This window comes from Crocodylus siamensis, chromosome 1, assembly GCF_052110815.1.
Source record: "Crocodylus siamensis isolate JL-2025a chromosome 1, ASM5211081v1, whole genome shotgun sequence".
NCBI classification, from domain to species: domain Eukaryota; kingdom Metazoa; phylum Chordata; order Crocodylia; family Crocodylidae; genus Crocodylus; species Crocodylus siamensis.
The window spans coordinates 136,305,026-136,374,152 of NC_143395.1; the positions used below are offsets into that span (position 1 = coordinate 136,305,026).

A 69,127-nucleotide genomic window follows, 5' to 3' on the forward strand; every position below is an offset into this window, starting at 1 on the left:
ACTGCAGCTGTCACCCACGGTCCAGCACTGCTCGGCCTGAGTTGCCCCACCTGACAAACAGCATGCAGAGCTGCGTGGTGCCCTGCCGAGCCACGCTACATCCATGTGATGCAGCAGCATGGGTACCAGACAGCCAGGGCCAGTCCCTGCTGCTCCTCGCCACGTGTGGGGGCCATGCCATGAGGCCCTGAGTGGCTCTAGCAGCTGCTGTTACAGCCAGTGAGTGCAGGGTTTTGTTTAGTTTTTTGGTGCAGAAATGCTAGTGCTGGGTGAGGCAATGATCAGGCAGGGGGCTGATTGGGGGCAAGAGTGGGGGGGGGGCGAGTGGGGGCGGGGTCAGGCCAGGGATGATGGAGCGAGCAGAGGGGTGATGAAAGGTGGGGCCAGGCAGGGGGCGATTCGGGGAGTGATTGGGGCTGGGGCCAGGTCGGGGAGTAAGTGGGGTGGGCTTGGACAGGCAGAGACCCACCCCTCCTGAGGTCGCTGCCCCCCAACCCCTACTTACCTGGCTTGGAGCCAGGTCTAGCTATCTGCAACTTGCACTGCTGCTTGCCCTGCACGGGCAGGCAGCATGCTTCAGCACTGGGGCAAGGGCTAGCCATAGAGACACTCTGGCTGGCTACCAGAGCATCTCTGTGGAGGACTGAGCCTCTGATTGCCTCAGAGCACACACTGGGACCGTGCCCCAGGGGTCTAATTTTGTCCCTGCACTGCAAATTTGCAGTGCGGGAAATGTTTTTTGTTCCTGCACTTGCGTCTTGCAGCATTTCAAAGGGGTTTGAGATGCTGCAAGAGGCATGTTCATGCTCACCTGAACATGCCCTGTGTTATCAACTCCTTGCTGGGCTGTCGGGGTGAGGAATCCTGCCCTAATCTGAGCATCCTGCTGGGGCCTGGCCATGCCCCCCTTCAGCTCAGCTCTGTAGAAAGGAAGAGAGGGCTGTTTTAATGCCCCCAGCTTCTAGCCTGAGGCACTGCAAGCATGTGCTAACATTTCTGGGATGTCTGTGAGGTTACAAACTGGTTTAGCCTAGCCAGGTTAGACTAACTTGCAAAAATTGAATCAATTCAGGCTCATGCTTTTTGAATGTCTGTCCCTAGCCCTTGTGCTTCTGTTCAAAACCCTCACAATTTAACCCCATCCCATCTGTCCATTATTGTCTACATGTTCAGTCGCCTCCATTGACTCTTCCAGCCCGTACCTGGACCCTTTTTCCACAGTCACTTTCATTCTTTCATTTATGTGGAACACCTCAGCTCAAAAAATCTCTGAAGTCATCACCCTTCAGCTCATTTCCAGACTTACTTCCACTGTGACATGTGCAGGACATTAGAAACCTAGAATAAGTAGGCAGGAAGGGAAGCTAAGATCTTTGTGACTGATCTGTTTAATTTGTCTCTATTTAACACAAACAAATTAATTAAAGTTTTAGGAATATTTTTCATGCTTATAGTTTGGACTGGAAATCTGAATCCAGTAGGAACATTAGTTCCCATAAAGAGCCCTTTCAAGTCCTGCCAGAAGGCAAGCTTGCTTTATCTTTGTTCCAACTGCCCTTGGATTGTGTCTCGATAGGACTTTCAATAGGTTATTAACAAAAGATAAATACTGTATGTGAGCCATTCATCTGCCATATGGTGACAGTGACTGAGAGTTGCCCTACCAGTCACTGACCCCATTTCTATTTCAGTCTCACAACATGTCCTTTAGGAAATAAATCATATCATTCTGAGTAGCATGATAAATGATTTTTGTGTGTCACCAGATAATCCATTTTCAAAGTGGAGTGGACTCTGCCTGTGGGCTTCAGGACAAATAGTCACATTGCACTTTTCTGGTGATACATCCTGACATTTTTGTTTTGCTATCTTGATATTCACTCAGCTCCAGGTTTCAGAGAAGCATCTTATACCAGTTGGGAATAACAGCCTGGAGTTAGGGTCTGCCCTGGTGGAGGAGGCAGCAAAGTGAGTGGAGGGGATGCCTCATCCTTTCTACTTACCAGCCCCAGTGGTTAGTGGCTGCACCAGCATGTAGGAGACATAGATTAAAATCCCTCCTCTGCCTGAATGCACTTGAATCCATGCCCCCCAGAGTGACTGCTTTAACTACCGTGCGACTGGGCAGGCTAGGAAGTGGGGTCCTCTCACTCCCTCCTGTTGAGGGTGCTTAACTTTGTGTGAAACTAATTAAATATTCCTTAGGTTGGAGAGACAAGAAAGGGAGGCATGACACTCCAGTTTAGGGGCTATGGTACTTATGTATGAAGGGGTCCCAGTCCTTTCTCCAGGAAATATTTTTTTAATGGTGCAGGGGCCAGAACTCAGGTCTCCCTCTTCCAGCTGAGTGTCCGCATCCCAAAGCTAACAAGTCATGAGCACTCTTGTTTTCTGGCAGGGCTAGACACAGGCACAAGTGAACCAGATGGCTGCCCAAGGCCCAGACAGAAAGGGGGCCTAAAAATGGTCATTACTATTATTATCTCTGGCAAAGGGTGACCCAATACAAAAAGTTCGCCCAGAATGCCAGGAGTCTAGGTACAGTGCTGCTTTCTGGCTCCAGGAATAGTTAATTATGCCATGCTAGTGGGCATAGATTGGAAGAGCTCTGTCCTTAGGTTAGAACATCATCTTGCAAGATAGGAAGGTGTTGATTCAAATCCCCTCGGGCACAGAGGAGTGTCCTAACTGGCAAGGTCTGGGTAAAAGGGAACCTCTTTTTCCCCTCAACCTTAAAAAAAAAAATGTTCCAGTTCAAACTATTCAGTATGTTTGAGTCAAATTCATACGTAGCCTGGGACAACCAAGCCCTCACTTTGTTTACCAAAATAAAGCTGTCTAGTTTTAGTCCCAACTAGTGAACGTACTGATTCATTGCCCAGGTTGTTATTTTTGTCATTTCAGTGTTTGTTCATTTTCAAATAACTCAGTGCAACATATTTAGGTCAAAAATATTGTTTATTCTTAAAGAACATAGTACAACATATTTAACATTTAATATTTAATGTGCAGTGGAAAAAAAAGGCAAGCATCAATATAATAACGACAATTGAACTGAATTCACTGCATCCAAAATGGGGTGGTATCAGTTTGTTATCTGAAGAGCAAAGTAATCCCAGGAAATGCAAACTCCAAAAAGGGTCAAGTGAAAATTAATCTGCCTATAATTTTCTTTGGGTGGTATTCAGTGATTTTTGGAAGGTTTAAAGTAGATAGGCCCAGCCATTCTTGAGTTATAAGTGATCATACCTACAGACATATACTTCATTTTATTTATATAAATATATGTTGGCATGTTGTGTGAAACACCTTCTGGTCCATATACCCTGAAAATACCTACTGAGGAGGTTCCTGTGAAGGAGGGAGGCAGGGAAATGCCTCATTTGTGAATCCCAGCATGTTTAGGCATCAGCCGACACAAACCTATCAGCAGTGTCTGGAAAGAGCCATTTAGAAATCTATGGTGTGTCTAAATGGTCCACTTTAGGGTTGTAAGTTGTACAGGGGTTCTCAAACTGTGGGTTGCAGCACCCCAGGAGGGTCACAAGCAACTTAAAAGGGGGCCGCAAACTTCCCAAAGGGTACGCACAGGGGCTTGGGGAAGCAGTGCGCAGCAGCAGCACAGAGTAGTGGATGGTGGGGACAGTGGCGGCTGCCACGTGCGAGGTCCCCATCTCCCGCCACCTCGATTCAGCACTCGGGGTCACGTTATCACAAATTTTAAGAATCCCTGGTGTAATAAATACCCAAGCTAAGGCTGAACAAACCAGCCTGTGCTCTTAAGGCAGTATAGCTGCTTTAGTGTGATGTTTTGCCTATGCTATTTGCGCAGTGCGAGGTGTATTAGTCTGGGCAGAGTCCCAAGCAAGTCAGCTTCTAGCACCTGAGTAGCTACTCAGTACTACAGTGGACCACGGAAACATATCTGCAGTGAACTTCATTCACATGCACATGACCACACTCCCAGACTTATACTGTAGCAGAGTTATTCAATATCTCTTTTCTGGCTGATGCAGAATGAGGTAGTCATACCATCCTAAGTGACTTATCTAGCCTTTCCTTGCAGAAAGATGGTAGCACCAACAAAATGTCTGAAATGAGAAATGCTTGAATTACAGAAGACTGAACATTTTTCAGCCTTCTGAGAGGAACTTAGTGCAGAGGGGCACCACTTTAAAGTACTTAAGAATGGGGCTATATACCGGTCAGGACAAATGCACTGTGTTTATACAGCACCTCACACATTTGGGGAAGAAGGGGTGAGCTTGGCACTACTGTAATATAAATACTAAACAATAATCTGTCCTGCCAGGCAAAACAAGTGTCAGAAGTTCTGCAGCCTTCTGCTACCACAAAGTATTAGTAAATAATAAGGTGGCACCTGTAGGCTGTCTCATGACATGAGGACATACCCATTGCAAAGCAACATTAAGTTAGCGCTCTATCCATCATGGCATCACAAGGGTTAAAAGGTAGTTCACAAGTGGCTAAATATAAATACATTAATGTATTTGGGACAGGTGAGTTTGTAGGGATTTGAAAAGATCCCCATAAATAATCAAGGCAGTCTTGTGAAATTTTGGATACTTGAGAGAGAGAAGGCAAAAAAAGAATTTAAAGATGTGTATATATATGTTTCTTTCCAGGATAACAGAATGGTTTTAGAGACAGGCTTTTTCCCCTTTGGGCAAGTACTTTTCATCACAGCTGTCCTTCAGGCCATGCTCCTCATCTAAGCAACAGACCTGCCACACAGGAGGTGACAGTCCCCTTGGTGATAGGCCAGTGGCAGTGAGATGACCCAGGAGGGACTGCCTGCCAAGCGGGGGGGCCATGTGAATGCCATCAACTCTATTTATTGTACCTGGTCTCTCACCTATCTCTCTTATTCAGTTGTGTGTCAAAAATAGCAGCAGCTATCCAGGCTGCTTTTTAAAACAAAGATAAGCAAAAGGAAATTTGAAAACAAGGCTAGAAACATTGGGGGACCTAGACCTGTAATTCTCAAGGGTGAGAGCACTGTTCTCCTACAGCCCTGCTTTGGGGGCATCCTACTCCTGGGATATCCAGCACCCAAGTTGAAGCCCTAGATCCTCTGCGATTTGAAACAAAGGTTTGAAACCAGTTGCCCCAAGACATCCCTCCTATGTGAGTGTTTTAACCACTGGCCTATACGGTATCCTGGGACAGGTCTCTCAAGGGTATCTGCTGAATCTGTTTTGTTTTGGATTAATCAGTATCATATTTTCTGGCATACAGTACATCCCAGAATATACCAGTAATACACACTTTGTTTTTGAAAGGCAGAATTAAGAAAAAAAATCTTTCCTTGTAGTAAGTAACTAAGGCCCTGCCACATAGGTATTATGGAGTTAACTGGTTAATCATGTAATACATTTAGATGGGCCACATGTGCAAAATAAAACCAGCCACATGTGCAAAGGAATTATTGTGCAATTAACTGTTTAATCAGAGAATATATTTAGACCAGCCACACATACAAAATAAATATCCCACCATGAAATGTCCATCCAGCTATAAGAAGAGCCAGTCAGCTACAAAGTTAGTGCTTGAAAATGCATACCAATTTTATAGCTGGTTTCTACCCAGCTTTAATTTGACCATGTGGCAGGGCCCTGACTAGCATCTAGGGAGCAGAGCCTGCTCATTGTTCTGCTCCTTGAGTGAAAGGCATATTTTACTTTTACTTTTGACCCCAATAAGTATACCCTATTGTTACCATATTTCTTGCATATAATGTGCCCTGACATTTCCAACAACTGGTTTTGGGGTAAAAGTATGTGTTATATGCAAGGAAATAGGGTATTTATTCAACAGGGCCGGAGCAGAAGAATGACTCTGAAACCTATTGGTTAGGGTCTAGTCCTCACCCAGCTCAAGTCTTTTGCCTTTGGATATAAAATTTAAAAATGTATAAACATGGTTCATGAGGCTAGACCCTGCACCTGTGCAGGTCTGAATTTACTGAGAGAGACATATGTAAGCATAAGCCAGTAGTGAAAGATATTGCTTTCCTGGTATGTATTTATAACACGCTGTCTTATAAAGTGATAAAGTATGTCCCATTGTGGCTTTCCCAGAAGGATAGTGACCTGCAATTGCTTACGGCTTGAGGATTCTGCTCAACAGAAAGAGTTCAAAAAGCAATTAAACAGATCAATCAGAGTTTCTTAAAGAGAACAAACAGAAATGTCACCACGGGCTCAGGACATCTCTAAGCCTGCTGGAAACTGGGAGGATATGGGAGAGAATGGATCACTCCACCGATATCCTTGTTTCTTTTACTCTCTCGGAAGCATCTGCTTCTTGCCAGGAGACGGATTACTTGCGTTAGAAGAACTTTTGTTTTGCCCCAGCATGGCAATTCTTATGTGCTTATGTAAGTTATCTCTACTTCATATATGAAGCCCCTTAGTTCAAACCTTACTGATGGCATTTCAAAACAGATCTTTGATCTGCTTGCAGGGGACACATTTCTTGTTTTCAAGCAACAGAATTTTTTATGATATTTTTGTGAGTGTGCAGTTGAAGACAATGTGATTAAGTTACTCTGTGTAGCAATATTTTATTTCCATTATTGGAAATAACTACTGACACTTAAGAGTGGTGCTCAACTTCCGTTTAATTTCTACTGTCTTTTATAATTGCTAAAACTCTCAGAGGAGCAACTTACAAGTAGCACTTTTGTCTGATATATTTACCAAGCATGGTTGTTCCAAGAAACACCCTTCTTTATGTTAAATGAGAAATTAGAGCAAAGAAGTATTTTTTTCCAATTTTTTTAGTTACAGTTAATTATTTCCCTTGTGTAGTCATTTAGCTAATATGTTGGTCTTTTTATCTGAATGGGTCTTACACAGGAAGACAATGAACAAATTGCCAGAAGTTGGCAGGGATACTCAGGGATGCATGCAGAATTAACTACTTTTTCATTTGGTTGCATTTTGAATTGATGCTAAGCCAAGGGTTGGCACCCTATGGCCACAGGCCAAACTCATCCCACAGAGCCACTGGATCCCGTACACAGAGCTGGGACTTTGGCAGCATTTGTGGGTGGGGAGGGCTTCATCCTGCAGTGCAGTACAGCAGGTGGGAGGGAGAAGTTGTGGCAGTAATGGTGGCAGCCAGGTCTGGTACCAGCCTGCCTCCAACCTGAGCTGACCCATTTTAGCTTGTTGCTGGAAAACGGTGTTAACTGCTGCGTTACACTGTTAAACCTAAAAAGGTGCTTTTCCCGAAACTACTCAGCGACTGCTTTAGGAGCTGAGGCATTTTCTTTAAGAGCCTCGAGATGACCACATAGCTTATGAGAAATCAGGTGACACTGAATTCTGTTGACAGCAGGCAGCTTCAGCTATCATCCAGCAGTCTGTGCTTTATAAACAGGGGTGGGGGGGAGGGCAGAGGTTGAGGCCTGTGTCGGGCAGTAGAAGAACTTACTGATTCTGGCAACTATGTAGCTCAGTGAATGTTTTTAATCAGTGTAATTATGAAAACTATATCTACTATGAGCTCCTTTAACAGATAGGGCTGCCAGAACGAACCAGTGTTCACTAATAACTTGCATATGACACATCAGAGAAGGCGATATCAAATTATTGTCAAAGCTCAGTGAAGTAGTTTGCCATATATCTTGTAAAGATGCATAGCTTTGTGCCTACACTTGTTTTTAAAAAAAGCAGAAAGAACTGGATTTGGCCTTAAGCTCTTTGGATCAAACACACAATTCTCCTTGACTTTGTAGATCGAAAATCCATTATCTCATTAAATAGAAAGCCGTCCCATTTCTGAGAAAAGTCGTCATATTCTCATGGTGGTAGGGAGCACCCTCTCACACTCACTCACACGTCAAACAGAAAAACTTTGGGTTACTTCCTAGTCCTCTGTTCTTAGCAGCTTTTCCTTGTGAGGTCATTTTCTCCTTTTGAGAATGAGCTTTACTATAGAGAAGGAATTGAGTGGTAGTCTGGTACTAAGGAGTTCCAGATTCAATTCCCTGTGTAATCTTGGACAAGTCTCTAAGGTCCACCTCTTCAAAGGTATGTAGGCTAGGGTGGCCATCATAGAGGAAAGTCTGGTTGTCCTCTGTCCTCTATTGATACGAAACTGGACACCTTTATGTGATATAATGGTGTTGGGTTTCGTATCAATAGAGGACAGAGTAGCAGAAAACCGGTATGTCCTCTATGATGGCCACCCTAATGTAGGCTCATCAATGAAATGAGGATAGGAGCGTTTCTTATGTCCCCAATGTTGGGAGGACAAATGCCCTAAAAGGTTGTGAGATGCCCTCTTGCCATGGTGATGGGGGTCTTAATGTCTGTAGTACAGGCTAGAATCCTGCCCCTCTGCTAGGGCTGAGTTGGAGGAGCACTGGCTAACTTGGTTTTGCTTGTTAGGTCTCCTTTTCCGTGGACCTGCAGCCTGCAGGCAACTTCTCAAACTGGGTTGATGGAGGCTTTTTGTTTCTTTAGCTGTTTTAACAATTTTCTTCTATTCAATGCAAAGAAGTTTTTCAAAACCACCAATGATTTTTCCCTGAGTTATTTCAGTATTTTATAATGGGCCTAATTTCCCTGAGACACTCCTATCCCTAGCCTGGGTAAAGAAACATCAAAACATGGAAGATAAGATGGCAGGCCATGTGTTGTTCTTCTGCTCCTGCATAGCTTTTTAACATCACTTCAGAAAGATATGATACAAGCTAGTAATAAAGATGAATGAAGCTCCACTCATAGGCAGACAATCTTGTATTCATGGGTTTAGGCTTCAGGTGTGCACATCAATATATATTGGAGAGAGGTGAGCCTGAGCTGAAGTCCAGGCTCTAACTTCTGATCCAAGTGTTATATCTCCAGAACAGATGGTCTTGAAAGCCTAGGTCTGGAAAAGGTTGAAATTGGAGTTTTCATTCCAGATTCTATCCTAAGCTTTCCTGAACTTATAGGACTTCCCCTTGAGATGTTGTTAACAAATTTGAATAGGGGTGGATGGGTAAAAAAAAAAACCTTGAATGGATCCTTGCGTCATTCCAACCAAGGTGAGAAGTTTATTGATTAAATGACAAAGCAAGATTAATAGCCGAGGAAATGTATAATCTTATCAGATAGGTTTTGTCGGTTTTGTCTGCCACAAATCAAAGTTGGCCAGGCTCACAGGGTCCACAGCAGGGGGTCTTCCAAACAGTCCCACAGGCAAACAGTCCAGCAGGTGTCTCATAGAAATTCCCAAATCTCCCCCTAGGTTATACCTACTATTTATAGATGGCTGGCAAATGTAAACCTCATATTCTAATAAACTCTGTTTGGTTTTATTTAAATGTCTTTGTTTCACTGAAACTTTCAGAACTGAATTAAACGAAATCTCTTGTGGACCAGAAAAGTGTCAGTTAGTTAAAATTTATATCCTTGAGAAAACAAAAAGGACCAAAAGGGAAAATTCTATTTTCTTTCCCTTCCATTTACACTAGTTTGTTACCGCTATACTTTACTTTATAGTCTGATGAGGCTGCTTTGTTCTTGTAATTTATCTAAACATTTTAACAAAAATACATTTATTATAGCAAAGTAACATTCCATGTATTGGCTACATTAATCACAATTTATGGTCCTTTCTTATAATGTTCCTAGCTTTCACTTTTAACCAAGTGTCTGCTGCTCACTTTGAAATGTAAATGTAGCTCCCTACTGTCTTATGTCACAACAGCCCCTTTAAGCAGTTTAGGACCCACCCCTGTACAACTCTGTCAGTAGTAGCTCCAGAATCAGCTAAAGGGCTCTCACATGTGATAACTATGCTAGGTGTTTGCTAACAATGTCAAAGAGGCATAAAATCTTGTAATGAAAAATAAGTACCTTGTAAGGGGCTGACTCCTTTGGTTCATCATATACTGTAGCATACCCATGGTCTTTGCCTACCTCGTAAATAGTTCAAGAACCATCCAGACCTATACAGGCCTGAGGTTGTTATTGATAGTAAGAAGCAGCTGCTGTCTTAGAGGTGACCATTCTTAATATTTTAACTTCGTATTTTTTATGGTTTGATTTCCTTTTCAGAACTATCTACAAGACCAAATTACAAAAATAAAGCACCAGCTACTTGGTGCACAGGACTTGGACATTAAGAGATAAGAAACTGTTCAAACAGCTGTAGCATTTGTTGTAAAAAATGATTTAGAAAACAACCCCAGCACACATGATTATTGCAAAGCAGACACAGGTTGTACATTTGCTCCAGGGAACAAGCCAGAACTAACATATAAAAGACCTGTAAGGCCTTTGATTTCTGGGTAGGCACTTGTCTGGAATGATTTCAGAATAACACATCCTGTGCTTGTGCAGGATCTGGCTGAAATACAAAACTGAGGGAAGGTATGAGCACTTAATATTGATTGTAGATAATTTGCATAAACTGCCACAGTCTGAAGCCACTTCTTTTCACTACAGAGGAGTGGTCTATGTGGAAACAGGTTCTAGCTACTCAAGATGTATGCTGGGACCATGGATCTCAAAAGACCATGCACTCCTGCTGAAAATGAAGGCAGCCAATTACTGCAGTGCATTACTCTGTAAAACATGGTTGGCTTTGTGGGTTACAGCTTGACTAGGCTCGTATTAGGGGAAGAAAGGAAAGTAGAAGGAAAGCTGTTGTTTCTCATCAGGATTTGTAAACAAGGCCAGGCTTTGAGTCAAATATTGTTCTGAGCAAGACAGAATCAGGGCCACCACCACTCTAGAAGTATTTAAGAGTAGATGCCCATCTGTAACTCCACTAGTCTGGAAGACTCTCTACAGTGTTGGTCTGGCTGTTCAAGTGTAACGAAGTTTTATCCAGCATATACCTTAACATGCATTTGCTAATTGGTAGTTAAGCAACAATGAAGGCTTTTAATGGCTGGGTTTTCCTTCTGCTAGTATATGGGAACTAAAAATAATTGTATTTATAAAAGGCCTTGGTCTTGTAAGACTGTCAGTTTCAGCTTCCTTAAAATGAGCGAAGTGTCTCATTCCAATACATCCCTGAGTACACAGTAGCAAATCTCAAACTTATCTTTAAAAAATAAAACAAATTTCGTTCCATAAAGATTTTTTCCATCAGTGTGATAGGGGCAAAGATGAGAGGGGCTGGGAAGCATAAGCATTTCCTTGGCACCAAAGTTCTTATATACATTTATACTGAAGGTGAATGTGGCGCTCTGGGCACCATCCTGAGAGACTCCTGAAGTCCAGTCTGGATATCTTCAAATGTTCATTGCCAGGCTGATAAACTAGTATAGAGAAAAGACCAGATGTTAAGATCGATAAGCTCAGTTACTGACATCAGGCGAGAAAAAAAGAGACGCCTATACAGCTCTATCTTGTTTTGAATCAGTGCCTTCTGATGCCTGTTCCGAACTGGGAGTGCCTGGGTCTAGCTGCAGCCGAGACGTATTTTCATTAGACATGATGATGAGATTCCAGCACCTATTCATGGCTAGCAGACACAAGACAAGAGGACACATTCTTCCTGCACCTACACAAATCAAAAGGCGAAGTAACTCAACTTACTTAATTGAAATCATTCTGAGGGGGCATAAAAGACAACAAAATTAGGCCAGGTATTATAAGAAAGGAAGCCTTGGGATGGCAAAAAATTGAAAGAATGTAACAATTCCCAATACTAGGGATAGAACCTGGAAACCAGGCACTTCTTTTACATAAGGCTTGTTCAGTTTAAGCACCTTAATGGAAAGAGTTGTGAATCTCCAAGTGTCAGAGTATCAGGTCACAAATCAAAGGTCACCATCCTCAGTGAGGTCCTGAACAGCATGGAAATTCATTTGGAAAAGCTGGGCTCACACTGGAAACAAGGTTGCAAGCCCTGAAATACTAAGGTCTGCTGAGCTAGGTGGTGACAATGTTTCCTGGTGTTCACTGCATCTCTCTTGCACTCACCTGTTGCCTCTCATTTTATGCTTGGATTGAAAAAAAATCAATGAAAAGATCCTGATTAGCATATGAAGCCACTGTCATGGCATGCCGGCTACCTATCAGGTGCAGACCACAGTAAAAGGTTGTCCTGGATACTCAGTGATTTGGAGAGAAACAGGAGGCAATCCACTCCAAGCAGCTACACTGAACCCAGGAAAGAGGAAAGGTAGCAACGAATGTGAAATGGAGCAAAACTGAGCAGTCAGCACAGAGGAGAAAGGATTAATGCAACAAGGGTAAAATCTTGGCCCAGTTAGAGTTGGTAACAAACTCCCATTTAGTCCATAAACATTCTGCTATTTTAGTTTCCAGTGAAGTAAATACCATACCTCGCTTATGTTCAGATTAACGACTTCCTTGTTTTTCATGCTTAGTTCCTGGAATACCCCTGAAATAAAGTTCAGAACATAATATACCTCATCCATATTTATAGGCATAAGTTTCCCATATCACACTTTATCAGCAGCTGTTCCCCAGAGAGGGAGGATTTGGCATTCTGTGCAGGCTTATTGTGTATGAGTAGTGAACCCTTACTAAGCAAAACTTCTGTTGACTTCCTGAGATTTCTTGCCTGAGTGAAGACTTTGGCATTTGACCAACAGTTGGTGGCTTGGGTATGGTAAGCACCCACGTTTGGTAACTTGTCTGCACTTTATCCTGGCTATCTGTATTTCTCAATTTGGAAAAATTATGGTGGCAATGCAGTAAAAATAATTCTTTCTCTCTTTTTCTCTCTCCTCTGCTTTCCCCCCACTGCCCTCTCAGTATTCGACTCTTCTCTTCCTTTGCAGGCTGGAACCAGGAAGCAAATGAAGCAAACAAATTTGAAAAAACAATAATTAAGAAAGTTAACTAAATTGTCTTTGCTCTTAATAAAGGGGTTGGATTTGGTTTGAGATTTGAGCCCAGTTGAAGATCACTTCTGAGTTTATCCAAACTGGTTTACACACCCTTCTTAACACAGGTTTTATTGATAAGCAAAATGATCACCCCCACCAGAACTGAGAAACAGAATTCATAATTCTATTATAGCTTATATATCTTCAATCAAAAGCAAAAAACAATGTTTAAAAAACATTTGATATGACTACCAGCATGTGTCTTACAGCTGGGTCACCAGAAGCATTTAAGCTGGCATCCTTCAAGATCACAGTGGAAACCTCTTCCACTTGATGGATTATCTCTACTAACTGAGAGCAGCCATAGACTGTTATCCACCAGTGGACCAAATTTTGGAGGGGACATGACAGACATTTTGCCACTGTGCTTCCCATGCTTTCCAGTGTGCTTTGAGGCATAGGATCCATTTACAATGAGAGATTTTTTTTCCCATTAGCAGCAGGATGTGTTTTTATTTCATGGGAAGGGAACTGTTCTAAAAGCAAATAATAAATACAGCCCTTGTTTGATAGGAAAGCAATTAAAACTACATAGTTGATTTCAAATATTACACTGCAGACTCCACTGAAATTATGTTTAATGGGAACAAACAATTGCAGCAGAAGTGGATACTCACGGCTTGCATTCTCTAAGCGAATTAAGCAGTTTAGGAAATCGTCAAAATCAATCTGGAACTGTTCATCAGAATATCTCAGGACAATCAGCTGCAGCAGGTAATTATTGAGTTGAAAGCCTGTATATGTATACATACACACATGCACAGTAAGCAACTTAGTAGTCCTGAAAGGAAATCTATGAATCTTTAATAAATGTTGTAGATCAGAGGCCGAGAACCTTTATAAACTATGAAATAGAACAACCCAGCTCCAGTTTGAGGAGGACTGGGTGACTTTGGTAGCACATCAGCAGTGGGGGCTTTCCCTACACCTGCACTGGGGCCAGTCACCCAGGAGCTGTGCCCCTGCTGCCACCACTTCTCCCAGCCCCCACTTCCCAGCTGCGGTGTGAACACAGCTTCCAGCTGGTGGGGAGCTGCACTAGAACTGGGCAGCTACAAACTGTGTCCATGCTACTGCCACTTTTCCCCGCACCCCCTTCAGCCCCACCTCCCAGCTGCTACACAAGCACAACTGGAAGCTGCCCAGTGCAGCTCCCTACCACCTGAAAGCTGTGCCCATGCCATAGCCAGCAGCAAGAGGGTGGAGAGAAGCAGCAGCGGCGGTAGGGGCCCAACTGCTCACTGCCCAGTTCTGGCACAGGTGCTTGCTACCTAGCCCTGGTGTGGGCATGGGTATGGGTACAGGCAAAACACTCCAGCTCTGTTGGCTGGATTCTATAGCTTTATGTGCCAGCTGTATTTTTGTCAACCTCTGGCCTAGATATTAGTTGAAAAATCTGCCTCCAGCAGAAACTGAGATAATAGCAAAATAATTTTCATCTGAAATAAATATTGGACTGTGAAATGAGAAACTGTTGACTTGTTGATGTTTTCACTCCACACATTGTTCATTCATAGAAAGAATATTCTGCCTTCATGAAGTTTCGAGGAACTTTTGCAAAACTGGATTCTTTTAACAAATGCAAAGTAAAACACAAATCCATGTATATAGTTTATATTCCTCTCATCCAGCTTTCTAGTAGAGGTGATCTCTGCAACAGCATGTTTTAAGCTCCGCCCTATGCTCCACCATCCTCCCCATGGTTGCTTGCTGTGCCTGTGTGCATTTCAGTGGTGCTCTGTGTTGGCTCAAAGGTTTACTTACAGCAGGTGTCTTAAAGCAGGCAGTCTTTGGACCAAAACAAGGAAATGTCTACTTGTAAACAATCATTTGCAAGTTGGTCAGAAGACAAGCACAACTGTTTTTCCTCTTAGCAAAGTTTGTTTTTGGAAATAGATGAATGGGTCATTGTACAACTCACACAAATTCTCACCCAATGAGCAATTCATATAGATAACCCACTTTCCCTCAAGTGCACAACCAAACTGTCAGATAAATGATGCACATGGCCATGGGAACAGAAGCAGGGAGGGCCTGCCCACTAGGGCACAGGATCAGGCCCTCTCTTGTGCTGTCCTCTTGGCCCAGTGAATCTTGACTTCCTTGGTACATTCAGCACATTCAGCTGGAGGGTAGAGAGAGCACCTCTGCCCAGAATAGCCCTTAGTCTGGGCACTCTCCTAGAAGCATATGTATTTGAATCCTTTCAAGAAGAGAAGGAAATTAAACTCAGGTCTCCCACTTTTGGGGTGAATCCTTTAACCACCTTCTATATACATGGGGAAGAGAATGGCAGCATCATCACCATGTGTTTTAAAAGACAGTGGCAGCTGCAGCCCTATTCTACTGGGCACTGTCAGAGTTTGGCAGCAGCTGACTGGGAGTTACCAGGGTCACAGCTTAGACCAAGGTGCTTAAGTTCCACTTAAGTCCTTTTTTTGGATCTAGTCTTTACTATCAGACAGCTGATGTTCATTCTCAGAGCTCCCTTGGTAGCTGAGGATCTGCCCTACAAGTTGGCTAGTTGGTTAGTTTCTGATTTTTCCCCAGATAAGACTGAACATTCCTGTTACCTGAAGCTTTCAGGGCGTTACGAAGCTCATAGGAGGACATGGTGCCAGATTTATCCAAGTCAAAAAGAAGAAAGATGCTCTGCGTGAGAAAAATGTAGCAATTTCAGCAATGAGTTCATAAAGGAATCTTCTAGCACAGCTGAAACATATGCAGAAATAGTATATGGTTTTCTAGACACCTGCTTTTTACAAAGGTAGCATAAGTTGACTGAACCCTTTTGGATTTAAAGCCTATTGCAAAGTTACCAGCCAGCACAAAATAATGGATCTGGTGAACCAGGTAGTTCTTCCTAGGTATATGTTAGACTTTGGTCTGGATTCAGTCCAAGTATGGAACTGAAGACAGATCTGAGGTCCAGCTCTCATTGTTGTATGATGCAGATTGTGGTGAAAAATCAATCCATATTTTCAACCTGAAGTATTCAGAAATAATTGGTTGGCCTCTGTAAAATCATCAAAAATATCTTGGGATTTTTCAAATTTTTATTTGGTTTCTGAACCTGTAAGGTTCATTCCCTTTCTGTATTTCTCCACATCAATGAAGGTAGAAACAGAAAAAAGATACAAAACTTTTAGATACAAAATGGAGATTCTCATGTAGTCACTTGTCACCAAAGCTTTTAGAAAATCACCAAATATCTTGATAATTGTGAAGATTGGAAAAATTGATTTAGGGTGTGTGACCCAAATGTTAAATATTTATGAAGTTGAATTTACAATCCATATTTTCTTTATAGGACAATAAACATTGATCTTTGCATTATGGATGAGTTGGAGCTACTGTTACAATCACTCTAACTGCATTCATCAGTAATATCTGGAAATCTCTCCACTGGGAGCATTTATATCTTAATAAATCATTTTTTAAAACAGCTATATTTAAAGGAGAGATTAAGTCAATGACCCAGAAGAAAACTATTGTGACTTCTTATAAGACTTCCAGGAAGCAGAGAATTACATATTTCACATGCTTGGCTGGAGCATGAATTTGGAGTAGACAATTAAACCCCAAGGGGAAGCAATTATGATGCCTTATTTGCATATGCAATTTCACCTGCCCATCTTACTGATGTATATTCACATGCTTAAATTTATTACTATAAGTAGTGGAACTCTAACCAACTGAGCTAATTGGCTGCCTAACTGAAGTTAAGCACATGCAAGTGTTTGTAGGCCTGGGACTTAATTGGTTAACACTGTTTCAAGCCTTAAGAGTCTTGATCTCTGAATAGATAAGCAGTGAAAATGTACCGACTCCTCAAATAATTATTTCCCACAAATGGTGAGTTAGCACTTTCTTCTTCTGCAAACCAATAGTAATGGAATCCTCTTAAGTTGTATTTTGATTAGAGTCCTAGGAAAGTACATTTCTGAAATTCCTTACCTGAAACATAGTTCTTTCTGTTTATAAACATCTCTGATATTTTCAGCAAGACATTATGGTTCGGGGTCTGGAAAACTATAACCATCTCATTTTGTCCAGACATAAAAATGCTTTTAAGAACTCATATTTTAAATGCTGGTAATAATGTTGTGCTTTTAAATACATCGTTCTTAATTTTTTTTACTGCAATAATCATATCAATTATAATAAATAACAAATACTAACATAAACAATAAATATATAATAATGTAAATTAGAAAAGAAAGATGCTATAGAATGAATATAATCACATACTATCCACTTCTTCAGTTTATCCCAGAAAATCTTGAATTCATTAAATCCCAGCTTCCCATTACCACTGGACTGTTTTGGCACACGTTAAGGAAAATATCTGGTTAAGTGAAATTCCTTGTTTTGTACAAATTATTCAGTGTTGTACCCTTACATAGATAATAATACCTACACTAGGGAGCTTGGCATGCTGCTGAGCCCAACACTGTGATATTTGTCGTAGAGTAGCTGAAAAAATGACAATGACTGCAGTTAGAAATCTAGTGGAAACATTAAATGGTGATAACTAAGCTAGCTAAATAATGCAGACTTCATGGAAATAACGGGGAAACAAACTGTTTCAAAGCACGATCATCTTTGGAGGTAAGTGATTCAGGGAATTCAGTTATCTGATAAAAAATACTACTATATGCTACAGGAATTGCTTGACCAGTTCACTATGACTTTCTAACTTAAGGCCAGATTCAATCCATGCTGACCCTGTAAAAAAAGAATAGGTTTATTCGTAGAGTAAAGCTAATGGATTCTGGCGGTTAGTGTTTGGGACTTCTGTTGTCGAAAGCTGCGGTAGTTTTCATAGACAGGGATCTAGACTTGTCTGAACTTTCACCTTTGTCACATGGGTTAAAATCTGTTCAGCTTTTGCTCGTTTCTGAGGGTCTTGACCTTGCAAAGGGCTGATTTCCATGGGAGTTTGAGAATATTCAACATCCCAGGAAATACACAGCATGGGGCCCGGTTTGGAAATTTAGTATAAGCAGGGACTGCTGGACTTGTTGACTATTTGTTCCACCTCCTTCCCCACCATCTAACCTTTCCATGTTTATTTTTTGTGACACAGCTCTCCTGTAATGCCCATCTATGCAGAAAACATTCATATAGGCTCAAATAATGGACTCTACATTAGCTGTTACCACACAGAAAAGAGACCTGGGAGTCACTGTGGACAGTTTGCTAAAAACATCACTTTAGTATTCAGCAAATGTCAGTCAATATGGCAAGTATAATGTTAGGGATTATTAAGAAGGGAATTGTAAACAAAATGGAAAGTATCATTATGCCCCTCTATAAACCTATGGTACATCCAGACCTTGAATACTGTGCCCAGTTCTGGTCCCCACGCCTCAAAAGGAATATAGAAGTACTAGAGAATGTCCAGAGAAGGGCAACAAGGATGATTAGTGGTATGGAGGGGGTTTCACATAAAAAGAGACCAAAGAGGCTAAGCCTATTCAGTTCAGAAAAGAGACACTTGAGGAGGCAAATGATAAGTATTTACAAAATACTAAGTGGTGAAGAGAAAGGAAATAGGAATTTATTATTTATTATCTCTAACAATACAAGAACCAGGAGTCACAAAATGAAACTGGTAGGTAGTAAGTTTCAAGCTAACAAAAGGAAGTTCTTTTTCAACTGCATGTAATTAAAGTATGGGACTCATTGTCACAAGATGTTGTAGAAACTGACACTTTAGCCAGACTCAAAAAGGGACTGGACAAATTCTTGGAGGAAAGGAACATCAGTAGCTATTGAGCATGAGAGCCAGTGATACAGCCTTTGAATCAAACTTCCTAGATCTTAAATTCTGGAGGCTGCAAGTAAGAGAGGAACATTGGAAAAAAACCCTGGTCATACCCACTTCACGCTCCCTTTTAGCATCCAGTCTGCCACTATGTGACACAGGCCAAATTACTGCCTAAGGAGCGTGGGCAAATGCCCACAAGGAAACATTATAAGCCTCCCTTAGAAAGGGAGGCCACTAGGTAGACAACAACTGATTTCTGGGGACAACAAAAGACATAACGGGGATGGGAGTGAGGTCAGAATTTTACAACTAGCATGATAAGGGGGGGGCACCAAGCAGAGAACACTAGAAAGCACCCGCTAGCCGTCCAACAACTTCAAGGAGCCAGTGGACGCTGTCCAGTGATATCAGAGATCAAATAGCCCCTGTGTGACACAGGAGACTAGGCTAGATGTACCTATGGTTTGACCCAGTAAATGGCAATTCTTATGTTCTTAAATGTTCAAAATCAGGTAGTCATGCCTAATTTCATACTTGGTAGGGTCGGAAAGGACCTGAGCAGATCATCAAGTCCAACCCCCTGCTATGGGCAGGAATGAAAGCTGGGATCATATGACCCCAGCTAGGTGATTATCTAGCCTCCTTTCAAATCCCCCAGGGTAGGAGCGAACCCCCCAGGGTAGGAGCGAGCACCACTTCCCTTGAAAGTTGGTTCCAGCTCCTAGGCACCCTGACTGTAAAATAATGCCTCTTGATGTCTAGCCTGAACCTACTCTCAATCAACTTGTGGCCCCAATTCCTTGTTACTCCGTGTAGTGCTCGGGGCAACTGGGCCTCCCATTCCCTGCGGGTCCCCCCTGGTAAGTTTGTAGACAGCCACCAGATCCCCTCTCAGCCTACTTTTGTGGAGGCTGAACAGGTTCAGGTCCCATAGCCTCTTCCTGCAGGGGCTGCCCTGCTGCCCTGACTGTGCCAGTGGCCCTCCTCTGGACCCTCTCAATGCTGGCCACATCCCTCTTGAAGTGCAATGCCCAGAACTGGATGCAGTACTCCAACTGCGTTCTGACCAATGTCACATAGAGGGGGAGGATCACCTCCTCGGACCTGTTCGTGATGTATCTGTGGATGCATGACAAGGTGTGGTTAGCCTTACTGACCACATCCTTGCATTGGCGGCCCATGTTCATCTTGGAATCAACAATGACTCTAAGATTCCTTTCAACACAGACAAGTGCAGGGTGCTGCATCTAGGCAGAAGGAACCAGCACACACCTATAGGCTGGGGAACGCCCTTCTTGGCAAAAAAGTGGCAGAAAGGGATCTTGGAGTCATTGCTGACTCCAGGATGAACATGAGCCACCAATGCGAGGAAGCAGTCAGTAGGGCTAACCACACTTTGTCGTGCATCTACAAATGCATCACAAGCAGGTCCAGGGAGGTGATCCTTCCCCTCTATGCGACATTGGTCAGGCCACAGTTGGAGTACTGCGTCCAGTTCTGGGCGCTGCACTTCAAGAGGGATGTAGCTAGCATTGAGAGGGTCCAGAGGAGGCCACTTGCATGGTCAAGGGGCAGCAGAGCAGGCCCTACGAAGAGAGGCTGAAGGGCCTGAATCTATTCAGCCTCCACAAGAGAAGGCTGAGAGGGGCCATTTACAAACTCACCAGGGGGGACCATTGGGAATTGGAGGAGGCTCTGTTCCCCCGGGCATCACCCAGGGTTACTAGGAATAACAGCCACAAATTGTTAGAGAGAAGGTTCAGGCTAGACATCAGGAGACATTACTTTATAGTTAGGGCTGCCAGGTTCTGGAATAGACTCCCAAGGGAGGTGGTGCTCTCTCCTACCTTGGGGGTCTTCAAGGGGAGGCTGGACAGATATTAGCTGGGGTGATATGATCCCGGCACCCGTTCCTACCCAGGGCAGGGGGTCGGACCTGATGATCTGTTTAGGTCCCTTCTGACCCTAAGCACTATGAAACTGAAACTAATAAAGGTACTTCAGCACCTCTGAAAATCAGGGTACGTATTTAGATGCCTTATTATGGATATAGGTGTCTAACTTTATACATCAAGTTTTAAAACTTTGAGCAATGGAAGACTGTAACTTGTAGATTTAGTAGAATATAAAAGAGGGGGTCTGCGCAAATGTTTCATGTGATTTAGACACATGCTGGCTTGCCCCTCCTTACATTTGCATCTGTGTACAGCACTGTTTTGACTAAGCTCCATTTGCTTTTGGTGCACAAGAATAAATTTTCCCTGGTTTGCTCAAAATTAGACAGAATTTTGCTGGATAATTTCACCAACTTTAGGAGGAGGAAAGGAAAAGGATTAATATCCTGCATTTGAAAGCTTGTCTGTGTCTATCCCAACCATGCAGTCGAGCCAATAAAATATATCACCCACAACAATCCTTTCCTCTTCCATACGTCTTGGAGCATCATGACTGCAACATCATTCCAACTTTATACTACACTGCACCAACTTTAGAAACTAGATTTGGCCAACATGGATTGAGCTTTGATTTTGCAGCTGCATCTCAGAGGAAATAAAGTAGTGTTTGTTTTGTTTTTTTATTACAAATACTCATGGGGATCTGTCGTCTATTCAAAGAAAAGTTAAACAAAAGCAAAAAGGGAAAGAACTTAGTGGCTAGATAGGCTCTGATAGAGCAAGCAGGAGCCAGATACTAGGTTAATATTACTGTTGCTTTGCCAACTATAGTAAAGGATTAGATAAATGGGCATCTGGTTATTCAAGCTGGAGAGTCAAAAAGCTTCAGTAGTAACTAAGCAATTGAAAAGAAAGGTATTTGCTAGGAACCTCAGTGCAAGGATCTAGCTGAGAGAGATTCCCAGGTTTTCCAGCTTGCAGCTCAGTAGTTCAACTACCACATCTTAAATATAAATCAAAGGGGTGAGTTTTTCAGAAGTGCTCAACACTGGAGTACCTCTATTTGCCTACCTCTGTTCCCACTAAAGTCAGTTCCCACTGATGCCTGTAGTAAAAGCTGAGTGTTTCTGAAATTCCCACCATAAGTTTCAGTAGTTTATGCTGGGCTATAACATTTACATTTGTTTGCTGTACTTAGTGTACCTCCACCTCATTGCAGTACGATGCACATCCTTAGCCTTAGGAACAGGGAAGACAGCTACAGGCACTTATACATATTCAGTATCAGTTTGGCTTTGAGCCTGAAAGTCTTCCCATAACATTTGAAAGGATACATCCATAAGAGAAATAATGTTTTTGCATGAAATGAGACTTAATTTCTTGAATTTGATACTCTTTGCTGTGAAAAGATGAAATAAGAAATACATTACTGGGCAGTAAACAACCATCTAAAAATGTCTAAAAGCATAAAGAACTGTAATGCCTTCATTAGCAAAGAGAACATGCTAAAATGTTACATCTCATTGGAAAGGAGTGAACCACAGGGGCCAAATTTGTAAATCTTGCACACAGGAGCAACCCTACTGACTTCAGTGAGAGTCTCATTTAATATCCCTATTTATTATGAGTAAGGCCTGCAGGGCTAGATTTGGGACAAGTAACCTGGAGTTTCATTAACAATCAGTCAGGGAACTTTACCATCTTGACAATCTGAGGCTGCAGAGCAGGAGTGACAGGGTGGGGGTTCTATGTATTTTTGTGTTTCACTTGAAGGGTGTTACATTTACACTTGACTTACTCCTTACAAATGAGCATCTGATCCAAAGTTGAATACTCTTATTGGGAATTTAATGAAATCACTTATTATTGGCTTTATTGGGTGTGGGATCAGGTCCTGAGAATTTATTTTCTAATATTTTGCTTGTGGAAAAAAATGGATCCCATGAGTACAATAGTGTCCACCAGTTAAGACTTAGAAGAGAACTCTTGTAGGCCAGTACTACCCCACTCCAGCTTGGGCTTCTTAAAATATCTGTGGAGGAAAGGATGCAGTTGAAAAAGGGGAAAACGTGACCTGAGGGAGGAAGGCTGGGATCTTTCAAACACATACTGCTGACATGATGCTTAGGACTTGAGACTGGAGTCCCCAGAGCAGGCTAGGCTTGAGTTCTCCTTTCCGTTCAATGGCAAAGCTAGGTTAGGGAAGTTTCCAGCTGACTCTTCTTTGGGATATAGAGGAACAGAGAGGAAAATGTAGTCTCCTTGACAAACGGGTCAAGCGTCCCGGGAGAGAGGGGAGGCTGTACACTCCTCCCTCTTTCCTAGATAAGAAGAGACTTACAAAGGAACTTTGTGTGCTGGACATTTCTTAAAGGCCTTTACCACACTGGGTCTTTCAGGAAATAGTATATACTAGCGGTTGGATCAGGGAACTTGGATCCTGTTCTTGACACTGCCATTGATTTACTGTGACATGTCGCTAATTGCTAAACTGAGCCTCATTTCCCCCAGCTGGAAATGGTAAAATGACCAGGTTTATAAGGTATTTAGAAAACCTTGCATGAAAGGCACATGGGAGCTTTGCCCTGTATCAGTGCAAATGTATTTAGTATTGACACTTACTTTTTTTCAATACCGCATTCAGAACATTTTCAAGTTCCTCTGCAGATATCTCCAGGTCCTAAAGTTTTAAAGTGACAGCAGTGGTTACTGTTATGTCTCTATATTGGGTCACTATATTTGCAGTACATTTGTGATTTTTGCAGGACATCTGTGATTTTTCACTCACCTCTCCTGAAATTTGTTCAAACAGTGCCCGGAATTGTTTTTCCTCGTCAGTTTCCTGTTGGGTTACGGCTGGATTAGGGGGCTACAACAAAAATGGGGAAATATTAAAGTAAATAAATAAATAAACTTGCTCTCATGCATAGATTTTTACCTATTTTTCAATACCAGGGCATTGAAAAATCCTTTGTATCTTGACAAGAGAAATGCATTTATGATTTTATTTCACTTGAAATGAAAGTCTTAACCCTTTCTGTCTTCTAGTGCATTAGCAATGATTACCTTTATTTCTTATTGCCAGTGCTTTTACTTACTGCCAAGAGGAATGCCACTTGAACGTTCAAAAGCAAAAACTGCTTACTGAGTTATCATAAATGTGTTGCTATTTCTCACCCCACAAAATCCCATGAATAAGTGTGTCTGGGTAGTTGAATGTACATACATATTTGGGAGTTCTTAGACTTTCATTGTGTAATAGGATTCTATGTAGTAGCTTACTAAAGGCTCAAGACACAGGCAGAACTGATAATTTATGCCCTATCTGGCCCTTGAAAGTCTTTAAAAGAGCCTGATCTTGCCACAATCAGAAGCCTCATTACATGAGGGTTAAGATGAAGGTGCTCCAAAGTGGAGCATCTTCATTAGCTCCATATGCCAGGAGCAGGACTCAGCTGACACAGCCCAGTGCTGCTCCCAGGACTGTTTTCAGAATGGTAGTGGGGGAAGGGAGTGGAGGAAGCTCATTCTGGAGGTTGCTTAGCCAGCACTGGAAGGGGCTCCAATCCACCTACCCCTCCATTCCAGCATGGCTGGGAAAGCCCCAGAATGGACCTCCCTCCCCTGCCTTCTCTCCCATCCTGAGACAAAATGGGAACTGGGAGGGTGGAGCTAGGGGAAGAGGCTGCAGAAACACAGCCTCTCTCCCTATATTGGTTCCAAATTGGAGCTCAATCACCCACCCGTGACCCAACAGCTAGCATCAATTGTGTCAGGAGGATCAGTCTAATTCATGGTGCTTTCTGTGATGTGCTATGAGAGTTAGACCCAGGAGCTGCACTTCTGTCTGCACCTTCAGGGGAGCTGTTAGTGGTGTTTAGTGAGCTGTGATGATTTATACCAACTGAGGATCCAGCCCTTAATTACCTTCTGACTCCAGCTATTTATCAGCAAACCCATGAAAAATTATTATTTGTATTATTATGGTTGTTTTATTACAGCCAACATAACAGCAAATTTCAGTCACCTACAAAATAACAGTGCTTGCATAAAATTCTAGGAAAGGAACCAGCTTTGACCAAACAGGGCAAGTCTACATGGGCCATTATTGCATAGCAGTAAACTGTGGAGTTTACTATTCCACAGTTTATTGTTCCTAGGAAGCTCCAGGAACAATATATATCTAGCGTAACCTTTTGTGCATATTTACAAGTCCCAACCTTGCTGTGGAGTTTATTAGTTTCATGTGCCCTAATAGGGGCACATGTGTAGACATTGAGATGTTTACTGCACCGTTAATTAGTCAATTGTCCAATAAATGTCTTATGTATTCATGTTCCTCTAGTGCAAATAAAACATGCTGGATTATGCTGAATTAATCCATAGCTCTGTATACTTACCTCTGGGAGATCAATGGCAACATTTTCATCCAGATCCCTGAAGGAAACAAAATTACATTCAGCAAGAAAAGACTTTGCAGGGAATCCTTTCTGTTTAGATTTTTCAAAGGCAAATATGGGACAAAGTATTAACTTCTGGAAACATGTACCTCTGCACAGAGTCTCAGGTCCATGTACTATTTTAATCAACCCATAAAATAGTTTAAGTGGGACTTGTATGGTACAAGTGTTCATTCCACTCTTCATACACTGTACAAAGGCTTTTTCTGTAAATAACTTACTCCCTTTATTAAAACATGTCATCATAGGCTACTTACTGGGTAATGGCTTTCTTCTCAGAGAAGATTCTCAGGCAGAAGTCAGCTTCCCGATGTGGCTCAAAAGTGCTAGGAATAAGAACGTAATCCCCAGGTGGCAGCTGGAATCGATCAGAGATTTCCCTTAGATTAATGTAGGTTTTGCTCCTTGCCTTGGAAGCATGGTATCTGAAGAAGTCTTTGGGCAAGTGGCCATCCTTGCTAGGGCTCTGCAATAGAGATACTTTTTAATTACTGTATTCAGAGTAATCAAAGTGTTGGGACAGATACATCAGACTCTCACCATTCTTCATGATCTAGAATCACAGAGCCAAACTTCCACTCCTGCGTGCATGCGTAACACAGTCTACCATTAAGGATCAGAGAGCCATTGCTGGCACCCTGGCCTTCATCTCATGTAAAGTGGAGCTTGGATGCAGTGAGACAGTGTAGCTCAGTGCTTCTCAACTTTTTTTGTACCAGGACCCATTTGTAAACATTGATGGGTAGTCCTGACTCAATAAATAGTTTAAATAGAAAACAGCCCCCTGGCCTTGCCAGTGCCCCCACCTCCTAGACCACAGACTCCCACTCCCCCCAGCCCTGCTGGTGCTCCTAACTCCTGACCCACTTCCCCCTGTCCCCAGGCCCCAGCTCCCCAGTGTGTGGGGCAGCGGGTGGGAGGTGGGACATGGTGGGGAATGTGCCCCCCCATTTGTGCACCCACAATAGGCACAGGGCTGCAGCCTGGCCAGACTGGAACAGGAAGGAGACACCTCCATGGTCCAGCAGGCAGTACCAGCACAGGAGGGCGGAGTGGGGCAGTGAGGTTTGTTGCTGCTACCACCACTGGGACCCCTGCACCAGCTGTGCCAGCAACAGCATGAGGAGTAATGGATGGGGGAAATGGGGGCGCTGCACTGTGCTCACCTCCTCCCACTGCCAGCTGCTCATGCACTGGGTTGTGGCTCTACCCTTCTGTCATGGAACAGCCACCACTGCTGCTTTCGTGAGGTCGCCCATGCTGCCTATCAGCAATCATGCCCTCTGGGGTAGAGCTGTGGCCTGAGGGGAGTGGTGGCCGATGTTCCCTCTAAGGAGTAGCGGTCCATGACCGTGCCGCCTCAGTCCAAGAGCGTGCCACCTTGGTCTAGCTTGGGACACTTATCAAAGGGGGCTGGAGGCCGGGGGCTTGGGGCCAGAAGCTGGAGCTAGGGGCTGGGGCTGGGGGCCAGGGGCTGGAGGCTGGGGGTTGGGCCTGGGGGTTGGGGGCCAGGGGCTGGAGCCGGGGGCTGGCGCGGGCTCCAGGGAAGTACTCCACTCCCCCACATCAGGGGCATGGAGTGGAGCACTTCCTCAGAGCTGGCAGAGCCCAGGCCAGCTGCCCACCCCAGCCTCCATCCCTGCCTTGCTTCACCTTGGGGAGGAGCTACTACCTGCCCCAGTGAGGCTCCTCCGGCTCCAGGACATTGCGGGACACGTCTCCCAAGGCCATGTGGGGGAGCAAAGCAGCACTTCCCCAGAGCTGGCAGAACCCGTGCCAGCCCCCGGCTCCCAGCCTCTCCTGGTGCATGGCCTTGAAAAAGCTGTGCATGGGCACACTTTTAGTTGTGCACGGCTGCGTGTGCATGCACCTTACAAGGAACTTTGGTGGTGGTGGCAGTAGCAGATGGCCCATGGCAGTGGGGTAGAGGGTGAATGGCTGGCAGCGGGAGGAGGTGAGGGCACTGCAGCCCCCACTCTGGCCATTATTTCTCATGTTGCTGGCGGCGTGGCTGGTGTGGGGGTCCCAGCAGTGGCAGCAGCAACAAGTTTCTCTGCACCACTTTGTCTTCCTGCACTGGGTCCTGCCTGCTGGGCTGTGGAGGCAGCTCCTGACTGTGCCAGTCCAGACAGGATACAGACCCGTGCCCACCGTGGGCACACAAATCTGGCAGGGCATGTGCCTCCCGTCTCCCCTGATGCATCATCTATGCCCCCTCTCCCCGCAGCCCATAGACTTACCTGGAGAGAACTGCAAGAGCTGCTCTCCACACTGCCTGGTGTGCATGTGGCGCCCTCTACCTGATCACCCTCCTCCCATTCCCCCCAGCCCCAAGCAGCCCCTTGCAGGCTGCAACTCTGCCAGCCTGCAAGGGGAAACCCACCATTTCCTGCATTTTTCTCCTTTAAAGGAGAATCCATTTTTAAAGTTTGTCTTTCATACCCTTTCGTATATTCTTGTAACCCACTTTTGGGATGTGACCCATGAGTTGAGAAACGCTGGTCTGACTGTCAGGCACTTTGACAAAACTGCAGGGGTCTCAGGAGAGCGGAAGTCCATTTGCCACAAGGCAATGGCCTTCTCTAGAAAGGGCATTTTAAAGGAAAACCTAAGCTCTCTATTAATTGTTTAAAGAATGCAGATGATTAGATACTAAAATAGTGAGTGTGATATACCAAATTAGACTGGTATAACACCCAGATAGACACAGACACAGAATGGTAATTGCATTCTAAAAAAATAAGTACAGTACCTCATAAATAGAATAGCCAATTGTTAGCATTTCAGCACCTATTTTTTTGAGTTTACGCCGATCCTTTTGCATCAGAGCCACTAAAAATGTGCATTCATCTTGCCCATCATCTTTCTCTGTCAAACATAGCTTGATCTGTGGATTTGTCCAAAAGGTCTCTGCCAGTGGAAAGAATACCAGATTTTTTTCCCCTCAAAAAAACAAACTAAAGCAAAACCCAAAAAACAGAACCAAAAAAGGACAATGGAAATTACATTGAGGTTTGGGTCATCTTTCCTCCACCCTCAACCCCAACATTTTCAATCCCATATTACAATTATCTCATTACAACTCTGCCGAAACTCAAACAAATCCTGAACTGCTTAATGAGGTTTGGTATACATAAGAACATATTTCAGACCTAATATTTCATTAAATGGCAATGGCTTAAATAAGAGATAAAAGTTAGAGGATGTCTGGGGTTTTGTTGAAAACAAATGAGGTTTTATGAAAATACAAAGGGCCAACTCTTGGCGTGCTAATATGACTGGATGTTCTCTCCCTTGTACTCTCTGCTGTAATTTTATTGATCTTACTGGAATTATTACTGATTCATGCAAGAAGAATCAGACCCAGTAAACTTAAAGGTAAAGAAAAAAGTATTTTTTGCCCTGAAAATCTCAAGCAGAACAGTAAGGACATTTTGATATTTGGTTGGGTTAAGTTAGTTGAGATTCCGTCAGCCTTGTTCTTTCCACACCTGTGGCTGGAGTAAGGGAGAAATAAAGAACTCTGTCTGTAATGGATGCTTCCATAGGAGTATGACACTTCCAGGAGAAATAGATGTTCACCTAGAAAATTTCTGCATCCTCCAGCAGTAGAACCCCGGACCCAGCTCCCTTGGTGAACTGTCACCTCCCACTTCTGGGCAGCATTGCCCTCAAGTGCATCAGGTGTGAGGTTGCAGATCTCCACTTTATCAAAATGCATTTTAAAGTCTTCAAATTTCATCCTAAATGAAAGACCAGAGAAAGAACTCAGTGTTGTGCACTAGTGACACACCACCACCAGCAGCCTGGTAAAAATGTACTCCCATAAGCTCATTCTGATCTCAGAGCATCAGAACACAGAGGCAGACCACCAGTTAGTGTACATCAGAGCACCACCACCAGCTATACACTGAGCTATGCTGATATACACTTTATACAGCTGTCCAGTACCTGTCTCGGCAGGCATGCATCTCCTCTCATTTACATTGGTGTCAGTCCTTTCACTGATATAAGTGAGCCTGATTTATGTCTTTCTGGTTGCATCTACATGTATGTTTTAATGCACATTAAAGTGTCACTCAAAAATATGTGCTATTTCATTAATGCACATTAAAATAGGCTAATGTGCATTTAGTGTCACTTAAAATGGTGCTCTTTAGTTAATGTGCATTAAGACAGGCTAATGTGCATTTTCCTAGTATGTCACGATGAAGGTACAAGATTTAATGTGCATTAACTGAAACACATTAATACATGTGTAGATGTCCTCTGAGATGCCTCTTGCAGTGTTCTAACTTCACTGACTGAAGCTGAGTTAGGGCAAAATCTGGATTGCTTCCTTAGGCGCCTCAAATGTAGGCATCAAAATGACTGAAATTAGACATCTGACCTCAGTAGGGTCTGCACTGAGAATTCAGCATCACAGCTGGAGTGAGAAACAATGGGAGGAGCAGTCACCATATATAAAACAACATGAACCATACCCCCAGGAACCATATATGCAGCAAAAGAAATAAGGAAGGAAAATAATGTAGTGGGGCGCATATTTCATGCTGGGCAGGTAGTGATTAGTGAATGTAAGTGTCCTGGTAATGGGGTAAGCTGATAAGACACAGCCCCCTCAAGCTGGCATGCAGATAGTGCAGACCTTCTATGTATCATGAGACCCATATTCTGCTGCATAAATAACATCTGTCTGGGGCTCCTTTAATTTACACTCAACTAGAGCTTTTTTACAACTTGAGTTTGTGGGAGAGCAAACAACAGTATTTATTCTTACTGCATGTGTCAGCTTTTTTCTTCAGTATTCCTGCATGCCGCTAGCTCTGAATGCCAGGCTGACTCTAATTCTCACTTCAGTCCTTGATACTATGAGAACCAGAGGAGCATAACAGCACCTCTTGCTTCTAGGTAGCTAGCTCAATTTCCTAGTTACACTGTGCCATTTATGGCTTTTTGGCCACATGCTGTAAAATTTCATAGATTTCATAGATATAAGGGACCCCGGAGGATCATTGAGTCCAGCCCCCTGCGCAGGGGCAGGAAGTCAGCAGGGATCATAGGATCCCAGCAAGATAAACATCCGAAAGTGTCTTGAAGGCATTCAAAGTGGGTGCTTGAACCACCTCTGGCGGCAGCCTATTCCAAACCTTGGGGGCTCAGACAGTAAAGAAGTTCTTCCTTATGTCCAGCCTGAAACGGTCGCAGAGGAGTTTGTGACCATTTGATCTTATCATCCCTTGGGGCGCTCTGGTGAATTGACAGGGCACTCAGATCTCATAGGTAAGATTTTGCTCTTAGTTACACAGATATAAATGTGAAGGGATTCCCCTTACTTCACTGGGCTTGTTCTGCATGTATATTGGTTTAAATAGGAACAGAACTTGAACCTGCATCTGTGGGAGGTGGTTGATTTCCTAACTACTACCAGTATCCCTGCTACTGGCTATTCCTCCCATCTGCTAGAGGAGGAACAGTAATGAGTATAAAATGTGATCTCCTCAGTAGTCTTCTCTTACAAGACTGATTTTAGCTATACTTGGTGCAAATCCAGAATAATTTAGTTTAAATGACTGATTTCAGAAGCCAGCCCTAGACACATTAATATTTTGCTTAGTCACTAGGAAGCAAAAAAGTAAATGGGACCAAAAGAATTATTAAAAATGCATTACCTGTTCAAAATATCTTACATGTGCTTTAAAATTTGCAAAACACAGTTCACTCAGCCTTTTCTCATTTGCTTAATGCCAGGACTGTCAAACATATGGTTAATAAAGCTGTTTCACTCAGCCCATGGGGCTCCTACATGGGCCAGGAACTCAGGGGTGGGGCTGGCAAGGGCAGGGCCTGTACTGAATTCCAAACTACAGAGCCCCAGTGGGGACATGTGTCAGTGGCAGGATGAGTGACACCTGTGTTAACCTTCTGCTCTCTCTGCCACTGTCACTACCATGAAGTATAGAGCTAGCCTGGGAAGCTCCTTGCAGCCCAGACCCAGCCTCTGAGGACCCACGATCTGGATCCTGCCCAGAGCAAAAGTGAGTTTGACACTCCTGCCTTGTGCTGTTTTGATAATGTGACATTCACTAGACCCTCTCATCTTTTGACCAGTTTCCCATTTCTATTTGAAATGAAACCACGTAAATAGTAGAGCTGCATGAAGCTTTGGTCCCTGCTTCAATTCAGCAGAGATTCAGCCTGATTCGGTGGCCAAATCTCCAAATCAAATCAGAGGACCCTTTACCCTCTGCAAATCGAATTGGAACCCTCCAAATTGATTCAGCGATTTGGACATAGAGACAGCTTTAAATGTTTTTTCTACATACTTCTAGGTAGCAGGCAGCTCATGAATGCTGTGATGGTGGGGCAGATGGAGCGTCCCACAGAAGTGTGTGTGTGGGGGGGGGAACTCCCTAGCGTGCTTAACAGCAGCAGACCTGGAAATGGACCAGAAGGACTTCCGGTCCACTTCCAGGTCCACCGGGCAGCATGCTGGGCTCCCCCCCTCTTCCCCCCAGCTCAGTGATTGGTGCCTCCTGGGTCTGGGGGGTACCCATGATTCTCCTGTGGCCAATGACTGAGCCAGGGGCACCCGGGGGAGCCCTCAGTATGCTCCCCAGCAGACCTGGAAGTGGACCAGGAGTATTTCCAGGTTTGCCACTGAGCATGAGGAGGGCCCCCACCCACTTCTGTGGGACACTCCATGAGCCCCAGCATTGCAGCATTCATGATCCGTGCTTGTACCTCGAGGTATGTAGAAAAAACTTTTAAAGCCGTGTCTATGTCTGAATCACTAATTCTCCGAATTAGCATTTAATCTTCAGATTCAGATTCAGTCAAATCAAATCAGGGACAGTGATCCGAATCAAAAACTTGAATCCAGTTCTCCTCTAGGCCAGTGGCAGAGCCAAGAATCGAAGCCAATTCTCCTGAGTTCCAGTCAAGGACTCTACACACAAGGCCACATTGCTCTAAAAGACAGCAAACTATAGGCACAAAAATTGTAAGAAAACTTCAGAAACTAATATGTTGGGGTTTTGTTCATTTAATTCTTTCATGTTTTTAAGGCAGGGGTGTCAAACTCATCTGGCTTTGCAGCAGTTGAGTGACCCAGGACCAATCCATGGGCAAGATGAACAGCACAGGGCCAGTCCCACAGGCTGGATCAGGCCCAGGGGCCACCCACTGTGTTCTGGATCCATTGCCCACAGCACTTGCTTTGGCTGCTCTGGGATTACACCACATGTAGAACTTGCTCTGACTGGATTGGGATGTGAGTGGCACAAAGCTCCTGCTCCAGGCAATCAAGGGTGAATACAGGATACAGTGTGGGCCCTGGACCAGCTGGAATGGGCTCTGTATACAGCGCAGGCCAAAGTGGGCATCAGATCTGGCATGTGGGGGACCCACAAAGCCCTCTTTCTCCTTCAGCTTCCACTTGCTGGATCCCACACCTGGTTTAGCTGGTCTGGACTACACCACACACATGGTGCTCTCTCCATGACCTGTACTGCATGCAGTGTCTGACCCAGACCAGTTGGAACTGGCACCACATGCAGGCCATCTTGGACAAGCCAGAACAGCCATGGCTACTGTGGGAGGGTCCTGAATTGTCTCTGGGAGGGGCCAACACTAGGGGCTGGATGATGTGGCTCTTTGAGCTAGATCTCTGACACCAGGGCTTTAAGGAAACACATAACACAAGGTACAGGGAAAGTGCATTTGTGTGGCCTCTGATGTGCTACCCTGAAAGGAATGAGTCAGCCTTTCACAAGGTGAGGCCCACTTGGGACAAAGTGGTAAACCATGCTTTGAGAGATGACACAATTCAAGTGGTATTAGTAGGCATAAATGTGATGAACAGGTGTGGAAGGTTTCTAAACAGTCAAAACCTGCTAAACTTGATCTTGATAATTTGCTTACAGTTTGCCAACCATTTGTGCCTGAATCAATCAATGGCCTTCATCTGTCACCTGAGAAGGTTAGAACTCACAGGGTGAGTCTACATGAGATGCTTTAAGGTGCATTAGTCTAAATTTAAGGTGCATTAGGGTGTCCATTTACAGGTGTATGTCCTTAATATGCTTTAAAAATGGAGAATTTACGCCTAAATGCAGGTATCAAATTTAGGCGCAAATAGTTAAAGTGCATTAATGAATGTGTAGACGCGTTAAAGCCGGTTAACACTTTGTGTGTGGACTGACTTGGGACTAAATTTAGTCCCAAGTCAGTCTACATGCAGCATTAATGCACTTAAACGCCTGCATGTGTAGATGCCTGCCTAAATCCGCTTAATATTCATTAAAGTTTAGGCGCACTTAAATGCACATGTAGACACGCCCACAGGTCTTGAATATTAAGTCCCAATTAACAGATAGATTTTCATGCACAATCATCATGCCATTTGTGAGCATTTAACTCTACTGCATACTTCATTTTAAAACTAACACCAGTAAAATAAAACAGAATACTGTATTCTATATAAAAATATCAGTCAGTGGATTATTTTTTTTCTGGATCCTGCAGTTTGCAGAGAAATCACCTTTGTTTGATCCACCATGTTGCATAGCATTATATCTTAAATCCCTTTTTAGAGTAATAATTGGACTTAGGTTGTACTACATGCAGTAAGATTGCACTGTAAATATAGAGTAACTACACTGGTGGAAATACTACTTTGTTTTACACTAGTATAAATGAGATCAGCATCAAGCCTTAGGGACATACCAGCTGTGCAGAACTAAAGTTCTCCCTGTGTCAACAACAGGCAGACACAACTTCACAAGTGTATGGTATGGTCACAAGTGTATGGTATGGCTGATACATGTGGGGACCATCTGTAAATCATCCATTTGCTGTCTTTCCGGTTGTTCCTCCCACAATATCTCAGCTGTTCTCAATAATATTATATGTTTTCACAGCAATTTCCACATCAGGTTCTGTGCTCACTTTCTCATTTATTTTCATCTTTCATTTTAGTTTATGGTACTTCATTGTTCCACTGCATTGCATATATCTTCTGAACGGGTTTTTACTCCAAAGGTGTTGAGTATCAATAACTAAATGTGTACCAATCACAAATGCTCATACACATTTACAGGTACTGGTAACATCAAACCCTATGAACCAGTTTTAGGAATTAGGGAACCTACTGTGCAATGAAAGTCTGTCCTGACTGTGCTAGGAATACCATAGGGTCAGTCTGGAGCATAGTAGTTATCTCAGCACAAAGCTCATACAGAAAATGTGATCTCGATAGGTTCTGGGCACCACCAGGTCCCAATGAAACTTGCATGAGTGGTGAGGTCTTGGCATCACTCCGGGTGTAACCCATCATAGTCTAAATATGTTAATGCAAAATCTTAAGGAAACCATATTAAACATCTTAAAGATATACTCTGTTATTAAGAATATCTATATGCAAAGTGATGTGAATCTTGGGGTATCTGCAGACATGACACTTAGATTGACCTAACTCAGTGGAGTTAGGCTGGGGAGTTTAGACTGGGCAAAAATGGCTGGCCTGATCTAACTCAGTTCACCTAAGGAAGTGTACTATGTAGACTGGGCTAACCTGTGCCTGATCTAATTGAAAGTATGTACACATTTGAAGCCCCAGTGCTGTGCTTTTCCTAACTCTTCAACCTTACCAGGCTATTTTTAGCCCTACAATGCCCCCAGTCCCAGACAGACAAGCTCCTTCACTGTGGACCCATGAAACCCAATGGCCTCCCCTAATACTGTTCACTCTGCACCCCACCCCAACTTACTTAGATCACGTTCCCACATTTCCAGTGGCTCCTCATACCAGTGAACATGTGCACAAGTGGGGACCTGATCTATGATTTTTCAGCTTAAAGCAAGCCACATGATTGTAGATTGGGTCTCTCAAACACATGTACATGCCCTGGGTTTATTGACCTTGCCTTCTCTATGGATTAAATCAATCATTTCCTTGTTCAGAGACACCCTTCTGTTCACACCATGGCTTGCTTGCTTACTTTCTTCATTTTTCACCAGAATCTGCGTTATTAAGCAGGGTACCATACCAGAACTCCCCGTCATCCAGTGAGGTCTGACATAAGCGTTTCCTCTCAGATGGGCTGACCAAATGCCACTCAGAAGAACTACAAGAAAAGAGAAATCGAACTTTACAAGGCTACATGGCATTTCCTGTTCCCTCATTCAAAAATACCAGCTGGACCTTTTAGCAGATGATAACTCTTTCAGATTGGTTGTATTTGAACAGTAGGCACAGCAGATACCTCTGAGGGTCCTTGCTTGCTCCTGCTTTCACTCAAGCCATTGGAAAAACTGTTGACTTAGATGGTGGCAGGATCAGTCCTGATATCTCTAGGTGGCTGCGTACTGTATTAACCAGTACTTCTGTGTTTGCAATAGTGCTCAACCTGAGGACAAAGTATAGTACAGAAACCAAGGTCCATTTAAGTACTATGATCCAAGCTCTAGATAAGCCTCAAGGTTTTAGTAACCTGCTGTGCTGTAAACCTTAATTTTATACCTGTATCATTGTTGCCAGTGGATGTATCTACATGAGATGCTTAATGCCCATTGGACTAATTCTATTGCACATTAATGTGGCCAGCAAAAATCATGATAATGCACAATAGATTAGACCAATGGGAATTAGGCATCATACAAAAAGCATTCAGTTATTACAGGTATTAAATAATGTGCCATAATTTTGGCACATTAATGAATGTGTAGACACATTTAGTAATTTAGAGTCAGATCCTGCTTCAAATAAAGAAAGGGGGAGTAGACAGAGCTCTTATACTCTGTAAGGTAGGGAAAAGATATATTTAAATAACTGAAGTTCTGTTTTTAATTAGATTTCTCATTTTCATTCACCTCTGCTGTTCCTGGTATTATAAATTCATAGATTCATAGATGCTAGGGCTGGAAGGGACCTCAGAAGATCATCAAGTCCAGCCCCCTGCCCCAAGGGCAGGAAATCAGCAGGAATCATAAGATTCCTGCAAGATAAATATCCATTTATTTGAAGATGTTCAATGTAGGTGCTTGAATCACCTCCGGCAGCACTCTACTCCAAACCTTAGGGGCTCAGACTGTAAAGAAGTTCTTCCTTATGTCCAACCTGAAACAGTCACAGAGGAGTTTGTGACCACTTGACCTTGTCATCCCTTGGGGTGTTCTGATGAACAGATGTTCCCCCAGATTCTGGTGAGCACGCCTGATAAACTTATAGGTGGCCACCAGATCACCCCTGAGCCTGCGCTTTCCAGGCTGAAGAGTCCCATAGGTCTCAGCCTTTCATCATAAGGTCTGACCTCTGATCATGCACGTAGCTCTCCTCTGCACTCTTTCAAGCTCATTTGCATGGCTCTCCTCTACACCCTCTCAAGCAAAGTTATTAGGTATTAGGAGGGATAGAAACAGAAAGACCTTGGTACTTCCTACAGAACTGCTGTTGTAGTAGTATATTTCCAGTCTGATTCTAAGCATGGAGTGGCAGAAGTCTTGCAGGAGATTTCTAACCCAAGCCTTTACCCTGCAAGTCGGTATAGTCATGAAGATTCCTGCTTCTACTTAGAGCCCTGTTGGCTTCTATGGGACTGTGTACTGGCACTGTGGCATGTAGTAGCACTTCTGTGCACACAATCAGAGCTCTATTTGGCAGAGATGGGACTTTGAATAAACATTTCAATAAGCTAGATGGTTGTCCTGATCCTAATTCCTAAATATGCAAAGGTCAGTAATTATACCAATCAATTATTCTCTAATCTGGGGATGATTTAGCAAAAGATCATACATATTTGGGATTCATTTTGGAATAGTTTTGAAACAGTGCTTGATTCTGATTAAGTTTCACTGGGTACATGTACACACGCAACTAATTCAACACGATAAACTCTGGAGCTGTTTGAGCCAGAGTCAGCTGCTCCCAGGTGCAACACTTACATGTGTACCTGGACAGCAGCAATTTGAGCCCAGGTGGAGCAGCCTGGACTGGCAGGGGGCACAGGGGTTCAACTGCGGGCTCCAAGTGGTGGCATCGGGAGGTGGAGGGGCTGGCTGGGGGATTAGAGTGCTGAAAGTGCAGAACTGTGTGGCTCCTGCATGCCTCAGCCAGCCTCTGTCACTGTCTACACATGCGTTTAAGCACATGTAATGACTCTGCCATAAGATAATGCTGTCCCTGCCAGTACTATCTCGTGGCAGAGTTAATTAATTGACTGCACCCTAATACCAGTGCATGTGTAGACTGTAATGCTTTACTGCAGAGCTAGTTACTCAGATTTGCAGTAAACCACGTGTAGATGAACCCACCATTATTAAACAGGTTGTTGAGTGAGAATCAGATTAAATTATAGAATTGAGTCTCCTCTTATTTACTCTAGTGTAAAACAAGGACAATCTCAGTTGATGATATTGGAGGTAAGGTGATGGAAGGGAGAAAAGAAACAGGCCGTGTATACATACAAATTAAATTAAGTTTATATATATAAACTTTATAAAACTTAATTTATTTAAACTATCTATGGAGTTTCCTTCCAAAATGGTAGTAATTTGTATTTTGCCTATTGTGGATATTAAAAGCAGTTTAGGAAGTTTCACTGTTGGGACCTACTGAGTCTTTTGGTCTTTGCACAACAAACATAATATTAAGGAACCACATGGGCACAGAGGGGACCCAGTAACTACTTTTAACAGTTAAATGCAGCTTGGCTCCTTGCCTGGGCCTAGTTACTGTGTACAATGCAGCTCTGGTAGCATTACAAACAGAACACAATGAATGTCAGTAGAGGGATGCTACATAGTGAGAGTCTGCTCAGTCTCTATACATGGCAGGGTCATTCAGCAGCCCAACATTTGGATGGTTATGCTGAAAAAGCTGCAAAGGGAATGTTAAAATATAAAAATATGCATTTTCCATTGGAATTATCCTCAAAATTCATGACCACACTTATATTAATATAATATATGATATTTACTTGTATTTCATGCATGTCTTTTCCCCAGAAATTAGGCCCCCCAAATTAGAGTGCATGTCTTAACTGGGGAAGCTGATTTTCTGCTTGGAATGGAAGCACCCTGCTTTGATTCCTGCTCCTGCATTGATTCCTGGTCAAGGCAGCAGTGGTATTTCTACTTAGGCAACTGAGGGACTCAGCTGACTTAATGGCTCAAAGTTCTTCCCTCCACAGGTGTTAACAGTCATTTCTCCTTTTTATTGTTTTAATGTGCCACTAATCAAGCTAACCTTTCTTCTAGCAGTTACACTGTCTATTAGCAACTCCTAGTCTTTCTTCTCCTATTTCATAGCCTTGCAGGATATTTTTAGCTCTTTTCAAAATTTGTAGGTTCACCCATGGAGACCAGTCTTCAGTAGCAGGTAGAGGTTCAGCTTTTGGTTAAGCAGGAATGGGAGGGAGGGTGTGCTGAAGAGCAGACTCTATCCCTGCTCTATGTATCCGTAACTTTTTTTCTTCATTCTGTCTTTCCAAAAACATGCTTGCCTTATGTGGAGGCATGTGGTATTCAATAACATATGCTATATAGTAATATATAATATGTAAGACAAGTTTCTATAAGTAACATTATATGCATATATAACATTTTTATCAAAACCCAAATTTTGGTACTAAACCTTGGCAATGTCCCTTTAAATGGGATCCAAGCAGTCTAGAAAATACTGAGGTGTAGTTGTGATTAAAGCAATAGTTTTTTATTGCTTGTGCAGACTCTTAATTTAAATATTTAAGTAACACCATGAGCTGAAGATAAATGCAGAGCACTATGTATATAACATTGACTTAGCCCTTCTTTGTTAACCCAGATTCTTTGCAACGTAAGTGCTAGTGACAGAAACACTGACTTGTCACTCCAAGGGCCATTCCACTCCACTTGCCCCCATGGGTTTCTTATTCTTATAAGGTCCACCTTCTGGTCCCGGTAGCTCACCTAGAAAAAAAGGAAATATTGAATGGCCTGAAACTACAATGAGCCTATGGATAGTGCAACAAACCTTGGCTGCTCACTGTCGTTAATCAATTTTCTCCAGTTTACAGGCTGTGTAACTCAGCTGGACACGAGGGAACTGTACCAGGGAAAGTGTATGGGAGGGCAAAATGGGGAGAAGGGAGTGGAAGTATTCTCCCACCATGGAACAAAGCTGCAGTTAGAGCTAAGTTAGGATGCTAATTAAGGATCCCAGCTCCTCCCTGCCCCCCCCCCACTCCATGCCCCTTTTGGCACAAGAAGCTGGATGGTTGTACAGGGATGCACTCTGTGCCAAAATCCTGTCCCCTCCTTGTGTTGTGTGGCCACACCAATTCTGCAGCCAAATGGCATACATGTGACACACAGAGGGCAGGCAGTCTGTCACAGTGGTTCCTGACTTTTCTTCAGGTGACATCGTCTTGTGATCCCACTTCTGGTTATAAGCCTCACTTCTGCAACTGAATGTCTAATAGGCTCATGACCCCAAGACCTCCCCACCCCAGCTCAGGAACCACTGATTTATGACTTACTACCCTTAAGCTGTCGGTTTCCACCATTTGTCTTACATGAGATTTGCCTTTATTCATTTCCATCCCATATTCCACCATACACAGTTGATGCAGAGCAATTGGGACATACCTCATCAATGCCAGTTACTGAGTATGCATGACCTTTTACAAGGCCGAAAGGGGTTCGAGCTTCTGACTCAGCAGTGCTGCTAGTCTGAAATATGAAAACAGACTTAAGTGACTTTCCTTGAAATGAAGTTGTAATGGAATGCAAATTTTAGCTGCTGCCATACCTAGAGGCCCTGATAAATCACTAGCTATACTAACATATGACATTGTCTTATAGGGAAGTCCTTTCCTCCACAAAAAAGTTTCATTCTTATTCTTTTTCTAAGGATTGAAACTAGAACTGGATGATATTCTTGGGGCAAAAAAGTCACAAAAAATATGAGGTTTTGCTTGTTTCCCAAGTATTTGTAAATTTACACCCAGGTGTATTGAAAAGCTATGGCTGGAAAAAAATTGAAGTGTGGAAGAGACAACTTCTTCCCCACCTTTCTTAATAGTCCAGCAATTAGTGGACTCATGCAGGATATGAGAGACTCAGGTTCAGTTTCCTTTTTTGCCTGAGCGGATTTGAATCCAAATCTTATGAGAAAGAATCCTAGCCAACTTTTGGTTGGGTGCTCTCAGTTTCTGATTGACACTGTTCTACTTTGTCCATTTGCCCTTAAACATTTACTGGATAAGGGTTTGGCGCCCAGATGAATGGCCTAACTGCCATGAAAAGAAATCATTCTCTCTCCCTGGCTCAAGTCAAACACCTATCATGGGAGAGACGGTGAAAGCCCTTTCCCAGGATCAACTCTATTCCAGTAATTAAGGTCTCTTTTGAGACCTGGGAGACCCTGCCTCAAATTTCTGCTTTGAATCAGGGAGAGAATGGTTTAAGTCTCCCGTATCCAGATGAATGGCATAATGACTGGATAGAAAGGGAACCCCCATGTAGTCCTCTCCATTCTCAGACTTAGTGAATTTAGTTCTTCACTCCCTTTACTTTTATTATGGGTGCCTGAAAGCAAAAGCAAAAACATCATGGGCAATGAACCATTTCCTTTGCTCCCAAACCACCATTTTTCAGCTTTTGTATTTTGTAAAGAAACCTGCAAAACAATTTTGTCAAGTTAATCCAAATCACTTTGGTTTTGGTTTTCAGTCTGGTTGTTAAACCAATAAAATCAACTCATTGCACAGCCCTCAGCAAAATCATCCCAGAACTTTCCCTTTGGACACGCTGGGGACTGACTGAAACTTCTGAGTGAGCCATCTTCTCCCATCCCTAGAAATGGGTCCACTTGGCAGATACCAGACACATCAGCAGAGCATTGCCTTACACAGCTGCTGCCCATACACTCCAGTAGAGCACTACAGGCTTCAGAGTTGTAAATCTGGTATCTTTCATGAGCAGGAAAATTCATTTATGAACTAACTTGCAAAGCCTCCTAAGCCCCCAGAGGGGTCACTAGAGGGTTGCAGCCTAAAATACCTTAGTGGTGACCGCTGAGGCCAGTAGTTACTGGCCCCCTTCCATGTGACAGGGCTGTGAATAGCTTTAACCCAAACCCAGGTCAGGAGAATGGGGCAGGAAATACAGTTCACACACAAACTGGACATCCCAAGTTGATGTTTGATGACTTTCTTTCTCTGATCAGCTTGTCTAATGACCAAAAGGGTTTTACCTATATATTAGATTATAGCTACTTTTTATAAAGTTGTGTCTTATTTATTTGCCATCCATTTCATCTGTGTTTCTTTAAAACATCTTTACTTTGAAACAAAAATCACACGTACATAAAATGAAACTAAATTCAAACCGACTCCAGCGTCTTACTTACATCAATGGAGCAGCCCACCATGGAACCTTTCTTAAGTGCTTTCTCTAAAATGTCATGGAAATTGTCAGGGGCTTTTCTAACTTCATACATTTCTCCAACTCCTCCAGTGAAATCTTCCATGGCTTCTATTGCACTGCCTCCTTTCAGGGCTTCATAACTGCCATTCAGTCTGAAAAAATACACCTTAACTGTGAGACATGCTTTTAAACACTTTTACATGATGTGCTGAGCCTGTCTGTCTTCTGACTCGTGTGGGCATAAATCAGCAGTAACACAAGTTAAATTAGAGCAGTTGTTAATACGGGGGTCATTCGCCCCTTCCCCTAGACATTCTTGAACCACTGGTTCATTACTCGTTCAGATCTGGACTAGGTTAGCAGGGACTATGCTGTCTTGACCCTATCATAGTTGATCACTGGTCTGCTGAGTACCAAGCCAAATTCTAGTCACATTCCAGGTTTTATCCATAGCAGTTAGTATTATTACCATTCCCAGCAGAGGAACAAAGAACATGTTTTAGGACTCCATCCAGCTCCCATTGTAGCCAATTGGAGTCTTTCCATTAATTTACTGGAACCTGGAGGTTAATTTCATACCTTCAGGTCAGAGCTAAGGCAAAAGGAAAAAACAAACAGAAGGGGGTATTTGAAAAGTGAGAACAGTGCCTGTACCACATGACTCCCAGCACTTACTTGGCATAGGCCTTCTCCAGTAAAGCACTCCAAAATTCATTGTGTTCAGCTGAGTGCAGGAAAACCAAGCGACCCTTGAAAGTCGGTAATCGATCATCGATAATGATATCCAGCCACTCATTGTGTTGCCAAAACTGTTTAGAAGGGACAGAGAGAGGATACAATTATAGTATTTGATAGGGCTAATGACGCTCTCTAGTTATTGCTCTAACATGATTCTGAACTATCTCAGTAACTTTTAGGGGTGATTAACTAGATATGTCTATACTGCTTCTTGAGCACCTTCTTAAGGAAAGGGAGGCCTGGTGGAGGGCATCATGTACAGAGGGCAAGGGAAACAATGGCAGCATAGCCTCTGTTATAGGACTATAAACATGGCACTCTGTGAGCCAGATTAAATTCAGCAAAAATAAGCAGCCAGTTTCTCTTCTCTCCCAAAACACCTTCAACTTCTCTTCTCAATAAAGTAAAAAGTAGGATTTTTTTTTTACTAAATGTGACACACAGACACCTGGACTGAGACAAGGTGACCTACCTTGAACTTCACTGCTTTTCTAGAAATGATACCTGGCTATTTCATCTGAACTGTAGTGTTATAAACAGTAGTAAATTATTTAAACAGTGCTGAATTTAAATGAGAGGAAAGTAGAGTAAATAGGAGGAGGGAGAGACCAGGGTAGCAGCCCCAGATGCCACTCTGGGGGAGTGGAGGGTACAGAAAGAGCTGCAACCTCAGCAACAGCTGATTGCACTGCTCTGATCAACACCTCAGCAGCCAGCACTGCATTGGGCATAATGTGGCTGCCTTGGGTGTGGAGCTGCCTGGTTACATGCATATTATGAACCAAGGGCACCAGAATATGGAATAAGTAACAAGCCAAGTTCATGGCAGAGAGGAATTTTCTGTCCACCATAATTTATCTCTGTATGAACAAATCCTATAGATTTCTACAGGGTTTAATGGAAAGTTATTCAGCTTCCCTAAATTATTCTGAAAAGCGACAATATTAAGTATAGAACAGTATTCTTTCTATGGAATTTCTAACCCACAAAATTCTGTAATAGAGATTTATTGTATTCTATTTGTGTTCTAACACCATGCTTAGAACTGTGGTATTGGAGCACTGAGTATTTATTTAAGTCTGTATGCTTGTTTAACAATTTTATACAAATTACCACTTTAATTCTATTACACTGTATTGGACAATTTAGAAGGAATTGGAATCTGAACTAATCAAATACCCTGAGAGAGTTGTGTCTGTATTTCTTGATGTGAATTAGATATAGAGCATCATGTGGCTCAAATCATTTTAAACATATACACATATCCTGTTGAGTCAAATGATTCTCTTGGTCACACCTAAGCATCCCTTCTGATTTCCTTCTGGTGGAGCTGAATACATGTAATTAAGAGTTGAATCTGACTGTGAATATTCAGATCTTCCTAGGCTAATGCCTCGATTTCTACCACTGTATTTCCCTTTAAAATAGGGAAACAGGTATGACTGTAACATTTTTCCTGGTTTTCTTATCCAGACGGCACAGTACAGTGCATTTAGTAAGGACTATTTAGAACATCCCAGTCACTCTCCTCAACTGTAAATTGAAAACCCGACTCCAAAACAGACTGGGACATTTAGCTTCCCAGGCCCTTGATGGGTTTGAATTTTGTGTTGTGTACTTATCTTACCTGAAAGTGAAATATTCCAGCATAACCAGGTCCAAAATTTTGATCCTGAGGTACAACTCTGGCTAAGGTTTTGTCATTCAGAGTAAGTGAAGCTATGGCTGCCAATAGCCAGCAGTCACCTGCAAAATGAAAAGAGCAAAGCATAGATGATCCATAATGTGTTGGGAAAATGCACAAAATATATAGGGCGGACATTCTGTAGCAGTCTTGTCATAGCCTCCATGAGTCTGTTCCCTGTTAAACTATTATGCTTGAAGTCAATGGAGTTTTTCTAGATTTAAAAAATTGTAACTGAGATCAGAGTCTTGCCCTATTTGCATTATGTGATCCATATTTCATAAAGTATTCATTAAGAATTAACACATGTTGATTCAAGTTGATTTCATTAGCTTGTGATTTTTGTATTTCCCATGGCATGTAAACTTCTCCAGAACCAATTAGGAACACAACTGTCAGCTGTTTCTCTCAATGGGCTAAGTTTTGGGTTTTTTCTACTCAAGTTATTTGAATTTAAAATGATTTTAATTGGCTTAGGCCCATTATTCTAAAAGTTCAGAAAAAGAAAGGTACTAAAGCTTCATTTGCTGATTCTATGTTGGTTTCACATGAGACACTTGATAAGAGTTACAGCTATGATTAGCAGTATGCTGGCTGGTTGTCTATCAGTTAGGGGTACATCAATAACTTACTTAACTTAAAAACTCAAGGAGAGGATGAGTTAGCTGGTACTAGCCAGGCAAGATGTAGTGCAGAACCACTACATTTGCTGTTCTCTAGGAAGTTTTATAGAAGCTGAGCAAACTCTCATCCTCAGGAAATCCAGCGCAAAATTTCTCTTCACTTTAGCAGGACCAAAATTTGAGAACATCCTGTGAATTCCTTTTCCTCAGAAAAAAATCAAGACCTTTGCTTTGTGGTAGTGATTCAGGGAAGGGAAATGGTAGTTCTGAAGAATGAATCAACCACATTTCAAAAAGCCTGACACAGCTTCTATGTTGTTTGCACTGAGTGAACAGAGCAGTGAGTGCCTCTTACTTAAATAAGTGAGTGTCCCTTACAAGACAGCCACTACACTGTACGATTCCTGTAAGCTATTTTGTCAGAGACTGATGGGATGCCACATGACCTCCAGAATTCCTCTGATGGAAAGTCTTACACAATCTGAATAGAATTAAACAAATAACTTTCTTTGGTAATGTAACAGGGCTGTGCAGAAATTACTGTAAAGCCCTACCGAATATAATAGAAAATTATCTTTCTTAAACTTTCTTAAGTTTTAGGTCCATCCTATAGTGTTGTACAAGGACATACCCTTTTCAGTTCTGTAGGATTATAGTTGAGGTCCTTTTGAACTATAATTCCATTCAATTCCAGGCACCCACTGTGTGGAGCAAGGTGATTTAGAAGATAACGGCATTATGGAAGTTAGTCCTGTAAATACCATGTGCCCATGCAAATAACCTTTGTCTTCCTTAAGACATCCTCTTTCTACCATGGTAACTGCTTTCCAGAGACTTTGTCCTCTTCTACTATAGTCTGTAAGCATGTGGTCCTCCAAGACAGTGTAGCTATGTTGTGACAGTGTAGCATGTGGTATTAGTGTGCTAATCAATACATCAAAACACATGTTGGGAACTATAAGCAGGTTTGTGTGCCAGCTGCCTTGCAGGCTGGCTTTGCTCCCCCTGGGAGCTCCTTAGCCACTCCTCTAAATACAAACAGCCCTTGGACCAACAAACAAACCTTTCAATCTCTTCTCCAGGTGGTAAGAGGGTCCCTTAGTTTAGCATGGCCCTTTCTGGTAGTGATCTTATCTTGGGTCTATTCTGCCTCTTGCCTGCAAAGTGATGCATTCCCTTGCTCTGCTGTTGCTCCTCAGGGTTTTCAACTGCTTGTGGGATACTTCCTCACCAGCTAACTACTCACGGCTGGGCTTCCACAGTAGGGCTAACTGCTTTCTCTTAAAGGGCCAGACCTTCCTATTATAGGACGCAAATACCACGTATGTCTGGGTAACCCCTTGACACGGTGTTTGCCCCATATTGTCAAGAGAGACAATAAATATAGCCCAGAATCCAAACTCCTGCAGACTACTATGTGCTTACAGGACACAGAGCAGATCTGACCTGAGGAACCTAGGGATCCCATACATCTCCAAAGGGGTAGCAACAGGGTATTCTCACTTTGCCCTACCCAGAAGTTCCAAAACTTAATCTTGTGATGACCTCGCTTAATATGGATGTTTTCCCTTGAGCCTGTACATACACTTTCATGTGCCCTGCCCCATGTTTATTGCAGGACTTAACACACCCCAGTTCCTCCGTGGTAACTTTTTCTGCCTGCTCTTACCCCACAGTGGCTGCGGCTACATGAGATGCCGACTGTGGAGTAGCTTGTTACTAGCGCACAGTAGCGCCGTGTGGCATGAAGTGTGACGTGATGCTATTGAGCAGTGGTAATGAGCTACTGCGCAATCAGCATCACCTAAAAGCCATTCAGCGATGCAGTCATTTAGTACTCATGTATGTAAGTACTAAATGACTGTGCAGTAACAACCGCACAGTCATTGTCTCGTGTAAACGCGGCCAATGAGAATTAAACTAGGATGGTTAACCCATGAATTAAACAGGGTTAAACTGACCTGCTTTAGTTTTCGTTTACATTAGGGTAATTGGAGAGAGAGGGACAGCTGCTGTTGAGGTGCGAAAGTGTGCTAAATCCCACTCCCTATTAATTGCAATGTAATTAGGAGACAATGAGGGGCTCCTGCTATTACCTGCAACCTTACTCAGAGTTGTACACCCTAATTTGAAAACCATTATCTTAGCCTATTCAAGTTCCTTTTTAATTGGAAGGAAAGAATGTGATACCTTTATCCAGGCAACTAGAAATGGGTCTGAAGTTAGAATGAGAGCATGTGTATTACTTCTAGTTTCACTAGTTCCATTAACTCAGGAAAGAAGGGGCAACCACAGAGCTGTAAAAGGGCAGCTTTGTGCTCTAGGCAGCAGTGGCACCTAGTGCAGTGCTACCTGCTGTGCTGCTGGTAGCTATTCTTGAGCCTCCTGCTCACCTCAAAGGCAATAGTTGAGGGTGCTGCTTGAGTGGCATTATTTCACAAGTCCTAGTCCTCCCCACCAGAGACTAGGATGTTTTGGCATCACAGATCTTAGTGTAGGGGTAAAAGATAAACACTCACCAAGATCCCCTTGGCAAATGTCAGTTCTTGTAGCTCCTCCAGTTATAAACTGTGGGTCATTAACAATGTCCTGGGAGAGTAAAAGAATGAGTGAAATAATTTAACAGATGCCTGCAAAAACATTGCAACATTTAGGTACTGGACCTGTCACACGGTATGTAAAGTACATCACCGTATACCTTGGGAACCACAAGGAGAGTACAGCTATTATGAAGTGCTATGTTGAACCATTAGAGTGTATCAGCAGTGATAGGATCATTTGTCTTTTTTCCAGTTATTTGGTATTTATCAAAGAAATTTGGCTGGCAGTCTTGATGGATGAAATTCTTTGCTTACCTGCGGAGCATGCCTATCACAGACAGTGGCCTGCAGCCATAAACACATCTCCTCTGGAAAAAAAAAAAACAGCTGACCCCAACCTTTGTTTGTTTTACTGAGCAATGTTAGTTTTAACTGGGAGTAGCAGCAGGTATGCTACTCCACACCCTTGTGGGCTCAAAGCTTAAGAACCACTGAGAATATATGGCCATTGTAGAATGAAGACAGTTTGGACAAGTATTTCTCAAATTGTTTTATATTCAATTGACATATCGCAGACGTTCTTTGCTGTACAAGAAACTGTTTGTAACCCAATGAATTTGCCAGGGATTTTTCCCCCTTGAACATAAATTGCCATTTAAAAGAGTACATTGATTCTTTTGCTGATATTTGTCTATGGAATTTATTTCTTTCTGAATGGAATTATGAGGGGCATCTACTGGCTCATTGATCTTGAAACCTGGGTAGAAATGTTAGGTATTTATATGACCACTCAGAATATCAGAGTGCACCATAATCTTGGAGGTATTGATCCTGCTGCAGGGAAGTGCAAGTACCTCCATTTTTCAGGTGGGGAAATTGAGGCACAAAAGGACTTGCCCAAGATCAAGCAGTGAGTTTCTGGTGGAACCTGGATTTGAATCTGTATTTCCAGACCCCCAAGCTAGTCATCTAATCACTGGACCACGCTTCTTCACTTATCAAGTCTTTGGCACTCCTAAGACATAGCTCTACAGTTTCAGCTTTGCACTAGGAGATAGATAGCCCTGTATCCTGGTCCTTGCTCCTACCGGGGATGAAGAGAAATGCAAGCAGAACCAGCCAGTATTTGTTCAGGATCACCAGAAGCAATTGCCACAAGAGGAACTGTCTGTAACTGGCTCTCTCAAAGGCTGTGTAGAGCTGTTAAAATCAAATGTAACAGAGAAACGGCCTATTTCAAAGCTCATTCAAACTAAAGGGAAGATTATAATGAGTAAGTCCATTCAACACAAGGCCAGAAACAAGAAGCAGGACACTTGCATTAGCATGGCACAGTGCCTAGCCTAATTAGCTCTGCAAAGAAAAGAGAAGCAGAGCTTATTAGCCTGGGCACAGGAGGAATATACACTAATGCAGCTATCCTGCTTCCAGTCCAAGAACTATCTTAGAATATCTCTGTGCAGTGCTGCCTTGTGCCATAATGACATGCCCTTATTGACTCCTGTGGGCTTCAGATAAAGAAATAAAACCAAGAAATTATTCCCACATAGACTTCATGATCCATCCCTGCTTTTGTTTTAATTCAGAAAATCATCTTGCCTTGCATGATAACACAGGAGGTGCTTCATGTAATCAGGAGGATACCTTGTTGGTACCGTCTTGATATAGCCAAGGCGTCAGTCAGGGCATCAGTCAAGATATGCAACCCTACAGAAATCACAGCACATAAACCTAGATAGGCTGTCATTATCGCTGACAAATAAATAAGTAAGGGGTCTGTTTTCTCTTGCATTTGGGTAACTTGCTATGCCAGAAAAGTCTAACTAAATTGAATTGAATTGAAATGAACTGAATAAACTAGGAAAGGCTGCCTCCTCTGCTATATTGAAGGGATCCATATGCCAATCAGTCAGCCCTTAAATCCCATTGCAGAGCTGGTTGTCTAATTTGGTCCAAACTAGTCCAGTTAAGACTAAGAGAAAGAAACCTCTTACCAGTGCATTTGCAAAAGGCAGAAATTAAATAGGGGTAAAGTAATAGAAGATTCAGTTTCAATATCTCAACCGCTTCAGTTGTGTGGATAGAAAATGGGTGGCTTTTGATGTATTTATTTTATTTAAAGACAATAAGAATATTGTACTCTCAGAGAGCTTCTAATTTCTTTTCTAGCTAAACAAAGTTAGTCGAAGTCCAAGTAGGACAATGGAACCTGGCAATATCGAAAAACAAGCTAAACAGCCTGATGGTTTTGAGTGTCAGAATATGTTGCAAAGAGACTGTTCTGCCAGCTTTTACTGCATGTGTTAGGCTTCTCTAAGAAAGTGGGATGTATATTATTTGGGTGGAGAAGTTATTTTAATATGTAGAGGTAAGAAAAGTGACAAATTGCTGAATTTGCACATCATTATGTACATTCAGAGGCATCCCAAAGGGTGCGGGGGGGCCAGGGCATATCAGCCTGTGCAGGGCTGAGGGTGGCAACCACCTGCAGAAGCCAGCAGCAGTGGCAGCATTGGGGGCTAGGGGAGAAAACATGGGAGGTTGCGACTGCCCGCAGAAGCCGGGGGAAGGGGAGCGGCAACCACCCACAGAAGCTGCCGGCACTGGCAGGGCCACAGCAGGGCCTGTGCACCACTGTCCGCGGGACCCAGTGTGGTTGCCCCAATTGGCCTCCTCCCCAGGGATGGCCCTGTGTACCTTTTTTTGTGACAAGCAACCAGGACCTGGGAAAGGACCTTTTTCAAACAAAAATAATCCATACATTAACAGTAGTACATAAAAAAAACAAACATATCCCTTAAATGAAAGCTCTAAAATAATTTAAAGTGATAACATGTTTTGAGGACTGGCAGATGACAAAACAAGGAGCAATGGTCTCAAGTTGCAGCAAGGGAAGTTTAGGTTAGATATTAGGAAAACCTTTTTCACAAGGAGTAAAGCACTGGAACAGGCTACCCAGAGAGGCTGTAGGATCTCCATCCTTAGCGATTTTTAAGACTCAGGTAGACAAGACCTTGGTTGGGTGATCTATTTGGGGATAGTCCAGCTTTGAGCAGGGGGTTGGACTAGATGACCTCCTTATTTCCCTTCCAACCCTAATTTCCTATGATTTTATGTAAAAACTGACTCCAGACAGGATAAAGAATGAGCAAGATCCCAAGCTGGTAAAATAAATGTCAATAGAGGGGTTTTTTTTGTTTTCTCATGCCTATTAAACTTGCTTGATAATAATCCTCCTATTTTAATAGACTGGATATTTGACAAAGCTGGTAACTAGCTCATAAAAAACCTTATAACTTGCCAATAGTTCTAACTATTTAGTTTAATAAATAAAAGATATCACATCTACCCAAAAAACCTTGTCTGCTTATAACCTTCCAAGCCCTTCATTTTCCTATCCACAGGAACACTTTTGCCATACCCAGAGCTCCCCTCTGAGTGATTGCCATGATCTGAAGTTAACTCCTTTGGTGCTAGCCCTTGCTGCATATGAACTGAATTGCTAATATCCCACTAGGAGCTGGTTCAATTGAAGAGTATATAGTGGATATGGGAAATGAATAACACTGGGACTACATTTATAACTTAGCAGTGGGTGTGCGATAAAGTTCCCCTTGGGTCTAAACAGAATACAGGTCATTATACTTATCAGCCAGCAATCCTCATACTGGTTGTAGCTCTGGTTATCCTTGGTTCAACCCTGGCACATTGGCCTTGGGGGTTGCCTGCACACATTTTGTTCAATGTTTCAGATCCAGGAGGACAGCAAAGTGGTTGAAAAAGGTGATAAACTCTCAAAGTTAAAACTGTTTGTCCTGTCCCTCAAGGATGCTTCATGCCCCTCTTTTAACACCCTAGAGCCAAATCTCTGTACTTTCCTTTTCCCTTTTATGTTTCTCTGGTGGTGTAAACAGCGTGAAAATGACCCTAAAATAACCTTACATTAAGATTTTCCTTGGGTGGAATAAGGCTACAGAAATGTCTCTTTGCCAGACCCTCTTCACAGTACCCATGATAAAGAATGTGCTGATTTTGTAGAGAAAAGGATGTGGTCATAGCGCTTCTCTGTTGCAGTTGTAATCATTCAAGGACCAGCCTCAAAAGGACTTGTTATCTGCTAAATACAGGTTACAGCAACCACAAGGCTGCTCAAATGTATGCAGGAAGGACAAGGTGGAAATACAGTGAGGTTCAAAGTTGGTTTAAAGTCACCTTCCAGCCCATTCTGTGCCCGCCCTGAGCAGAATGCCCATTTGCTTTATTGAAAACTGAGTGTTCCCAGCACCTCTCAGTGTGCATTCAGCAGTGAACTGCAACACTGTAATTGAAAGGCACAATCCTACTCCTGCTGAAGTAAATAAATATGAGCAGGTCAAAAGAGCATACCCTTACTCAGGGCACAAGAGGAGAAGTGCCCACTGACCAATAAAGTGTTTATGCCAATCTGAAATTTGCACATTAATTCTGTATAGCTGAAGCTTCTGTAGGTAGCAAAGAGGCTGACCTATTTTTAGCATGTTTTCTGGTTTCAAAGGAAGTGATCAAAATGTGGTGATCTGGACACATTCCTTCACGCTAAGCGCATTTGTGGGAGGTAGCATTAAATAGGGAGTTTGGTGTGTCAGAGGTAAAGCAAGCAAAGGTAAGTCAAAGTGGACCATATTGTTACCTGAACCACCTGCTTGTTAAATACACTTTGCTGCATCTGAGCTGTAAGTAAATGATAGCAGAAGCAATTCATTGCCCTTAAAAATATAAAATTGTTGTACAAAACTATAGGGATTTCAATAACATGAATGCTGCTTACAGAGAACCTATGTTTTACAGCAAGTGCAGTGTACAGCAGTTACCAGGAAAACAAATCCAACACATCACTTAGCCAGTGCTCAGGTACTCAAAAGTGTGTGCCCTTGGCTCAATAACTTTCACTCCCTAGGGATCAGTTGTGCAGAGTTCCCATCATATTTTGTGTGCACACCCGGAGGGAGGACATCTCCACAGCTCTGAGTGACGGCACAGCTGTCATTTGCAAGTTTTACAAATTATACTCCATATTCTATTTTTAAATAATACAGTTCCACTCTACTTGACAGCTCTGGTTATTAGCTTCACAGCCAGGTCATTAGTTTGATTCTGGGCTGGAACATTAATAACTGACATTATTGACAGCTGATTGATTGGTGGGCTCTCAAGCGGTCTGAATCCATCTCTGAGAGCACTGTCTATGCATCTTAATGAGCACCATGGTGGCCAGTTTCACTAGGGTCCAAGAGCCCAATTCTCTTTTCACTTACAACAAAGCAGTGTCCCTGAGTTTATACCAGCACCACCTCTCAGTGGTGCTGGTATAAACTCAGCAAAGAATCAGGCCCCAAGGACTGCACTGACAACAAAAGATGTATTACAGGCCCTTCCAAGTTAGGGAGGATAAAGAGTATTATGCTGCTACTTTAGCCTTTTATAAAACAGAAGACTTTAGTTTCCAGGATTATCAATCCAACACAGCATGAGCACTGCATGGCAAGACTCCTCCACCACCTTGATTCTGCATGGTGCCATTCAAACTTCAGGAGCTTGACTTTGCAAATGCTCTTATTTGGATTAGAAAGAATACTACCCATATCTTAGTGTTACATTCATCACCATTTTATACGCAGAAGCATCTGGGAGCCATCTAAGAGTGCCTTGATCACAGCCAGTTTTAAGGTTGGGGGAAACTGTAAGTAAGAAACATATTGCAGAGGTTCAGAATACCAGCTTCATTCACAAACAGACATGGGCATTTGCAGAAGGGCTCAGGACAATCCCCCAAAAGTGGTATTGTTTGAAAAGGGGATAACAACCAGGGCAGCCAAAAACCCACTGATGTGACAGCTCCCAGAGATTTCCATCAGCAAAGTGCTGCAGAGTCCTAGGGACAGCTAAATGTATCCAATTGTCAGACACCTGAAAAATGGAAGGGAAGATGCCATATGCCTTGTCAGTGGAGAATTCCTTTCTAGGGTGTAGTGATATGAGATGACAGAGGATTGTGAACTTTATACCTCTCCACATCAACAATGCTGAACTTGACTGTAAATCTGACTACCTGTTCAACAACTGCTGCGCAACAGTCTATATACAAACCTAACTAGGAACAGTTCATGACCTATAAAAGGAGAGAAAGTATGAGTTCACATCATAAAGCATACTTTTATTCTGTGGTACAATTCTGAGGTGGTATATGCTGGAACTAAGGGATAGATTAGGTGCCTGAGGAGCAGAAGCAAAGTTTAAATTAATTGCTGTGAGGTCCTGGTTCTCTCAACTCAGTAGCAGCTATAATATGGAAGAGATACCAGTGGACTAGGTATTGAGCCACATTGTCTTGCTGCTTGGGCTTGAAAAATGCATTCTCTCAATCCAGGCTGGTGGTTTAATAGTGAGTACTTTGTGTGGAATTACAAGTATTTATGGGCCTGATTCAGAGCCCAATGAGATTAATAGGAGTCTTTTGTTGACTTCAAAAAATTTGCGTTAAGCCCATAAGGCATTGCTATTATGGCTCTAGGTGAATTAGGCTGTTCAGTATTCAAAATCTGTTTAGTTTACATGGTTACATGGTTACAGAACTTGGGTATTTGCCTTCAGTTGTCTGCCTTCTGTAATAGAAAAAAGGATTTGCCTTTTTAAAGCCTATCTTACATCTTTCAGTCTGTGGAAAGATTGCAAGACCACCTTTGCATTCTGTATATTTTGGAATCAGAAGTAGAGACTATCCCTGAAGAATCCCTTTTAGGGTTTTTACAATACCAAGTGCCTCCTGGGGTGGAACAGAGTGAGAATGTATAAGCCAATTTCTCTCCTAACATCAACATAACTCTAGTGTATTGTCACTGATTTCAGAGTAGCTAGTATTAATTTACATCAAAATATGCAAAAAGAAAATCAGGCCCTACAAATTCCCTATAGATCTCTAGTCAAGCTGCATGCATTCAATACAGCTACAAATGGTTAGTGTATTAAGTAAAGGCAGCTAGAAATCTAGGTCATATTACAACCAGCTGAGGCTTTAGGTACGTAGTTTTCAACCTGTTTAGACTTAGGGCACCCCTCATTAGATTCGAGGATCCCTCAAGCCTGGTTTTCATTTTTTTTTTTTTTTGACTACAGAAAAATAATAGAGCAACACTTCTGTTGCAAAACACTCAGAAAGACAGGTCAGAATGCTTTTAACACTACAGATTCCTATTTTAAATTTCTGGGTTTATCTTGTGAATGATATTTCTTTACATAGCAGTGCTAACACTGTGGCACTCCTTGATACCCTTGAAAGAATCTAAAAGCACCCCAGGGTACCACAGCACCCTGGTTGAGTATCACCGTTATCTGGGTTTATGCAAAAAACCTTCAGTTCATTCACTTAGGTATCTTGAGGTACTGAATCTGTACTGAACCTGGTTTTTTATATACTTTAAAGCCACAGATTCATGCTTCTTACTAATGGAATACAAACACAAGTGAATGGCAGAGCCATTTGCTTTGGCAGAGCAGTGCCTTCAATGATATGATTTCTATACAATATCCAATAATTACTACTCCTTCCCCACGAAAATAAGTTCTGCAAACTGACTTGTTAGGTAACTCTTCTCCCAAAGTTGAGAGAAGGGAAACTATTTTAAATTTACCATAGGTGAAGCAAAAAGAAAAAAGGCTAAAAAACATCCTAGAAGGTACAAAGTAACATTAAGATACTGGATTTCTCAGTGTGTGTTGCAAAACAATAACATTGATGTGATAATACCTTACAGTAGTGTCAGCATTGAACAGGGTGTCAAGTGATTGTGGCGCCATTCTTGATTCTGCCACTGACCTTGGGGAAATCCCTTCCCTTTTCCATACCTCTCCTTTCTCTCACTCCCTTTGCCTGTCTTGTCTATTCAAACTGTTAGTTATGGAGGAGAAGGACTGTCTCTCACCACAGGAAAATGAGAATAGAATTGAATCTCATTTTCACCCACTTTTACTAATTGTGTAAGGCAGACCAGATCGGCATCTTAGGCCATGTTCAGACAAGCCCGGATGTGCGGTATGTGGTGCCACAGATAGGTGACCTGTCTGCGGTGCCATACACCACACATGAAGGCATTCCTTGCACTGCTACCTTGCAGCACGTGGTGGGGGGTTGAAAATCCCAGGGTCAAAAAAACCCAAGCTGAAAAAAAGTGGGGTGGCACATGTGGCAGCAGTGTGTGCCACCCAAAACCAGTGCCTGGCCAGCCACAGTCATGCTCCAGCACAATTGTTGGCCCCAGGCTCCTCTACCCCACCTGGGGTAACCTGCCACACACCAGAGTGTTCATGGCACAGGCATTCTCCAGGGACAAGTAGCTGTGGCACACTTTGTGCCATGGCTACTTGTTCCCAGGGAAACACACATTCCCACTCATGTGGACATAACCTTAGAGTCTAACTGGTTCAGAGATGCATAAGCTTTCATAGGAGACAGCTTGCCTCATCAGATGGACTTGTCTACACAGGCAAGTGGATTAGAATAGCTCTTCTGGTAAATTCCCCTCTATAGACCAGCCCTAAATTGACATATCCTCTGAGTGCTTGAGCGTAGTCACTGGGTAGGGGGGAAATACAACTCAGGGAGTGGCTTCATCATGTTCCCAGGTTTGCTCTGTTCAAACAGGAGAGGGTAAGTATGAAAGGAGAGAGTGCCTCTCCCTATATGGGATGGGGACTTTCATGAGTTGGCATTTCACTGCTGTATTGACCTAGATTGAAGTCCCTTCAAATTCTACTTCTTATGATTCTAAGATTTTGTAATCCTCAGCTGGTGTAACCCTAGTACCTTCAGTGAGATTTATAAAGGCCTATACCAAGTAATGGTCTGGCCCATGCCATGTACACACGTACACCTGTATCTCTCTCTCTCTCTCACACACACACACACGCACACACAATTAAAAGGTTCATTTCTATAATAATTTTTCAAGATAAAGCTATTTCTCTGTGCATGTGTAAAAGCTGGTATCATCTGGCAAGGAGGTCATTATTTCTTCCCGATCAAAAAAATTCAAGGACAATTTCAGAGATGGCATGAAACACAGTGTAAGATAAGCACCAAGTAAAGCACCATGAATATAGACTCCTTCTTGACACTAAGCTTCCTCTACTCCCACTAACTGATAGGCAATGAAAACCAAACAGAGGGTGTGGACACAAGAATGACTTACTGGAGAGTAAAAGGGGGAGCAGGGTTTCATTGCCTGTCAGCTGGTCCTCAGGAACTGCCCATGTACATTTTTATCCAGTGGTGAGTGGAAGCTACATTATGGGAACTTAACTGTCTTCCACTGGGGAGAAACATACTTAAGGGTCAGAGAAAGATAGGGGGTAAGCTCCTTTCATTTATACCTTCTTATTCTTTCCTGTTAGTTGTTATGCCTGCTGCACTCTTCTTCACATAAGCACATATTTTAATATGGCAGAAATCACTGCCTAAAACCATGTCTCATGGCTGTTAGCACATGCTAAACCTGCACTGTAGTATCTTTACTGCTCTTGTTGCCAGGGCTAGCCAGCATGAGCTAGCACATTATTACTCTTACTCACTTTCCCCTTTATCATTCCTGCCAGGCACCAGTCCTGCCAGCAGTAATGTAAGTGTTTAAGCCTTGGAGTAGTGCCAACAGAGTGAAGCCAACAATGTGATACGGCTCTGGATAGAGGCTTCCTCGGTCCTTGCTTGCATGGACAATATTGTGCTTACAAATATAAAAAATTCTGGTCTGATTTCTCTCTTGCATACTTAGGTGTAAATCAGGGGTGACACTATTGACCACAATGTAGTAAAAACAAGATCAGAACAAAACACATGAAGTATTCACATGAATTTTGCAGAGATATATATATAATATTCACCTATATGCTACCTAGTGATCTATACACAAATCTCTATCTCTCTCTACACTTGTTAAGAGTCATTTTCTCATTCCAGATGACCAGATCCTGATTCATACTGAAAACTCTTTGGGGGCAGAGACTATGTACAAACATATCTGGCTCCAGTGAAGTCAACTGAAAGACTCCCACTGACTTGGGCAGAACCAGGATTTCCCCCCACATATTTCATCTCTGAAGCTCTGGTGCTCTTCCTCTCAGCTATTGTATCTTTATGTTAGATTTGATTCTCTATTAAAGGCATTCAGGTGTCTTGTCACAGGCCAAAGAGAGAAAAATAAATACATGGTGCCCAGTAAGAGCAGTAATAGCCTCTGGACTGTGCCATACTCACCCCGGGCCTTTTCCACACAAAGGGGATAGATGGCCTCTCACTGAAGAAAAGAGAGGAGTCAGTGGCTGGGAAGTCACAGTCCTCAAACAGGATTCCCTCCTGCTGGCACTTGTGCTTCAGCTCCTCATATGTCTTGCCAGAGGAGTGTGTGGCCCGTGCAGTCTGGGGCAGCGGGGGAGCCTGGGGTCTCGAGTCCTGGTACGTGTAAGGCATAGCTCTGCCCCTCCTGCGGCAGAGAAGGCTTCAGTGATCCCAGAGACCGAGGGGGGAAGGTAAGAAGAGACCAAGGAAAGATGAAGAGCGTGAGGAGAATTTCAGCACCCTCCAATAATAGAAGGGAAAAGAGGAATGAGGTGCTCACTGCAGAGAAGAAAGACAGGAGTGTGTGTGCTCCCAGGGAAATAAAAATGGCCTGAGCCCCTCCCCTTTTGCACCTGTATGAATGGCAAGGAGACTTCCCTTTCTGCCTGAAATAACAATAGAAGGGAACGCCTTGAGAGCAAACAAAAAAGCAAACTTGTTTCACCTCCTCAGATAGTCCAGCTGCTCGGTGTGTTCCCTCAGGTATGTAACCCCGGAAGCCACACTGAAGAGCAGAAGGATACCTTTCATTTCATTTCATTCATGTTGTGTAAGCTCTACCTAGGAAGAGAGAGAGAATATCTGCACACCCCCCCTCCATGGCACTGGACCAAGCCCTTCACAGTATGAGGAGGGTGGAGGCATTTTCTTTGCTGGCTGGATGAATTTGAGAAATGTCACCATGCGTGAAATCCTCTCGTGTCTCCTGGTCCAAAGCCACCAAATGTAAAAGCTGAGCCTTATTATGAGATATCATAAACCTGGAATCCTTTCATCATAGCTTTTCCAGGCCAAAAGGGCACCAGAGATGACCGCTACAAGCCAGCTGGCACTCTTGCTTATAAAAGGAGGGGGAGGACCTTTCTGCAAGAATGCTTGATTAGATTACTAGGCTCCAGAGCCTTTTTACTGAGCAAGTATAGCAGGGTCCTCCCTCCTGCCATCTACTTCCATGGGGAAGACCCAGGAAGAAACCTGACCACGGGCCTGAAAACGTCTCATGAAAAGTGGATGCAAAGTTAAGCTAAAGGAAACTGGATCATTAGCAGGTATGGAGGACTAGCAGGAGAACTAGCCTGGGGTGTAAAGTCGTGTGGAGACAGCATGGTTAGATGGCGAAGGGTCTATGGTGTGGGAGGCTGTGGGGTGGGAAGGCCATGCATTGGACAGAGACAGAAGATTTGGTGTGGGTGAGGGGTGACTTTATCTGCAAAGGGATTTTGATGGGTTGTGTGGAAGGAGGTTTTTTACATATTGTAGAATAGATTGTGGCATAAGATGTTTATGTAATAGCTACCTAACAACATGGTCCTATTTTGGGGACTTTTGTTTGCCTGTACTTCTGTTTCTTCAGCTATTGTTTGCAGCTTTTACCTGTCACATCACATATACTATTAGACTGTGAAAGCTTTGTGATGGGGAAGGTGTTAGTCAGCACACTGTGGGAGCTCTGAAGAACAATAATTAGTAGTGTTTCAAACTCTGCTTTGGGATGGACTTCCTTCTGTGCTTACAAAGGTAGATGATGCATGCTGCTCAATATGGCTCATGTAATACAAAACATGAGCTTAAAATACAAATGGTACTAACTGTTCTTCTCACTTCATTGGCCCTTTGACAGGTCAGTCAATTTCAATCAATGCGACTTGGAATTAATTCCTTTCTGTTCTGTTATTTTTCAGGATAGTGTTGGAGAGAGCGCCTTCCATTTCATGCTCAACTCATTTCATTGCATCATTGTCGTTAGTGCCTGGAGGCCCCAAATGAGATCAGTGCCCCACTGTCTTAAGCATTGAACACATGCATTGTAAGTCTCTGTCTCAGCCATTCTCCTCAGGAGACAGCAGTCTGAGTAGACAAGACAGAAAAAGGGTGTGAAGGAAAAGAGAGGCACAGAAAAGGGCAGTGATTTTCCTAAGGTCACATGTTAGGTTGGTGGCAGAATTAAGAATGGTACCATTGTTGCTTGACACCAGTCAGTGTCCCGTTCATTAAACCAAACTGCATTGTGCAGACCAAGCTTTTCCTTACACACTTGGTGAAAACTTAAGCAGGGGAGATATGTTTCTTTACCATAAAGACAAATTCTAGTGACCTTTTCTTAAAAAAAATAGTAATTGTGCTTTGATGGAGGGACTTTAATCTGTCAGAAAAGAGGACTTTTTGTCTCAGAGGTTCTGTGTGCTGACCCTGTAAAAAACATGCTCAGATATGGTGAAGTTATAACTCTGAAAAAACGGTATGGACACATTCAGTAGAGACATTTTTTAGAATTTATCAGCTAAATTTTCCAAAGGTTCCACCTGCCCCAGGCTATGTGTCAGCCTGTGGCTCAGAGTGACTATCCGAGAAACTGCAGCTCTAGTCTGTGTAGTCCAAGCTGCAATCCAGGTCAAGGGCAGTGAGTTTTTCTCCTCTTCCACTCTAAGGCTAGGTACAGACATTCAAAAAGCCTGAGGTGGAATTGATCTAAGTCAGATGGTTTTCTGTAAGCAGCGTAGTTTAGATTGGTAGTTTAGATTTAGGTGGGAGGGAGGAGCAAATCTTAGACCAGGTTCCACCATTTTTAAACCAGTCTATAGGCGTACCTACACATGCCAATTTAAGGCACATCAGTCATTTTTAAGGTTCATTAAGGGCACACGTCAACAAGTGCATGCCCTTAATGCACCTTAAAAGTGGCAATTTTAGGCTTTGTACCAAAAGCAGGTATCAAATTTGTGCATGAATAACTAAAGTGTCTTAACACATGTAGATGAACTAAGGCACATTAAGCTGTGTGTATACTGAGTGATTTAGTCAACTTTAGTTCCAAGTTGGTCCGCACACCGCGTTAATGCTCCTTAGCGTGTGCAGGTGTAGATGTGTGCCTAAATTGTTTTGATGCACAGTAGGCAAATGTGCATTAAGTTTAGGTGTGCATAAAAGCATGTGTAGACACACCCTATGTGTGCAAAACTTCTGTTCTGTTATGGGTATAGACCATTTTTGTGTGCCGAACTTCTGTTCTGTTACAGGTATACCCTGGTTTCCGATCACTTATACCAGTAAATGTTCAATGTCTGTACCTGGCCTACAAGGCTATGTCTACATGGTTAATTTGGCATGCCTGACAGTGGTGCCTTTAGGCCTGCTGCACTGCTCTAGGTAGGTCACCTCCACTGGAAACAGTTTAAACAGGGGTCATTAATACCTATGGAATGAAGAGATTAGCAGGAATCAAGTAGATAATAATTAGGCCTATGTGAAGTGGCTAGTATTCACTTCAGGTTAGGATTCAGTTGATTCAGGGGACAGTGATTCGATTCAGTGATTTACATTGCTGTCCTGAATAGGTTTGGCCAAATTTGATTCAGAGGTTCAGCTGCTGCTGAATCAGCCGAATCTCCAAATCACAGGGCCCATCCCCCGCCTGCTCTCAATGGTTGCCCTGCCCAGCCCCAGCTCCTGACTCTTTGAAAAAGAAATTCCCTACTCACTGGCTGCTGCGGGGAGGGGGTGGGGGGTAAATTCCTGCGGCACCCCCACTACCCCACGCAACATGGGGGGCTCTGTCACAAGCCCCCCGACCCCCGCCTGCTCTCCCAGTCACCCCCCATGGCTACCCCCTCCCCCACCCCAGCCCCTTAAAAAAAACAACCTCCCTCCCCCAGACTCACTGGCTTCTGCCTGGCTGGGGGCAATCCTCGCTGCCCCCCAAAACCCCCCACAGGGGGCAGGGGGTGGTCAGTGGTGCTGGAGGAGCAGGCAGGGGGTGGGGCCTGGCAGGGGTCCTCCCATGGTCCCTTCCCCCCCCTCCTCTAACCCCTCTCCCTTACCTCCTACTTACCAGCATGGAGTTGGGGTCCAGCTCCCTGCAGCAGCGAGAAGGGACTGACCGAACCTCTGAAGCTCTCTGAATCTTTTCTGAATCAATTTGGAGAGCTTTGAATTGATTCAGACTTTTAAATTGGTCCCCTTATTCAATTTGGATTCAGAGATTCAGCCACTGAATCAGGCCAAATCTCCTCCAAATCGAATCAGCACCTGAAGCTTTGCACAGCCCTAATAATAATGTGCCATTAAGTCAGTTAACCCCATCAGCTCTGCCTGAATAGAAATGTGGCTGTCCCTTCTGGGAAGTCTGCTGTAAACTTTGAATGAAGCAGGAATCAAAGGGGGCTATAACAGCAACACCAGCACCCCTTCTCACTCCCCAGATCTGTCCCTGCAGATATCCTTTACAAGTCAGGTTGGTGCAAGACCTATTAAGTCAAGCAACTGAATTTAACAACAGAAAATTTTATTTCTTACAGCCATAAGAAACAGCTTTTACTTCAAGTCCTGACAGCTCTGACTCAGAAGAGTATCCTTACTCACAAAAGGACTTACAGACTTGAGTAAGTATTTTCTTCAGTTATGGCTGACAGTTATGGTCCATTACTGTGAAATGTTTCGTTAGAGGAAGCTAAAGAGACTTTATTTTCCTAATGAGGCTTTTACCTTAGCTGTCACAGAAATGGGAATTTGAAGAGGTGTAGGAGAGGCAGCTTTGGACAAAGCCATTAGGAAGGGGAGCAATACAAGGGATTTCTATACATACATGTTGTGTAGGTGCCCCTCAACATATTACTTGAGCAGGAGTTAAATGGATAAAAGCTTTGAGCTACTCCTCCACTCAGGCATATGTTTTATTCTTTCGTTGTTAGAAGAAATGATACAGTTTCATTAAGAAAATGTTGGACTTAAAGAATTCAGAAAATCTATTAACGAGTGACATTGTCTAGTACAAGATTTCTTTCATTCATTATTTTATTCCACTATTAATTATTTGTATTATAGTAGCACCTAACAGTCCCAATCATGGACTAGGACTTTGTTGTGCTGTGTTGTACAAACACAGAATGTAAAGCTGGCTTCTGCCCTTAAGATCTAACAATTTAAGTATCAGATGTAAGACACTAAAATGGATGGAGTACAAAGTAGCAATGAAGTGAATTTGGGACCTGTATGCTTGTGGAGGGTACCAAATTGACAATGGTGTTTCCTGACATGAAAGGATCACCCCTATCTGGATAAGAGGAAAATTACATTCATTCAATTCTGGATTTTCTGCTAAGACTAACGAGGTTGCCAGTTACAACTATAATTTCTGTGATCCTCACATCTGGACTGAGACCAACACAATATTACATTTCGGTAGCTAGCAGCTTTTGGTCACTGCTACAACACATGCCCAGACAGCTCTCTGCAACTTATCAGCAAGTGTTCTGTAGGTTGAAGTGTGGAACCCACTAAATAAGAGTAAATGATAAATGTGCATGATCTTCCTTTGACATATTGAGTTGTCATCTTCTCTAAAGCCTTGATAACTTGATGTATTAATTTAGTCTCTCCCTAATCCAGTCTTGATGTAAAAGGGCCAGGCTGGAACACAGAAACACTAAAAACCTTGGATCTGATTTGATGAGAATTTCCCCAGTACAGGTATTGAAGAAAAGAGTCACTTGCAAACCCTGATGTAGAGGCTTTGTCAGGCATAGGCTAGGAGGGCTTACCAATGCCACAGTATGAAGCCCTATAGTGATTCTGGGCAGTCCAGGAGAAGGGCACAGGTTGCCAAAACTATATGCTATTGGAGCCTCCTTCATGCGCCAGAGCTGCACAGAGTCAGAAGGACACCAGTGTAGTTTAAAGCTACTAAACTCCCTGCCTTCCTTTAGTTTATATGTTCTGTGCTGTGTCTCAGTACAAGTCTGCAGATTTCTCAAGTGTGTTTTTCTTAGTCGTATTTATGCAATTTCTCTGCTATCCAAACCCAGCTGTTTTTTACCCCTCAGGGTTTAAAGCTGGTCACTCAAATGAACAGACCTTATTAGTCTTACATAACCCTTCTGTTATTAAATCTCATGCTCTTGCCATCATGTTTCATTTGGCTGGGTTTAGCCACAGCTTTTAACCTGACTAATCTCAGGATACTTTTCCTAGGTAGCTCTAATCTAAGCTTACCTCAGCCTTATCCATCCATATCCCCATAATTGTTTCGGGTTATATATATTTTTTTTGATCCCACTGACATTGGTTCCTCAAAGTGTTTTGAGGGTCACCTCTGCTCCCCCCTGCCCCCTCACAAGCCCTTTATTTTTCCATTTCTACTTGCAAAGTTATAATGATAGATTTAATTATGTGCCTTAAAATACCATTGACATACACATGAAGCTTAATACCTGCCTCTTTTCTTGCCCTTCTGAGAGTTTTTTTGATGAAAAAGAACTGTTTTGTTACCCATCCCCTTCCCCATTTTAAACTATTAGTTTCTGTTCATATTGGTTGATTCTCCCTGGGTGTGTCTACATGTAGAAATGCTGCAGGATAAGAAACTCTAGGGTAAACCCACCCTGGGCAGGCATCTACATGTACAGGGATGCAGGAGTAGATCTGCTGCCCCTGGCAGCAATCTGCTTCTGCCCCCTCCAGCCCTGCACTGGCCTCCTACAGCAGGCCGGGGGAGCTCTAGACTCCCTCTGAGTGCTAACCCAGAGGCTGGCAGGGAGCATGGGGCCAGGAGACAGCTGTCTGGTCCTGCCTCCCTCATTAAGGGCAGGAGACTTGGAAAGAGCTGCAGGGGAGGGGCAGGTCCCAGCCCCTCCCTCCCCACCCCACCCCCCAGCTGGGGAGCCTGTTTCCAGCCCAGCTCCCAGTTCAACTCTTCAGCCTGTTCCCTGCCCAGCTCTGTGATTGTGGAGCTGGGCAGGGAACAGGCTTCCAGCCTGTTTCCAGCCCCGGCTCTGTGGTCAGGAAGTAGGGGCTAGGAGCGTCATACTGCTGGGGCATGAGGACATTGTCCCAGCCTGGGCTCTGGTGCCCTGGCAGCAGACAGCTCCTGGGGGCAGGGAGCAATCTTCTGCCCTTTCCTGCCCAGCTGACCAGAAGCAAGTTTGCTCCCAATCGGCTGTCTACATGTGGCATACAGTACAATAAGTAATCATGAGTAAATTTGCTACTTGTATTTATAGGTAGCATATTTACTCATGATTAGAGCCAATTATGCATCTCAAGTCAGTCCAGAGAGGTGATACTCCCCCTCTATGTGACTTTGGTCAGGCCACAGTTGGAGTACTGTGTCCAGTACTGGGCGCCACACTTCAAGAGCCTGGAGAGGTTTCAGAGGAGGGCCACCTGCTTGGTGAGAGGACAGCAGGACAGGCCCTATGAGGAGAGACTGAGGGACATGAACCTGTTCAGCCTCAGCAAGAGGAGGCTGAGGGGGGACTTGGTGGCTGCCTACAAACTCATCACGGGAGATCAACAGCAAATAGGTAGAGCCCTTTTCTGCTCAGCACCACCTGGGGTGACAAGGAACAATGGTATTAAGCTGATGGAGAATAGGTTTAGGCTAGAGATCAGAAGGCAATTTTTTAAAGTTAGGGTGACCAAAATCTGGAACCAACTTCCTAGGGAAATAGTCCTTGCCCCTACCTTGGGCATATTCAAGAGGAGGTTGGATGATCACCTGTCTGGAATCTTGTGAACCCAGCATTGTGGCAGGGGGTCAGGCTAGATGATCTGTTCAGTTCCCTCCTGACCCTAGCTACTATGAAACTAAGAAACTATGAAATACTGTGCAGTAAATGTCTGCATGTGTAAATGGCATACTGTGCAGTAATTTGGTCCAGTAAAGGGTCTCATGTAGATGCACCCTTTGAGTTTCAGACTGAAATTTAAGTCCAAATGCCCCAATCACAGCCTTGGGAGATCACAGTGTTTCTAATGGTGTCTATTTATTTGGCTCCAGATTGCTTACTGTGGCCCAGTTTTGTGTAAAACTATCCAGTCTGTCAGGGGTAGGTGCTGTAAAACTTAGGGACCTCTCCAGCCTGATAACTTCCTGGTGAATGACGTCTGCATGGGGACGGGTCAACACTGTGCCCCAGCCACTCTCTAGTATTATTCTTTTCTTACCTACCATGACTTTGATCTTCTTTTAGATAGAAAGCTGGTTCTGCTGGGTGATAAGTCCAGGCCTGCTGAAGGAATTTCTTTGTGGGGCTCTGCCTCCCCTACCATACCTCTTTCCAGATGTTAAGTTGATTTCTTCTTTTGGGGACTGACCCCTTATGACCAATTTTGGGTCTTCCCTCAGTTGCTGGGGTCTGTGTCAGGCCCTCTGAATTGATCCCCTGGCACTCAATCAGTGGGTCAGGCCTACTCTGTACCACCATTCACACAGGGCTCCTCTGCTTTCATTAATGGACTGCCAGCCTTCAAGTTAAGGCAACTCAAGTCAGTCTCCCTAACTTGTCAATCATATCACTGAGGTACACTGGCCGACATCCCTTCTCACATTCAGGGTTGCCACCCTATGTCAATTCCTTAGCTGATTCAAATAGATGAGTTCACTCCAATCCACCCCTTCATCCCAGGGTTGATCTCCCCTCTGTCAAGAGCACTTTAACAGTCCAAAACTGAACTGAAATGGAAAAATGAACTTAACTCTTCTCTTTTGTCCAAGGTTGATCCTCTTCCCCCCTTTTATCAATTAATTTAAGGTTCCTCACAACAAACTGAAGCAAAAATCATCTTAAGCCTTTTTCTGCCCTTTAGTCAGGGATGATTCCTTGTCATCAGTATACTCTGTCAGTCCCACACTGGCAAAATCAATTTAGGAATGGCACTCTTACCAGCTGGCTCGAGTTGCCATGTTCCCAGCAGGCTGCACCTCGCTCTCAATTCCCCACCCCCCAGCCTTCACACCCTGCCCCCTCCTCCACCATGTCCTCAGGTACCTGCTTTGCCTGGAGCTTCACTTCTGCACCTGGCACGCTGGCCCAGCCATACATTGGGGATCTCAGTGTTCATGGACAGTCCTCTGATCACCTGTGACTGTTACCACACATCCTTCTCCCACAGGTAGGTGTCAGTGGGCGTCAACCAGAGATTCCTCAAGCATCTTCACTTAGCAGATGCCACTGTCCCTCTCTACCTGCCCCTCTTAGATTTTTTAGGGTCAGAAGGGACCTCAATAGATCATCAAGTCTGACTCCCTGCCCTGGGCAGGAAAGAGAGCTGGGGTCAGATGACCCAAGTCAGGTGCTTGTTCAGTCTCCTCTTAAAGACCTCCAGGGTAGGGGAGAGCACTACCTCCCTTCAAAGCCCATTCCATATTCTGGTAACCCTTACTGTGAAGAAGTTCTTCCTGATGTCCAATCTAAATCTGCTCTCAGTTTGTGGCTTTTGTTTCTAGTTACCCCAAGGGACGCCCTGGTAAATAGAGTATCTCTTATTCCTTGCTGCCCCCCCTCCCTCCATGATGAATTTGTGGATGGCCACAAGATCCTCTCTCAGCCTTCTCTTGCAGAGGCTGAAGAGATCCAGGTCCCTCAATCTCTCCTCATAGGGACTTTCCTGTAGGCCCCTAATTATATGAGTAGCCTTCCTCTGGACCCTCTCAAGGTTATCCACATCCTTCTTGAAGTGTGGTACCCAAAACTTGATGCAGTACTCCATCTGAGGCCTTACCAATGCCACATAGAGGGGAAGTATCACCTCCTTAGGCCTGTTCATGATGCACTTACTAATGCATGATAGAGTGCAGTTAGCTTTACCTATCACTTTGTCACATTGGCGACTCATGTTCATTTTGGAGTCTTCTGTGACCCCAAGATCCCTTTCTGCTGCTGTGCTGCTTCGAGCTGGAAGTATTGCCCCAACCTCCCTGGCAGTCAATCCGAATGGAGCCCTCTCTGAAAGTGCAGCATGGTATTCTGGGCTCCAGTTGTGCTCCTTCTCCTGCCTGGGGTAAGTGAAAGGTGACCATCACCCTTCGGTTTCCCTTTACCCCAGAGCCTTTTCTGTCATAGTCTTTCACTGGCCAAGTTCACAGGAAGAACTGCAAGCTGCAGCAACCCTTTTCACATATAAGAGATGCCCTTGGAGATTTAATCAAAGCTGAAACTAGATGAAATTGTGCCCACTTCAGGGCTTTATTAAAAAAACTTAGATTAGATTGAAGTAATGATGTCATGCTTAGACCACATTCTCTGTTGAACCTAAAGGCTGCATCCCCACAAGCGGGAACGCCCATTTTGCCACACCGTAAAGCCTTTTGAGGTGCCACAAAATGCATGTGGTGTTTGTGATTCCATTCGCCGAGCTGTACATATGTGTATGATGGCAAAATTAGATACCAGGAAATTCTGGTATCTAAAAAGCCTACACCAGAAAAAAGCAGGATGGCCATTGGCGATGTGTAGGGGATGCACACAGGTGCACATGCACCCCCATAGATTGGCAGTGCACCCACTGCAATTGGCTGCCGCCACTGCTGCTGGTGGTACTTGCGGGTGGTTGCCGCTCCCCGCTCCCACCCTTGCCCACTAACACTGCTGTGGTTGCAATTAAATCCTCATGTTGTGTACACGCTTTACCTGCCTCTCCAGCCGGGAGGGGAGGGTGAGCTGCCAGTGGGCAGAGTCCCTGGGCTGCAGGGGGCGGGGCTGGTGCTTCCCTCGATGGCAGTGGTGGCTCCCCCCCGGCAGTACCCACTCGCAGGCACCAGGCTCGGGTGGTCCCAGGGGGTACTGCAGCCACAGAGGGAAGCACCAAGCCCCCATGCTGCTCAGACAGGCAGGCAGGCTCCGGGGTGGAGGGTGGAGATCAGGCTTGCCGCTTTTCTTGGGTCTGCTTTCCCGGGCTGCTGCCATACTGCCTGCAGGGCTTCCTGCAGAGCTGTGGAACTGCACAGATCCCAGTGCTTTGCTCCATGGCTGTAGAGGCAGCAAAATAAAAGGAGTTTTAGTTTGCTGTGCCCCAAGTCATTTAAGGGGCACTTCACTGCTGAATCTCCTACAGTGGCTGGAATTAATGCGTAATGCACTACCAAGGCATGCAAACACCGACACCATTAAAGCAGTGCAAAAGCATTTAGCCTGCTTTAAAGTGTCATGCAAACATGCCTCTCATTTCAACTACACATGACCACACAGACTAAGTAGTTGAATAGGGTGGCCTACCCCTTGAACCAGAACACCTTTCCAGAACACCTTTTATATTCTAGAAAAATGTACTGAAAATTTGTTAAGTTTACCACTCTGTGAATAAATGGGCTAAAATGGCACTTGAGGTCACGGATGAGCTTTTAAAAGGAGCCTTTTGTAAAGGCCAGTGCCAAGCCAATGGAAATGCGTTGAAGAAAGAGCAGGTAGCAAAACTCTAATCACTCCTGGAAGCCAAAGGAAACATTTATGCTCGTTATTGTGTCATGCACCAAATATACATATAATTAGTAACAGTCTCTGCTCCAAGAGGGGTGTCAATCTCATATATTTGCCATATAGTTTATGAGTATTATAATTTTCAAAGACTTCATTATAGGGGGAGCTGGTGAAGCTTTCTGTAGTTCCCATTATAAAAGAGGCTTGAGACTTTTTTGATGCTCTTTGCCTTCACTGCTTGTGGAGCCCTTTGAAATGAACTAGTGGTTGGAAAGGTATCCTGGGTTCCAAAGTCTGTTTCTGTATTTTACATGAAACAATCATTGGACATAATACAGAAACAGCCATAAGATCAGAGAGTGGAACCCAGGTCTTCCCCCACTGCCAGGGGAATACCATAACTGAGTGGTGCTCACCTTGTCAATCCATGGGCCAGGTCCAATGTGGAGTCGGCACACAGGTGCATTGGCTTGGCCACGTGTTCTGACCTGGCCCCATGTGCTGAAATGATCCAAAGAGCAATGCCATGAACCAGACCTGCCCCATGTGCTGGCATGATT

General features: G+C 43.5%; 1 protein-coding gene across 1 annotated transcript; it reads right to left on the reverse strand.

Annotated features, from left to right (window-relative positions):
* Positions 1–8,153: 8,153 nt before the first annotated feature.
* Positions 8,154–57,638, reverse strand: CAPN9 (calpain 9). Its single transcript, XM_090043745.1, has 20 exons — positions 57,295–57,638; positions 46,989–47,058; positions 43,790–43,908; positions 42,100–42,233; positions 41,408–41,576; positions 39,643–39,726; positions 38,879–38,964; positions 35,067–35,144; positions 28,600–28,760; positions 27,770–27,927; positions 25,275–25,483; positions 24,958–24,994; positions 23,346–23,426; positions 23,180–23,237; positions 21,892–21,956; positions 17,141–17,209; positions 15,463–15,541; positions 13,507–13,623; positions 12,320–12,378; positions 8,154–11,287 (listed from the first exon to the last, which is right to left on the reverse strand). The coding sequence occupies exons 1-20, from the start codon at positions 57,505–57,507 to the stop codon at positions 11,261–11,263; spliced, it is 2,073 nt and encodes a 690-aa protein (XP_089899871.1). The 5' UTR covers positions 57,508–57,638; the 3' UTR covers positions 8,154–11,260.
* Positions 57,639–69,127: the final 11,489 nt, after the last annotated feature.

What these genes read in the sequence shown, in the direction of transcription:
- CAPN9 (XM_090043745.1), bottom strand. Translation starts at nt 57,507, where the DNA reads ATGCCTTACACGTACCAGGACTCGAGACCCCAGGCTCCCCCGCTGCCC. An exon ending in GAGAAGAAAGCCATTACCCA is followed by an intron (nt 24,995 to 25,274) that starts GTAAGTAGCCTA and finishes TGTTTCCTTCAG; the next exon opens with GGATCTGGATGAAAATGTTG. An exon ending in TTGCCATTGATCTCCCAGAG is followed by an intron (nt 23,427 to 24,957) that starts GTAAGTATACAG and finishes TTTTTGTTGTAG; the next exon opens with CCCCCTAATCCAGCCGTAAC.